The sequence below is a fragment of the Globicephala melas genome, chromosome 2 (genome assembly GCF_963455315.2).
Source record: "Globicephala melas chromosome 2, mGloMel1.2, whole genome shotgun sequence".
NCBI lineage: Eukaryota > Metazoa > Chordata > Mammalia > Artiodactyla > Delphinidae > Globicephala > Globicephala melas.
The window spans coordinates 173,741,994-173,814,082 of NC_083315.2; the positions used below are offsets into that span (position 1 = coordinate 173,741,994).

The 72,089-nt window shown below is 41.0% G+C and overlaps 1 non-coding gene across 1 annotated transcript; it reads right to left on the reverse strand.

Moving 5' to 3' along the window:
- Positions 1-12,000: 12,000 nt before the first annotated feature.
- LOC115867375 (U6 spliceosomal RNA) lies at positions 12,001-12,107 on the reverse strand. Its single transcript, XR_004045089.1, has one exon. It is a non-coding gene; the product is annotated as a U6 spliceosomal RNA (small nuclear RNA).
- Between the last annotated feature and the right edge of the window lie 59,982 nt (positions 12,108-72,089).

Sequence of the window (72,089 nt, forward strand, 5' to 3'; positions counted from 1 at the left end):
TTAGACTAAGTCCCACCCTGAGCACCTCACTGTCACTTATTACATCACAAGGACACTATCTCCAAAGACAGTCACATTTTAGGTACTGGGGGTTAGGACTTCAACATATGAACTTTGGCGGGGGGCGGGGACATACTTTTGTCCACACCAGGGAATGAAGGTTGTATCTGAAGAATGTGAAAATGAACAAGGAACATAAAGTGTGAATCTCACCAAACCTGCAGTTCCTTTGGTCTGGGGAGAAATTGACACGGCAGGATAGCAAGACCGGCTGGTTAATCAGCAAGCTTTCAGTGAAGCTCATCAAGGGATAAGTGGGAATTAACGCACGTCTTATCAAGTGCCTTAATCTGCCGTGAAATCAGCCAAGTATTCATCTTGATGATGCTGATTTTCCAGGAAAATTAAATAATTGCAGCCCGGGTGGGTGGACCTTAGTCACTACCTCATTTCCTGTCTTTCATGCTGTCCCCAAGGGCTCAGCTCTTCATGCGCAGGGGTGATGGAGTCCGATATTACAGGTACTTGAGAAGACTCTTGTGCATGTCAAAACCGCAGGACGCTGACAGCTACTTCCTGAGAGCCGGGGGCGGCTGTCACACGTCCACACTCTCTGGACATGAGCCGTCTAAGGGCCAGTAGTAATGACCACTCCAGCAGAGTGTGGGCTGGTTGGAAAGCTGATGAGAATCTTCTTGTCTCTCCAGCCCCTGGTCAAGTCTTAAAACTTTCCGGATTACAGAGAAGAAAAGGGGGGTGGGAGACCCTAAGGGAAGCCCTTTTTCAGGTAGGTTAGGTAAGGTTATGCTCTAGAAACAAGCAGCCCCCATGTTTCGGTGGCATCTAAGTCCGCTCAGCCCTACACGTCCTTCCTTGGAGGCCTTGTTCTCTCTGCTCTGCACCCAGGGCAGTCGGTTCAGCCCCCTTCCTGGGCATTGCTGGCCTTGGGGTCACGAAGAAGCAGCCTCCAGCTCTTAAATCTGTTCCTGCTGGCGTTCACGGATGGAGAAGGCAATCCTGCAGCCGAGAGGGACAAGTGGTGGGAACAATGTAACAGTGTGACATAGCCCACCTCACCACCTCCCCTCGACCCCCAGAAAAGTCCCTCTCTGGGGAAAGCACTAGGACAGCCGACAGGCTCCTGTGTTAAAGAATGACCAAGCAGAGAAAGACAGGGCTTTCTGGGAGTGTCACTGAGAACTTTGGAGCTGGGAGCACCTTGGAGACCAGGCTCCACATCTCACGGTGTGTATCTTTTTATTTTTATTTGTTGCGGTACGCGGGCCTCTCACTGTTGTGGCCTCTCCCATTGCGGAGCACAGGCTCCGGACGCACAGTCTCAGCGGCCGTGGCTCACGGGCCCAGCCGCTCCGCGGCATGTGGGATCTTCCCAGACCGGGGCACGAACCCGTGTCCCCTGCAGCGGCAGGCGGACTCTCAACCACTGCGCCACCAGGGAAGCCCGGTGTGTATCTTTTTAAATTTGTATCTTAGCTTCAGACAGCTGCATTCATCACACTCCTTACTTCACAGCACACAGTTATTAACTGTCTATTATCTTTCATGTTATTAATCTTCACCGTTTGTTCCCAATTTTCATCTTTATTTCCACCTTGCCTCTGAAGACGCTCACTGGAATTATTTCATGTACATTCTTGAATTCAGACAGACCTCAGAGATACTGCAGGTTGGGTTTCAGACCACCGCAATAAAGTCACTATCCCAATAAACAGATCACACGAAATTTTTGGTTTCCCAGTGCATATAAAAGTTATGTTTACATTATACCCTTAAGGAACTAACCTAGTGTTATGTCAGTTATAATTCAAAAGCAAATAAACTCATGGAAAAAGAGATCAGATTTGTGGCTACCGGAGGCAGGGATTTGGGGAGGGGGGATTGGATGAAGGCCATCAAAAGGTACAAACTTCCAGTTATAAAATAAACAGGTAACAGGGATGTAATGGGCAACATAATAAATGTCAATGTAACTAACACTACTGTGTGTTATATATGAACGTTAAGAGAATAAATCCTAAGAGTTCTTATCACAAGGAAAAAAAATCTTTTCTATTTAATTTTGAATCTATAGGAGATGATGGGTGTTTACTAACCTATTGTGGTAATCATGTCATGATGAATGCAAGTCAAATCATGATGTTGTAGCCTTTCAGTTACACAGTGCTCTATGTCAATTACATCTCGATAAAACTGGAAGAAAAAGAAAGTGCTGTTTACACCATACTGTTAAGTATATTAAGTGTGCAATAGCATTATACCTAAAAAACAATGTACACACCTTAATTAAAAAATACTTTATTGCTCAAAAATGCTAAGCATCACCTGAGCCTTCAGCAAGTGGTAATCTTCTTGCAATAGTAACATCAAAGATCACTGATCGGGGCTTTCCTGGTGGCGCAGTGGTTGAGAGTCCGCCTGCCGATGCAGGGGACACGGGTTCGTGCCCCGGTCCGGGAAGATCCCACATGCCGCGGAGCGGCTGGGCCCGTGAGCCATGGCCGCTGAGCCTGCGCGTCCGGAGCCTGTGCTCTGCAACGGGAGAGACCACAACAGTGAGAGGCCCGCGTACAGCAAAAAAAAAAAAAAAAAAAAAAAAAATCACTGATCATAGATCATCATAACAAATACAATAATAATTTAAAAATTTGGAATGACGCAAGAATTACCAAAATGTGACACAGAGACACAAAGTGAGCAAGTGCTGTTGGAAAAATAACACAGATCCACTTGCTTGACGCTGGGTCACCACAAACCCTTAATTTGTAAAAAGGCAGTATCTGCGAAGCGCAATAAAATGAGGTCTGCCTGTAAGTATTTAACTTTGAAAAACACGTTTAACTGTTATGTTTTTTGGTAAGTGTTGTTTCAGTTGTAAGTACATTTTGTTGTGCTATAAAGCTCCTGTTTCTTACTTTTTTGCATTCAACAATATGCCTTAAAAATCTGTCCGTGCTGCTTGTTGCTGTGTACGCTGCTCCTTCAGAGACTTAAATGATGCTACAGAATTCCGCACCCTGCGCCCTCGTCTTCCCCGCTCCTTCCCCTGCGGTGGAACGTGGGCTGTCCTCTCCACATCGAGGGCTGCAACGAAGGTCCCTTTGTGTGTCCCCCGGTTCTGGCCCCGTCGAGGACTAAGGAGGGGGTTGATCGAGTTAAGAGCCACACAGCACAATGTGAAACGTGCTGCCAGACTGTCCGCCAGCAAGGCTCAGAGCATTAGAGTGCCCAATTCCCCTCATTTCCACCAACATTTGTACTACCCAACACATATTTTTTACAAAATCGGCACCTTATTATTATTTTTGCTTTTCTCCTCAAGTTACTGGTGAAATTGAGTATCTCTTCACAGACTCATTCACTTTTCAGGTTTTTCCTTCTTCCAATTGTCCATTGTTCTCTGCGGGTTGCCCATCTCTTATTGATTTGTCAGAGACCCTTGCATGTTCTAGATAGTAATCTTTTATCAATTCCAGTATTGTAAACACCATATTATCAATACCATCTGTCCTCTGCCTGTTAACCCTATTTCCAACGGACCAACATTTTTTTTTTTTTTTGGCAGTATGCAGGCCTCTCACTGCTGTGGCCCCTCCCGCTGCGGAGCACAGGCTCCGGACGCGCAGGCTCAGCGGCCATGGCTCACGGGCCCAGCCGCTCCGCGGCATGTGGGATCCTCCCGGACCGGGGCACGAGCCCGTGTCCCCTGCATCGGCAGGCGGACTCTCAACCACTGCGTCACCAGGGAAGCCCCCGGACCAACATTTTTAATTCTGATGTAGTCAAACCCATCAGCAAGTCATCCTCTGGGTTGTGATGTGTAAAGGACCATGTTTCAGAAGTCCCACCCTATCTGAAGGTTGCAAGAGTATGCCGAACACTTTCTAATAATTCTATAGTTTTACTCCTCACCCACAGTATTTGATCCATTTATGTTTAACCCATCTAGATTCACCATGTGTGTGGTATGAGATTGTAGGAAATCAATCTAATGTTTTCCTCTGTGTAGTCAATTTCCTTATGGTGGAAATCAGATAATTTATCCTTTCCCGTCTGGTTTGTGATTCCATCTCTCTTATATGCTATGTTTCCATATATAAAGGGTGGGGTTTTAAGCTCTCTATTCTGTTTTCTCTATCATGGTGTGGTAGATGGAATTCTAAGATGGCCCCAAGAGGCCACCCTGGTGCATCTGCTGTGTATGATCCTCTCCCCTAGAGTCCTATGGTGGAGGCATCACTCCTATAATTTCAAACGTGAGCAGGATTCAGTGTGAAGGAGCTCCTCTATTGCTGGTTCTAGAGACGGCGGGCCCACCTGGAAAGGAATGAAGACGGCCTCTGGATGATGAGAGCAGCCCCAGGCTGACAGGCAGCAAGGAAATAGGGTCCTCAGTCCTACAACCACAAGGAACTGACTTTGGCCAACACCTTGAGTGAACCTGGAAGTGTATTCTTCCTTGGGCTCCTAGAGAGGAAGGAAGTAGCTGACACCCACACTGAGAGACGCCCCCTGAGCAGAGAATCCAGCCACACTACCCCAGACTTCTGACTCACCGAACTAGAATATAACACATTGTTTTGAGTCATGAGTTTGTACTAATTTGTTACACAGCAGTGAAAACGAATCCATTGTCTTTGTAGGAGGTCTCCATCATACGGCCAACAACCACCACCAACTCTGAGCCCTTCTCTTTCAAACCAGACTGGGCAATTTGGGGACATTCTGGCTTCTACGTGTTTTAGAATGAGTTGAAGTCCATCCAAAAATTCAGCTGGTACTTTCACACAATTACATGGAATTTATAGATTAATGTGGGAAGATTTGCCATTTTTACAATTTTAAGCACCCATAAAAAGAGTCTCTTTCCATTTTATTCATGTTTTCCTTTAAGTCTGTTATGGAATGAATGTTTGGGTCCTCCCCAAATGCTTAGAAGCCCTAACCCCCGATAGGATGGTGCTTGGGGATGGGGCTTTGGGGAGGTAATTAGGGTAAGATGAGGTCATAAAGGTGGGTCTGTGTGAGGAGATTAGTGCCCTGATAAGAAGAGACACCAGAGAACTTGCTTTCTCGCTTGCTCCGTCGTGTGAAGACCCAGCAAGAAGGCAGCCATCTGCAAGCCAGGAAGAGGGCTCTCACCAGAGCCCGACAGTGCTGGCACCCTGATCTCAGACTCTCAGCTTCCAGAACTGTGAGAAGTGCATTTCTCTTATTCAAGCTCCATGTCCCCATCCCCAGTCCATGGTATTTTGTGACAGCAGAGCCCAAGGGGACCAATACCATGTCCTTTAAATGCTTTCAATTTTCTTTCTCCATATTTTCATGTCTTCTTTTGCGGACTTTACATTTCTTAAATTTTAATTTTTTTCCTTTATAATGGTTTTCTGCGTTCGTTTCTGGCTTAATTTCTAGATACTTCATAGTTTTTGTTCCTCTTGTGAGTGTATCTCTTTTTCTATTATATTTCTAATTGGTTAATACTGGTATAGAGGAAAGCCACTAATTTTAGTAAGTTGATCTTGTATTCAGCAATCTTGCTAAACTCTATTATTAGTTCCAATCAATTTTCTGTTCTTTCTGGTGGGTTTCTATGAAGATGATATATAATCTGTGGGTAATGACAGAGGTGCCTCTTCCCTCTTCCCTTCCAATCCCTTCATTTTCTCATGTTATGGAATTAGCCAGTGCTTCCTCTAATTAGCGTGTATAGCTGTGGTGTGTTTACTTGTTCTGTTTCCAGCATTAAAAGAAATGAATCTAGGGCTTCCCCGGTGGCGCAGTGGTTGAGAGTCCGCCTGCCGATGCAGGGGACACGGGTTCGTGCCCCGGTCTGGGAGGATCCCACGTGCCGTGGAGCGGCTGGGCCCGTGAGCCATGGCCGCTGAGCCTGTGCATCCGGAGCCTGTGCTCCGCAATGGGAGAGGCCACATCAGTGAGAGGTCCGTGTACCGCAAAAAAAAAAAAAAAAAAAAAAAAAGAATCTAAAGTTTGTCTACAGAGTAGTAGGTTTTCTGGAAACTTTTAATATGCAAAACCTTTATCACATTAAGAGTGTTCATTTCTACTCAGCGTTTCCTGAGGATTTTTTAAAATCACAAAAAGACACTGAACTTTATCAAATACTTTGCTGCATCTTTTAAGAGTCATTTTGCTCCTTTGGTCTGATAATATGGTAAATAACCCTGAGAGAATTTCTGGTGTTCTTGCAGTCCTGGAATAAACTCAACTAGATCATTTTTCAAAATACTCTGTAGGTTTAATTAGCTAGCAGCTTATTTGGAATTTTGCCTCTATTTTTATAAGTGAAGTAGACCTATTGTTTTCCTTGTATTGACCATATCTGAACTTGGGATAAATGTTATTTTCACCCATAAGTTGGCAGATTTCCCTTATATTCTATTTCATTTTCTGGAACAACTTCTCTAAGAGTATTTATCTGATCCTTAACTGTTTCGTAGAACTCTCATCTAGACCTCTCTGTCACTGAGGATGTTTTGAGGGGAACGTCTTTGATTGTTATTTCAATTTCTTAAGAGCTCAAGTTTATTATGTTATTCCAGTCTTCTGTCTCTTTGTTTTATGTTTTTGACTGCTTGATCTATCAGTTTCTAAGAGGGAGATTTTAAATGACAGTTTTAATTGTTGATTTATCTAGTTTAATCCACAGTTTCATTGCCTGTGGCTTCATGTATTCCAACGTTATCTTTTTAGGAGAACATATGTTCGTGACTGCTATATTTTTTCCACAATACTTTTTTCATTGAGGCCTAATTTACACATAGTTAAATGCACAGATTAGAAGTATACAGTTTGATGATTTTGACAAATGTGTACACCATGTACCCAACTCCCAAATCAAGATGTGGAACATTTCTTCACCCCAGATAATTATCACATAGCCCATTCCAGTCACTGTTCTTACTTTCCAACAATAACTAGTTTGCCTGTTGCAGAACTTCCTGTAAATGGAATTGTACGGTAGGCATTCATTTGTTTTCAAGACTTATTCATGCAACATAATGCTTTGGATATTCATTCACGGTCTTGCATGTATCAATCACACAAAATCAATTCCTTTTTGCTGCCAAGTAGTAAACCACAATTTATCCATTCTCCTGTTGTTGGTCATTTGGGCTATTTCTAGCGTTTAGTTATCATGAATAAAATGTCTATGAATAGTTTTATACAAGTATTTTATGTTTTCATATCTCTTAGGTTAGTAGCTAAGAGTAGAACTGCTTAATTATGAACTAAGTGTATATTACTTGTATAAGTAATCGTTAAAGGATTTTCCAAAGTGGTGGTAGCACTTGACATTTTCACAGTAATTTATGAGAAGCCTGATTGTTCTATATTCTCAGCAGCCCTTGATATTGTCAGTTTTTAATTTTAGTCATTCTGTGGGTATGAAATGGGCTAAATTCATTGTGGTATTAAATTGCATTTCTCTGGTCACTAATAATGCTAAGTACCTTCGCACGAACATATCGGCCACTTGTATATCTTTTTTGGTGAAGTATCTGCGGTGTGCTCCAAGGACAAAGAAAAAGATAAACTCAAAGAGCCAATATTGCCAGAACAAAGAGTTACAGGACTCCTATCACTCTGTCACAGTGTGACCATTGCAATGTCCCAGAACCCTCCCAAGAAGCATGCCCTGTCCCTTTCCCATCCCATATAAGGAAAGACATTTGCCCCGTTTTTCTTCCACTCAGCACACTGAAAGTATACATACTCTGCCCAGTCAGCAGATGACTTAACAGGTTCCCTGGCTATAAAAACAGGCAAGCAACCCATGCTCATTGTTGGCTCTCCCTGGCTACCAGGAAGTCGGCCTGCTGTTTTTGCAGTGACCCTTCTCTTTAATAAACTCTATCTTCCTTACATTCTGCCTTGTGTCTGGAAATTCTTTTCCAACCCGTGTGTGGACCACAACAGTATCTATGCAAATATTTTACTCATATTTTATAGGGCTATCTTTTTCATTTTGATTTATAGTAGTTATGTATATATTTGGGCTATAAGTCCTTTTTCAAATATATGTACTGTAAATATTTTCTCCCAATCTGTTGCTTGCATTTTCACTTTACTAAAAGGAGTCTTTTAATGAGCAGAGCTGAAATCTTTAATTTTTATAAAATCCAGTTTATCATCCTTTTCCTTTATAGTTAGCATTTTTGGACCCTAAGAACCCGTGCTTGCACCAAGGTCCCATAGACATTTTCCAGTGATTTATCTTTTAAATTTAGGTCAGTGATCCACATTAAAACAATTTTGTATGGTGTGACGATAGAGTCAAGATTCATTTTTTTCCCATATGGTTATCAAGTTGTTCCAGTATCATTTGTTGGAAAGAGCTTCGTTTCCCCGTGGAATTACACTGGGGCTTTCATCACATTTCAATTGGCCATATATGTGTGAATCTATTTCTAGACTCTATATTCTGTTACATTATCTGTTTGTCTAACCACATGCCAATACCATACTGAAATAATTACTGTATCATTATGGCCATTCTTGAAATCAAGTGGTGCAGGTCCATCAACATTGTTTATCTATTACATTCTCATGTGGGCTATTCTAGGTTCTTTATATCTCCATATAATTTTTTTTTTTTTTTTTGCGGTACGAGGGCCTCTCACTGCTGTGGCCTCTCCCGTTGTGGAGCACAGGCTCCGGACGCGCAGGCTCAGCGGCCATGGCTCACGGGCGCAGCCGCTCCGCGGCATGTGGGATCTTCCCGGACCGGGGCACGAACCCGCGTCCCCTGCATCGGCAGGCGGACTCTCAATCACTGCGCCACCAGGGAAGCCCCATATAAATTTTTGAACAGCTTTACTGAGATATAATAACTGACATACAATTAACTGCATATATTTTAAGTGTAAAATTTGATAGGATTTGAAATATATGTATGTACCTGTGAAACCATCCCCACTATCAGGCAAATGAATATATCCATCGTCCCCTGAAGTTTCCTTTGGTCCCTTTGTAATGGCTACGTTCCCTCCTCCCCTCCCTCCAGACAACCCCTGACATGCTTTCTGCGCTCAGATTAGTATGTACTTTCTAGAGTTTACTTATATGGAATCTACTGTAGGTACATTTTTTTAATCTGATATCTTTCACTCAATTTTTCCGAGACCCATACATATTAAGTGTATCAATAATTCTCTTCTTTCATTGCTCAGTAGCATTTCATTCTATGAATATACTAAAATTTATTTATCCATCTACTGATTGCTGGAGATCTGGGGTTGTTTCCCATTTGGAGGTATTAAAAACAGACCCACTGTGAATATTCGTGCACAAGTATGTTTGTCAACATGTGCTTTCTTTTCTCTTGTGTAAATATCTGAGAGTGGCATGGCCAGAACATATGGTGGGGGTATGTTTCACGTTTTAGGAACCGCCAAACTGATTTTCAAAGTGCTGTGGTGTTTTGCATCCACACCAGCCATATATGAGAGTTTCAGTTGTTCCACGTTTTTGTTAGCGTTTGGTTTGGTCAGTCTTTTCATTTTAATCGTACTCTGTAGCATGCAGTGCTATTTCATTGTGGTTTTTTCATTTTTATTTTATATTGGAGTATAGTTGATTTGCAATGTTGTGTTAGTTTCAGGTGTACAGCAAAGTGATTCAGTCATACATATACATATATCTATTCTTTCTCAGATTCTTTTCCCATAGAGGTTATTACAGAGTATTGAGTAGAGTTCCCTGTGCTATACAGTAGATCCTTGTTGGTTATCTATTTTATATACAGCAGTGTGTATATGTTAATCCCAAACTCCTAATTTATTCCTCCCCTGCTTTCCTCTTTGGTAACCGTAAGTCTGATTTCCATGTCTGTTTCTGTCTTATAAATAAGTTTTTTAGATTTTAGTTTTTTGTATCATTGTTTTAGATTTCACATATAAGCGACAACATATGACATTTGTCTTTGACTTACTTCACTTAGTATGATCATGTCTAGGTCCATCAATGTTGCTGCAAATGGCATTATTTCATTCTTTTTTATGGCTGAGTAATATTCCATTTATATATATATATATATATATATATATATATATATATATATATATATATACACATATACCACATCTTCTTTATCCAGTCTTCTGTCAATGGACATTTAGGTTGCTTCCATGTCTTGGCTATTGTAAATAGTGCTACTATGAACATTGGGGTGCATGTATCTTTTCAAATTATGGTTTTCTCTGGGCATAAGCTCAAGAGTGGGACTGCTAGATCATATGATAGCTCTATTTTTTGTTTTTTTAAGGAAACTCCATGCTGTGGTTTTAATCCGTAGTTCATATATGATACAAATGTTGAGCCTATTTTTCTGTTTATTTGCCATCTATATGTCTTCCTTGGTGAAGTGTATATTCAAGTATTTTGTGCACTTTAAAAATTCGTTGTTTTATTTTTTAACATCTTTATTGGAGTATAATTGCTTTACAATGGTGTGTTAGTTTCTGCTTTATAACAAAGTGAATCAGCTATACATATACATATATCCGCATATATCCTCCCTCTTGTGTCTCTCTCCCACCCTCCCTATCCCACCCCTCTAGGTGGTCACAAAGCACTGAGCTGATCTCCCTGTGCTATGTGGCTGTATTTGATAGTATATATAAGTCCATGCCAATCTCTCACTTCATCCCACCTTACCCTTCCCCCTCCCCGTGTCCTCAAGTCCATTCTTTATGTCTGCATCTTTATTCCTGTCCTGTCCCTAGGTTCTTCAGAACCTTTTTTTTTTTTTTTTTTAGATTCCATATGTGTGTGTTAGCATACAGTATTTGTTTTCCTCTTTCTGACTTACTTCACTCTGTATGACAGACTCTAAGTCCATCCACCTCACTACAAATAACTCAATTTCATTCCTTTTTATGGCTGAATAATATTCCATTGTATATATGAGCCACATCTTTATCCATTCATCTGTCGATGGACAATTAGGTTGCTTCCACATCCTGGCTATTGTAAATAGAGCTGCAATGGGCATTGTGGTACATGACTCTTTTTGAATTATGGTTTTCTCAGGGTATATGCCCCATAGTGGGATTGCTGGGTCGTATGGTAGTTCTATTTTTAGTTTTTTAAGGAACTTCCATACTGTTCTCCATAGTGGCTGTATCAATTTACGTTCCCACCAATAGTTCAAGAGGGTTCTCTTTTCTCCACACTCTCTCCAGCATTTATTGTTTGTAGATTTTTTGATGATGGCCATTCTGACTGGTGTGAGGTGATACCTCACTGTAGCTTTGATTTGCATTTCTCTAATGATTAGTGATGTTGAGCATCCGTTCATGTGTTTGTTGGCAATCTGTATATCTTCTTTGGAGAAATGTCTACTTAGGTCTTCCACCCATTTTTGGATTGGGTTGTTTGTTCTTTTGCTATTGAGCTGTATGAGATGCTTGTAAATTTTGGAGATTAATCCTTTGTCAGTTGCTTCATTTGCAAATGTTTTCTCCCATTCTTACAGTTGCCTTTTCGTCTTGTTTATGGATTCCTTTGCTGTGTAAAAGCTTTTAAGTTTCATTAGGTCCCATTTGTTTATTTTTGTTTTTATTTCCATTTCTCTAGGAGGTGGGTCAAAAAGGATTTTGCTGTGATTTATGTCATAGAGTGTTCTGCCTATATTTTCCTCTAAGAGTTTTAAAGTGTCTGGAGGTGGGTCAAAAAAGATCTTGCTGTGATTTATGTCATAGAGTGTTCTGCCTATGTTTTCCTCTAAGAGTTTTAAAGTGTCTGGAGGTGGGTCAAAAAAGATCTTGCTGTGATTTATGTCATAGAGTGTTCTGCCTATGTTTTCCTCTAACAGTTTTTATAGAGTCTGGCCTTACATTTAGGTCTTTAATCCATTTGGAGTTTGTTTTTGTGTATGGTGTTAGGGAGTGTTCTAATTTCATTCTTTTACATGTAGCTGTCCAGTTTCCCCAGCACCACTTATTGAAGAGGCTGTCTAAAAATATGGAACGCTTCACGAATTTGCGTGTCATCCTTTCGCAAGGGCCATGCTAATCTTCTCTGTATTGTTCCAATTTTAGTATATGTGCTGCCGAAGCAAACACAGATTTTGTTTTTTTACTATTGAGTTTTGAACATTTTTGTATATTCTAGATACAAGTCCTTTGTCAGATATATGCTTTGAAAATATTTTCTCCTAATCTGTAATTTGTCCTTTCATTCTCTTAAGAGTGTCTTTTGAAGAGCAGTTTCCAATTTGGTGAAGCATAATTTATCAATTTGTTCTTTCGTGAATCACACTGTTAATATCATATCCAAGAAATCTTTGCCTAACTCAAGGTCACAAAAATATTCTCTTATATTTTCCTTTAGAAGACTTATGGTTTTAGGTTTTACATTTAGGTCTAAAACCTGTTTTGAGTTAATTTTTGTATATGGTGCAAGTCAGATCAAAGTCCAACTTATGGGCTACTGGTACCCAATTGACCAAGCACCATTTGTTGAAAAGACCTCCATTTCCCCATTTTGGTACTCTTGTCAAAAATCAGTTTTGCAGTCCAATTTTAAACTCACTGTTCTGTTCCATTAAAGTATTTGTCCATCTTTTGTCCATATCATACTATAGCTTTTTTTTTTACATAGTCACAAAACATTATTTCTTGTGATAGGGACTTTGAAGATCTACTCTCTTAGCAGCTTTCCAATATGCAACACAGTATTATTAATTATAGTTACCATGCTCTACATTGTATCCCATTGACTTATTAATTTTATAACTGAAGATTGTACCTTTTGACCCCTTCACCCACTTTACCCACTCCTCCACCCCCACCTCTGGCAACCACCAGTCTATTCTCTGTATCTGTGAGCTTGGTTTTTGTTGATGTTTGTGTCATTTGTTTGTTTTTAATTCCACATGTAAGGGAGATCATACAGTGTTTATATTTATCTGTCTGCTTTAATTCACTTAGCATAATGCCCTCAAGGTCCATCCATGTTGTCGTAAATTGCAAGATTTCATTCTTTTTTTATGGTTGAATAGTACTTCATTGTATATATACACCACATTTTTTCATCCATTCATCCAGCAATGGACACTTAGGTTGTTTCCATTATTTCCATTGCAAATAATGGTGCAATGAACATGGGGTGGTGTATATAACTTTTCAAATTAGTGTTTTTACATGATAGTTTTTTAATAAGTCTGGAAATCAGAGTTAACCTCCTAACTTTTATTTTTTCAAAGTTATTGTGGCCATGTTAGGTCCTATGCATTTTTATGTAAACTTTATAATTGGCTTTTCCATTTCTACCAAAAATAAAGCCTGTTGGGTTTTTTATTGTGATTGCATTAAATCTATAGATCGATTTGGGTCGATTTGCAATTTTAACAATACTTAGTTTTCTGATTCATGAACAAGAGACTTCTTCTCAATTGTTCACCTCAATGGTTTCCTGTCTCTCAGGGATCACTGTCCGTCTTTGCCTGATGTTGAGGGTCTTGAAAAACATTGTTTTATATGTTTGTCTTCTTACTGTTGTTTCAGAGGAAAGAGTGCATTTGATCCCTGTTACTCCATCTTAGCTGGAGGTGGAAGTCCATTTCTATATAAATTTTAGAATCAGTTTATCAAATTCTATTAGAAAGCCTGCTGAGATATTGATTGAGATTATGTTGAATCTGTAGACCAATATGGGGAGAATTGACATTCTAATAACACTGAGTCTCCAACTTATGACTATGGCACGGCTCCCCATGTATTTGCGTCTTCTTTAATTTACGAACACAATACATTTAATTTTTTATGTTTTATGTTCTTTTAAATGGTATTATGTTTAAATTTTATTTTTCAGTTGTTCTTGCTAGCATTTAGAAATAAATTTGATTTTTGTATACTCACCATTTATCTTGAAACTTTGCTAAATTAACTTATTACTTCTAGAATAAGGGGGTTTTGGGGTAGATTTTTAAAAGAGATTTTCATATACAGAATCATGTTATCTGAGAATAAAGAAAGTTTACTTCTTCCTTTGTAATTTTTATATCTTTTACACTTCCCTTGCTTTATTGCAATTGCTATGACCTCCAGAACAATGTGGAATAGAAGTAGTAAGAGTGAAAATCTTTGCCTTATTTTTCATCTTGGGGGAGAAAGTTCAGGCTTTCACTATCAAGTGTGATATTAGCTATGGGTTTTTGTTTTTTTTTTTGGTACATTTCCTTTTTTGTGGAAGTTTTCTAGTATTACTAGTTCACTGAGAGTTTTTTTTTAATTTTTAAATCATAGGTAAACATTGAACATTATAAATGCTTTTTATGCATCTATCAGATAGAGGATCATATCATTTTTCTCTTTAATTTGTTAATGGGATGACTTACCCTGAACTATTTTTTAAATTGTTAACTGAAATTTGCATTCCAGACATGAACTTAAGTTGGCCATTATGTATTATCATTTTATATACTGTTGGATTTGATTTGCTAATATTTTGAAAATTTTTGCCTCCAGTCCCTGAACAATATTGGTCTGTAATTTTCTGTTTCTTATAATATGCTTTTCAGATTTTGGTATCAGATGGTCCTCATAAAATGCATTGGGAAACGTTCATTCCTATTTTCTGAAAAACTTTGCCTAGCGTTGGTATTATTTCTTCCTTAAAAGTCTGATGAAATAAAAAATGAAGCCATCTGGGCCTGAAGTTTCGTGGGCCTTTAATTATAAATTCAAGTTCCATAATAAATAAATATAGGAATTTTCAGATTTTCTGTTTTTTCTTATCTTTAGTAAGTTGAGTTTTTCAAGGGAATTTTCCATTTCATATAAGTTGTTGAATAAATTTGCATAAATTTGCTCATGATGTTCCCTTATTATCTTAGTAGTGTCTGTAAAATAGTAGTGATGGTCTCTCTTTCATTCCTGATATTGAAGGTTTGATTTTTCTCTATTTTAAAAAATCAGTCTTGCTAGATTTGTATCCATTTATTAATGTTTTTAAAGAAGTGACTTTTGGGTTTCTTGGCTTTTTATATTGCTTGGCCATATTCTATGTAATCTACTTCCATGCTATCTTAACATAGAAGATAAGTCATTGATTTCAAATTTGTATTCTTTTTTTTTTTTTTTTTTTTTTTTTTTTTTTTTGCGGTACGCGGACCTCTCACTGCTGTGGCCTCTCCCGTTGCAGAGCAACAGGCTCCGGACGCGCAGGCTCAGCGGCCATGGCCCACAGGCACAGCCGCTCCGTGGCACGTGGGATCCTCCCAGACCGGGGCACGAACCCGTGCCCCCTGCATCAGCAGGCGGACTCCCAACCACTGCACCACCAGGAAAGCCCCTGTATTCTTTTTTAATATAAACATTTTAACCTACAATGTTCCTTTAAAATTGATTTAGCTGAGTCCCACATATCTTTTAAAATATTAATTTTAAGAATACTTTTAGATTTATAAAAATTTTAGAAAGACAGTACAAAGAGTTCCTGTACACTACATACCTAGCTTCCCTATTGTTAATATCTCACAGGTATGATGTAAGTATGCATACAGGTATAAGACAGATTTGTCACACTAATGAACAAATACTGATACATTATTATTAACTAAAGTCCATACTTTATGTGGATTTCCTAAGTTTTTGCCAAGTGCCCTTTTTTAGTTCCAGGATCCCATCCAGGGCACACGCAACATTTTGTCATCATGTCTCTTAAGGTTCCTCTGTGACCATTTTTCAGACTTCCCTTGTTTTTGATGATTTTGACAGTTTTGAGGACTACTGGTTAGGTATTTTGTAAATGTGTGTACCCCACGTATTTTGACATGTTGCATTTTCATCAAGTTTGAGATTTTTCTAATTTCTCTTGTCTTTTTTACCCACCCATTGGTTATTTAGAAGTGCATTGCTTCATATCCCCAAATTCGAAAATTTCTAGTTATCTTTTCTGTATTGATTTCTACTTTAATTCCATTGCAGTCAGAGAACTTACTCTTCATTAATTCTTCTGAAATACTATACTAAAATTTGCTTTATAACACAACATATGTTCTGTCTTGATGAAGTTTCATGGGCAAGAGGAAAGAATGTGTATTCTGCATTTGTTGGCTGTAATAGTCTATAAATGTCAGTTACATCAATATGGTGGAGAGTGTTATTCAAATGTCCTATATCTTACAGATTTTTGGTCTACTTGTTCCACAAATTTATGAAAGAGGAACATTATAGTCTCCAACTATAATTGTGGACATGTTATCTCTCCCTTTATTTTGTCAATTTTTGCTTCGTGTATTTTGAAGCTCTGCTTTAAGGTGCAAATGCATTTAGGATTAGTAAGTCTCCTTAATGAATTGATACTTCTAGTATGAAATGTCCCTCTTTAACACCAGGAGAATCCGTTTACATCTAATGTAACTATGGGTATGGTCAGGTTTAAATAAACTATCTAGCTATTTGTTTTCTTTTTTAACATCTTTATTGGAGTATAATTGCTTTACAATGGTGTGTTACTTTCTGCTTTATAACAAAGTGAATCAGTTATACATATACATATGTTCCCATATCTCTTCCTTCTTGCGTCTCCCTCCCTCCCACCTTCCCTATCCCACTCCTCTAGGTGGTCACAAACCACCTTAGCTATTTGTTTTCTATTTGTCCCTCTTGTCTTTTTTCTTTGTTCCTCCTTTCCTGCCTTAATCAAGTATATTTAACAATCCATTCTATCTCCTATTTTGGATATTTAAGCATATTTCTTTGCATTATTCTTTTCATGGTTACTATAAGGATCACAACATGTAAGCACGTCTACCTTGAATGAATAATATACCCCTGAATATATAAGAATCTTATAACAGTATGTTATTTACCCCTCTCCCATTTTTTGTGCAATTGTATATATTTCATTTCTACATGTAAGAAACTCCACATTACATTGCTGCATTGTTATAACAGCAATCACTTGTTTTAAAAAAATTAAGAAAAAATAGTCTCTTTATTTACTACATATTTACTATTTTCATTGATCTTCATGTTCTCTCCGATAGTCTATCTAGTAATATATCCCTTCATCATAAAGAATTTCCTTTAGCATTTCTTTTTCTTTATTTCTTTCTTTTTATAATTTCTTATTTCAGCACTTCTTCATACTTTTTGTTTTTAAATAGCTTTATTGAAGTATAATTGATAGACAATAAGCTTCATACATTGATTACATAATGTGATGAGTTATGCATACACCTGTGAAACAATCACTATGATCAAGGTAATAGATCCATCACCTCCAAAAGTTCCCTTGTGCCCCTTTGTGTCTCTGTGTGTGTATGTGTGTGTGTGTTAAGAACTCTTAACCTGGGATTTTACAAAGTATGTGTGTGTGTGTTAAGAACTCTTAACCTGAGATTTTACAAAATCAAAATTTTAACAAAATTTAAAATTAAAAAATATTAAGAGCATAGTAAATTATTGTCCACTCTAGGCGTTATTCTATACAGGAGATCCTTGAACTAATTCATCTTGCATAACTGAAACTTTACAACAATTGAGCAACAGCTGCCCTTTCCCCACTCCTCCAAGCCTGAATTCTGAAAACAGAAAGAGAAAAGTGACTCATCACATACAGGGGAGCTCCCATGAGCCTATCAGTATATTTCTCAGCAGAAACCTTGCAGGCCAGAAATGAGTGGGGTGATATATTCCCATATGAAAGAAAAAACTGCCAACCAAGAATACTGTATTGGGCAAAACTACCCTTCAGAAATGAAGGAAAAGATAAAGACTTCCCCAGACAAACTAAAGCTGAGGTAGTTCATCTCCTAGACCTACCTTACAAGAAAAGCCAAAGGGAATTCTTCAAGTTGAAATGAAAGGATGTTAATTAGTTACATGAAAACACATGAAAGTATAAAACTTAACTAGAAAGGTAAGTATATAGACGATCATAGTTGAAAAAAATGAAAAGTCGAAAGTTTTAGCAAAGAAATAGAAAATATTAAAAAATTCCTAATGAAAATTATAGAATGGGAAAATACAATAGCCAAATTAAGCATATCATTGGATGTGCTCAACAGCAGAATGGGAAGGACAGAAAGAAGAATCACTGAACTTGAAAAGAGAAAACAGATTTTAAAAATGAAGAGAGTTTCAGGGACCTGTGTGACTATAACATGAAGGTAACATTCATGTCATTGGAGTCCCAGAAGGAGAGGGGAAATAGTGTGGGGCTGGCTGAAAAACCCCCAAATTTGGCAAAAAAACCATAAACCTAAATATTTAAGAAACTAAATGAACTCCAAAGAGATATAAACCCAAATAAATCCATGGCAAGACATGTCACAGTAAAACTCCTGAACACTAAAGACTATATATATATATATATATATATATATATAGTATTTTTTAAGCTTCCCTTGAAATAGTAAAATGATGACATCAGTAGACTGTGATGTTATGTATATAAACTAGTTCAACCACTAAGAAAAGCTATACAAAGATATACTCAAAAAGAAGTGAAGAAATGGAGCAAAGATTGCAGTAAGATTGCTATATTTTCTCAGAATTAAATTATTAATCTGAAGTACATTGTGATAAATTTAATATACATATTGTAATCCATAGAATGATTAAGAGAAAATATATAGCTAAAAAAGTCAAAGAGGAATAAAAATTGCACCTTGAAAATTGCTTTAAACAATATAGGAGGCAGGAAAAGAGGAAAAGAGTAATAAAAACACATGAGTCATACAGAATACAAATTGCAAAGTGGTGGACATAAACCCAACCACCTTGATAATTATATTAAATGTGAATGGATTAAATGCACCAATTGAAAGTTGGAGCTTGTAAAACTGCATGAAAAGCAAAATCCAACTAATTGGTGACTATGAAAGACACACTTTAGATTCAAAGATACAAATAGATTGAAAGTGAAAGGATGGGAAAAGGTAGTAATTTTAAAAGACCTGCAATAGCTATAATAATATGAGGCAAAATAGACTTTAAGACAAGAGACATTACTAGAGCCAAAGAGGAACATTTCATAATGATAAAGAATCGAAACATCAGGGAGAAAGAATAGTTATGAATGTATATACACCTAAAAACAGAGCCCTAAAATAATGAAACGAAGACTGACATAATGGAGAAGAGTAATAGATACTTCAACAATTTTATACTTATATTTAATATAGTTAATTTAAATAATCTTCTTTTGGTAAATGATAGAACAAATAGAAAATCTATAAGAATATATAAGACTTAAAAACCACTAGCAAACATGACCTAACTAATATATATAGAACAATCCACCTAACAGCAGAAAAAAACACATTTTTTTTTCAAGTACACCTGCAACATTCCCCAGGATAAATCATATACTAGGCATAAAAAGTAGTCAACAAATTTAAAATAATTGAAATAACATAAAGTATCTTTTCTGACCACAACAAGTTAAATTAGAAATCAACAACAGAAAGAAATCAGGGAAATACTCATATACCTGGAAATCAAACATCACACTTCTAAATAATGCATAAATCAAAGAAGAAATAAAAAGGAATTGTAAAAGTATATCAAACAAAATGAAAATATGACATTAAAATTTGTGATGTAATCAAAGCCATGTTTAGAGGCAAATTTTATATTTAAAATATTATATTAGAAAAGAAGAAAGATTTAATAAAATCAAGATTGAAAGAGGAGACAACAATACAGAATTCTGGGAAGTAAAAGGATTTTAAGGGAAGGTTATGAACCTTCCCTTAAAATTTTTGTCAAAAACGTAAACAGTTTAGATATGGAAAAGTTCCTGGAAAATCATAAAATATCAAACCTTAGTAAAGAAAAAAAAAGAAAAAGGAAAATCTCTAAGCAAAGAAATGGGAATTAGTAATTTAAAACCTTCCCCAAAATAAAACCCAGGCCAGGATGACTTCACTGGTGAGTTCTACCAAACATTTAAGGAAAAAATAACAGCAACCCTTCACTAAACCTTTCAAAATACAGAGGAGTATAAAATACTTCCCAGGAAGTATTCAATTTATGAAGCCATATTCTCCTGATATCAAAGATTGACAAAGACATCACAAGAAAACAAAACTATGGACCAATCTCCCTCATGAAAATTGATGCCACGATCTTAGCAAATTGATCCAAGTGATAAATGAGGATGGTTTTACATGATAAGCAGGAAGGCTTATCCCAGAAATAGAAGGTTGGTTGACATCCAAAAGTCAAATAATGTAGTACACCATATTAAGGGAATAAAGGCAGGAAAAAACCATATCAATAGATCCAATAAAATCACTTGACAAAATCTAATACCCATTCATGATAAAAGTTCTCAAAAAACTAGGAATAGAAGGGATCTTTCTCAACCTGATGAAGTGCATCTACAAAAAACCTATAGCTACCATCATACTTAATAGTGGGAAAAATGAATGTTTTCTCTGTAAGGTTGAGGAGAAGACAAGAATATCTGCTCTTATCACTTCCCTTCAATATGTGCTGGAGGTTCTAGTCAGTGCAATAAGGCAATAAAAGAAAATTAAAGGCATACAATTTGGACAAGAAGAAGCAAAATTGTCTTTATTCTCAGATGACATGATCTTACATATAGAAAATATTAAGGTATCTATAAAATTACTACCAGAACTAATAAGAAAGTTTAGCAAGGTCACAAGATATGAGCACAAAAAATCAATTGTATCTGTATATACTATCAATGAACAATCTGAAGAAAAAATTAAGAAAATAATCCCACTGATGAAAGCATCAAACATATTTAGAATAAATTTAACAAGGGAAATGCATAAATTTTATATTAAAAACTGTAAGAGAAATTAAAGCAGACAAATTAATCGAGAGATATACCATTTTCATGGATTGGAAGACAATATTTGTAAGAGTCCATTCCTTTCAGCTTTTCGCTGTTCATTGTGATGCTATCAATGGGCTTGTCATATAAAGCCTTTATTAAGCTGAGGTATCAATAATTTCCTGTACCTAATTTCTTGAGTGTTTTCATCATGAAGGGATGTTGAATTTTGTCAAATGCCTGTAATTGGCCTGTAATTTTCATTTCTTCTAGTGTCCTTATCTGGCTTTGGTATGAGAGTAATGCCGGCCTTGTAAAATAAGTTTGAAAGTGTTTGCTTTAACTTTTTTGGAAGAGTTTGAAAAGGATTGGCATTCATTCTTCTTTAAATATTTGGTAGAATTTACCTATGAAGACTGGGCTTTTCTTTGGGGGAAGTTTTTTATTACCATTTCAATCTCCTTACTCAGTATTTGCCTGTTCAGATTTTCTATTTCTGGATATACATCCAAAGGAAACAAAATCAGGATCTCAAAGAGATATCTGCACTATTATTCACAGTAACCAAAATATGGAAACAACCTATGCATCTGTCAATGTATGAATGGATTAAAACATGTGGTACATATATACAATAAAATATCATTCAGCCATAAAAAAAAAGAAGAAAAACCTGCCATTTGGGACAACAGTGATGAACCCAGAGGACATTATGCTAAATGAAATAAGCTAGACACAGAAAGACAAATACCATATGATCTCAATTATATGTGAAACCTAAAAAAATAGAACTCATAACCAGAGAGTAGACTGGTTGTCACAAGGGGTTGGGGGTGGGAGAAACAAGGAGATGTTGGTCAAAGGGTACAAACCTCCAGTTATAAGATGCATAAGTTCTGGGGATCTAATGTACAGCATGGTGACTATAGTTAATAATAATATATTGTAAACTTGATATTTGCTAAGAGAGAAGATCTTAAGTATTCTCACCCCCCCCAAAAAAAAGGTGAGGTGACGGATTAACTTGATTGTGGAAATCACTTCACAATGCATACATATATTGAATCATCACATTGCACCCTTTAAATATATACAATTTTTACTTGTCAATCTGGGGGGAAAAAAGTCAAAAAAGTCCAAATAGGGACTTCCCTGGTGGCACAGTGGTTAAGAATCTGCCTGCCAATGCAGGGGACAAGGGTTCGAGCCCTGGTCCAGGAAGATGCCACATGCCGCGGAGCAACTAATCCCCTGCACCAAAACTACTGAGCCTGTGTGCCACAACTACTGAAGCCCGTGAACCTAGAGCCTGTGCTCTGCAACAAGAGAAGCCACCACAATGAGAAGTCCACGCACCTCAACACAGAGCAGCCCTCGCTCACCACAACTAGAGAAAGACCGCGCACAGCAGCGAAGACACAACACAGCCATAAATAAATAAATAAATAAATAAATAAATAAATTTATTTTTACAAAAACTTATTTAAAAAAACCCATATAATACAACCCAAAAAAGACAATAATAATAGAATGTGACAGAATTGTTATGGAGGTGAAGTCAAGGGCAGGAGCCGGTCAGCTGACACAGAGAGTGGGAGACACTCAGAGGAAGGTAAGAGGTGGTAGCTCAGCTGAGTCTTAAAGGATGAAGAGTGACCCAAGGGAGAGAAGAGGGGGCATTCTGGGCAGAGATGGACAATCTGCTAAAGTTGTGGAAGGTTATGTTACGTGATGACCAGAACTACCGTTTTGCCAAAGTAGGAAGAGTAATAAAGGGCAGAGGGACATCCTCAAAAGGGCTACAAATAAAAAATGCTGGAGAGGGTGTGAAGAAAAGGGAACCCTCCCACTGTTGGTGGGAATGTAAATTGGTGCAGCCATTATGGAGAACAGTATGGAGGTTCCTCAGAAAACTAAAAATAGAGCTACCATATGATCCAGCAATCCCACTCCTGGGCATGTATCCAGAAAACTATAATTCAGAAAGATACATGCACCCCTATGTTCATAGCAGCACTATTTACAATAGCCAAGACATGGAAACAACCTAAATGTCCATCAACAGATGAATGGATAAAGATGTGGTACATATACACAATGGAATACTTCTCAGCCATAAAAAAGTGAAGTAAGTCAGACAAAGACAAATATTATGTGGTATCACTTATATGTGGAATCTAAAAAAAATGATACAAATGAAGTTATTTACAAAACAGAGATAGACTCACAGACATAGAAAACAAACTTATGGTTACCAAAGGGGAAAGAGCATGGGGAGGGATAAATTAGGAGTTTAGGATTAAAATATACTCACTGGTATATATAAAATAGAACCAACAAGGACCTCCTGTATAGCACAGGGAACCATACTCAATATCTTGTAATAACCTACAATGGAAAAGAATCTAAATATATATATACACACATATAAATAACAGAACCACTTTGCTGTACACCTGAAACTAACACAACATTGTAAATCAACTATATTTCAATAAAAATTAAAAAAAAATAAAACGTAAAAAAATAAAGTGCAGAGGGAGATGAGCCTGGACAGCTCAGGGAGCAGGCAGGGGAGGGGCTTTAACCTGTAGGCGGTTGGGAGCCAAGGTGCAGTTCTGGGGAGAGAAGCGCTCAGATATGGGGGGTGTTTCTGAAAGCCGTCTCTTGCACGTGAGTGGGTAGGAGGCCCATGGTGGGGCCATGGTTTTGAGCTCTGCCATTTTGGTGTAGAGGGAGCACCGATGCTTTTCTAATGGAATGAAGAGTGATGCACTGTTGGTCTGAGTCCCGGTCTCCCATCTGGAAAAGGAGGGGGTTGAACGACTTCCGGTCAGTCCAACGTGGTAGCACAGTGGTGAATGAATGTGGGTTGTCAGCTCCATGCCCTGAACCAAGCCCTGGAGATGCCACATGGGAGATGGAGGTCAATGAGCCTGTTAAGCTTGGAGAGAAGACGGGCTGAGCCCTGGGTGGTCCCCCCTCGGTCCTTCACCTGGGAGGAGCCCAGCCGGGCCTGGACCCCAGGCCTCCTGCCCTGCATTCTGGGGTCCTCCATACACCTCCCTGCCTCCTGGGCTTGGTGCCAATAGGGATGCCTGTTATGCAGCTGCTGAAGGCCTGGGACAGGGCACGGCAGGGTGGTGGCAGGGCCGGAGGAGACAGACACATGTTCTCCCATAGAATTCGCTCTGGTGTGGAAGTCAAAAGAAGAGCATTGACATGGCGGTGGTTCAAATCAACAAGGGAAGGGAAAACGGGCAAGGAGGTGAGGCACCAGAAAGTACAGGCTATAAAAATACTATCTCCCTGCCCAGCTGATTAAGTGGGACTTTGGGGATGGGAAGCATCCCATGAGTGAACAAATACAAGGTCTCCTACCCGTGTAACCGGATAAGATGGAAAACACATTAAATGATGAAACCCTATTTAAAAGGCGCAAGTCAAAACAAATAGATTAACTTAGTATGTTATGAAACAATGACAGCGGTACCCACTGCCCTGGCTCCAACCCCCACCCCAACTCTAACTAGAGGTCTTCCTTCTGGCTCGAACCCTACGGTTCTGGCAATATTTTAAATGGCTTCATAGTACAGTGTGTGCCTTTGGACCCGACTGTGTGCACGGACTCCATTAGCGTGGACGTCTGGCGGGCTCCCCCAACCCAGCCTGCCTGCTTTTGCTCCCAGTTACATAACAGGGACGGCCCTGAGTGCTCCTGCCGGCCACTGCCCACCAGCCTGCCTGGGGCCGTGCCTTCTGGAAACGGGGGCTTGTGGGACTCGCTGGGCGGGGTTGCTGTGCTGCCCCGGCTGACCTCTGGCAGGACTTCCTTTTCAAAAACTGCCCCATTTCTCACCTCTTCTCCCCTCCCCTCAGACTTTCCCTACCTGCCAAGGAAACCCCATAGGAGATCTGTCCTTTTAGGGTAGGGAACCCTAATGTCATCACCCCAGTCCCCAGGGAGTTCTGCTCACTCCAAGAACCATGTTAAATGCCACCCTCTCTGGGAAACCATGTGGGCAGAGTAATGTCACCCCACAAAGAGGCCTACATCCTAATCCCAGGAAACCTGTGGGTATGTTACTTGCATGTCAAAGGGATGGACTAAGGTTGCTGGCGGGATTAAGGCTGCTAATCATCTCACCTTAAAATAGGGAGATGATCCTGGGTTCTCCAAGTGGGACTCCATGTAATCACAGGGGTCCTTAAAACGTGAACAAGACACAGGACTTCCCCTGTGGTCCAGTGGTTAGGGCTCAGAGCTTCCACTGCAGGAGGCCCGGGTTCAATCCCTGGTTGGGAACTAAGATCCCGCATGCCGTGCAGCGCGGCCAAAAAAAAAAAAAAAAAAGTGAACAAGGCAAGCAGGAGAGGAGGTATGGGCAGGATCCAGCCGCTGTTGCTGGCTTTCAAGATGGAGGGAAGGGTCACAAGCTGAGAAATGCACGTGGCTTCCAGAAGCTGGAAGCAGAAAGGAAACAGGTTCTCCCCTGAAGCCTCCAGAAGGGACACAGCCCTCCTGACAGCTTGACTTTAGCCCATAGAGACCCATCTCAGAATCCCGACCTCCAGAACCGTAAGAGGATACATCTGTGTTGTTTCAAGGCTCCAAGGGGATGGTGATCTGCTAACAGCAGCCATAGGAAACTTGTGTAAAATCCTCCCCACCCGCTCCTCGGGAGGCGGCGGATGGTCCCTCTGTGGGTCCCACGCAGTTTAGGGCAGGTTTCTTGATGCTACTATGTTGACTTGGGACATTATAAGCACAGCTTTTAAATCATGTCTGGGTAGAGTAAGATCAGTCCCCACCTTTGCCCTTGTGACCTCGTTCTGTCCTTGACCCCTACACACTTCAGGGTTCACGTTAACGGAACGGGCCCAGCTCTCTCCCTGCCGTTTGAAACTGATTTTGAAGACAGATATTACGGAGCCAAAATGGGCCGAGGCTGCCAAGCCCCACTGGCGGAAAGCCACGTGGACTTGGGCTGCAGTGGGGGTCCCGCAGGGGACCGCTTGCCCCTCAGGGTGACGGAACAGCTGTCCAGAGCGTCCTGCTTGGAGCACGGCCTTCCTGTGGCACCTATGTCACCACCTAGACCTGTGTTTGTTCCACCGTCTTCCTGAGGACAGGGTGGGCCGCTGGTGGAGCCCCGCATCCCCAGAGCTGGAGCAGACACGAGGCAGGGGCTCCGTGCTGAGTAACGAATAAAGACACAAAGTTGTAAAAAGTTAGCAAAAACCGAAAGATGGTTTCAGAAGACATTCTTGCGGTTCATAGCATCACATTTTCCTTATGGAGGACCACTTCCAAGCTGACCTCTCTTCCATCTCCAGGCTCTCGAAAAGGCATTGCCATTTCATTCTTGCTTCCCCTCTCCCGGGCTGGCTGGCTCCTGCAACTCCCAGCCGGGGCTCAGGGGCCCCCACACCTGCTGCCTGGCGCTCCGGGCACGTCCACAGCACATTGGCTCCCAGGGCTTTCCGCCCCTCGTCCCAATCTTCCAGGTCCCTGAATCCAGCTCTGGAGGAGGGGCCCCATGAAGCTTTGCCAAGTGGGGTTCCCCAAGGCTGAGAGGGTGCCAGGTGCAGGCACCGAGGAGCTCTGGAAATGTGGTGATTTTGATGCTGCTGTATTTGCATTATCTGTCCTCATTTCCTCTGAGCTTTCCCGGAGTTCAGTCGTTGCTGCATTAATGAAAAGAGCATGCACCCTCTGCTTATGTCGCTCATGGTGCTCACTGCCATGTCATGAGATTTTATTAACGTGGCTCTCTCCTTGGAGACAAGCTGGAGCTTGGAGGGGAAACCATGTTCCCGGGAGTCAGTGGTGGGGGCAGGAAACAGAACTCAGGGGCCCTCGGTGCTGCCCTGTGGAGGGTCCCTGACCTGCTGGGTCTCTACACGGGGATGGGTGGCCCAGCAGGAGCGGGTAGGAGGTGGAGGTCTCAGTGCATGCAGGAATCATCCTTCTTCCCTTGTGTCTTAACGGAAGAATCAGCACCACTCTCTCACACCACCAGATGAGTCACTTTGTCTCCAGGGAGGGAGGTGGGAGAACAGACTCCAGAATTGAGCATATGATAAGCGCCTTGAAGACCCCGCTGCTTGAGATCCAAGTCAGGTCAATAATTACAAAAATGGAAGCATGGCTTGTTCCCAGCCCCTTCCCTGGGCCTCGCCATCTGTCACAGAGTCACCAGCAGCGGCTCTCAAGCTGGTGGCCACTCCCGGTAGCAGGGAGGAGTGGCAGTGATTACCCAACTCTGACTGCAAGTCCAGCCTCAAATTAATTCATGCTGAAGCTGCAAGCGGCCTCCCCCCCTTTCCCCCTCCCCCAGGGGAGTCAGGCTAGACCAGGACCATTCACTTCCACACCCAGGCAGCACAGCGGAAATCAGACAGTACTGTCACTCCCCTCCAGGCCGTCCCTGCTCCTAGCCCCTGAAATGGACAGATCCTCAGAGGAATCTCCAGGGAGGTTAGATGGTCCAGGCAGGTGAAGGGTGGGGTGCAGGAATTCCTCCCAAGGAGCAAAGGAATTTTCTGGCAATGGTGATTCTCAAAGACCAACCAAAGTGGGCAGCCAGCTGGATGACTTCACACGTCTCTAACAATGGGGCATGCGCTGTCCATGAGGACCCAGGACATCTTCTCTAAGGACGAAAGGCAACGCCAGAGAGAGGTGAAAGTGTTCCCTAAATGCTGCATGAATGACTGGCAGCTTTTGTCCAGAAACTTCTACAGGAAGCAGCACACAGTGGAGCTGACGGTGAAGATGAGGAGAAGGCCAATTGCAGGCAAAATAAAACCTAAACCCACGTCGTCTTGCTGTTTAAAAAAAAAAATTATTGAATTATAGTTGACTTACAATATTATATTTGTTTCAGGTAAACAACATAGTCATTTGATATTTTTATAGATTACACTTCATATAAGGTTATTATAAAATATTGGCTGTATTCCCTGTACTGTACTATATATCCTTGTACCTTATTTATTTCATACCAAGTAGTCTGTACCTTTTAATCCCCTTCCTCTATCTTGCCCCTCCCCCTCCCCTCTCCCTACTGGTAACCACTAGTTTGTTCTGTGAGTTTGTTTCAGTTTTGTTATATTTGTTCGTTTTATTTTTTAGATAACACATATAAGTGAAAACATACAGTATTTGTCTTTCTCCGTCTGATTTATTTATTTCAGGTCCATCCATGCTGTTGTAAATGGCAAAATTCAATTCTTTTTCATGGCTGAGTAATATTCTATTGTCATCTATATAAACATATATATATTAAAATACGCCACATCTTCTTTATCCATTCATCTGTTGATGGATACTTAGGTTGCTTTCATATCTTGGCTATTGCAAACGATGATGCTATGAACATTGGGATGCATATGTCTTTTCAAATAAGTGTTTTTGTTTAGTTCAGATATATCCAGAAGTGGAATTGCTGGATCCTATGGTAGTTCTATTTTTGAGGAACCTCCCTACCGTTTTCCTTAGTGGGTGTACCAAATTGCATTCCCACCAACAACATACTAGGGTTCCCTTTTTTCCACATCTTCATCAACACTTGTCATTTGTTGTCTTTTTGATGATGGCTATTCTGACAGGTGTGAGGTGCTATCTCACTGTGGTTTTGATTTGCATTTCCTTGATGATTAGTGATGTTGAGCACCTTTTCATGTGCCTGTTGGCCATCTGTATGTCTTCTTTGGAAAATGTCTACTCAGGTCCTCTGCCCATTTTTTAATTGGGTTGTTTGGGTTTTTTTGATATTGAGTTGTATGAGCTGTTTGTATATTTTAGAAATTAAGCCCTTGTCAGTTGCATCATTTGCAAATATTTTCTCCCAGTCCGTAGGTTGTCTTTTCACTGTGTTTATGGTTTCTTTTGCTGTGCAAAATCTTTTAAGTTTTATTAGGTCCCATTTGTTTATTTTTGTTTTTGTTTCCCTTGTCTGAGGAGACTGATCCAAAAAAAAAATATTGCTAAGACCTGTGTCAAAGAGTGTACTGTCTATGTTTTCTTCTAGGAGTTTTATGGTTTACAGTTTTACATTTAGACTTTTAATCTATTTTGAGTTTAGTTTTGTATATGATATGAGAAAATGTTCTAATTTCATTCTTTTACATGTAGCTGTCCAGTTTTCCCAATGCCACTTATTGAAGAGACTGTCTTTTCCCCCATTTTGTATGCTTGCCTCCATCATCATAGATTAATTGACTGTATGTGCATGGGTTTATTTGGGGGCTCTCAATTTGTTGCATTGACTTATGTGTCTGTTTCTGTGCAGTACCATACTGTTTTCATTACTATAGCTTTGTAGTAGTCTGAGGTCAGGAACCATGATACCTCTGGCTTAGTTCTTTTTTCACAAGATTGCTTTGGCTATTTGGGGTCTTTCATGTTTCCATGCAAATTCAAGGGTTATTTGTTCTAGTTTTGCAAAAAATGTCACAGGTATTCTGATAGGGATGGCATTAAATCTACAGATTGCTTTGGGTAGTATGGATGTTTTAATAATATTAATTCTTCCAATCCATAAACATGGGTATCTTTCCATTTATTTGTATCATCTTCATTTTCCTCCATCAATGCCTTACAGTTTTTTGTTTTTTGTTTTTTGTTTTTTTGCCTTACAGTTTTTAAAGGTCTTTCACCTCCTTGGTTAAATTTATTCCTAGGTATTTTGTTCTTCTTGATGTGATTATAAATGGGATTATTTTCTTACTTTCTCTTTTTGATAGTTCATTATCAGTGTATAGAAAAGCAACAGATTTCTGTATATTAATCTTGTATCCCGAAACTTTACTAATTTAAATTATTAGTTCTAATAGTTTCTTTTGTGATGACTTTGGGGTTTTCTATATATCATGCATCATGTCATTTGCAAATAGTAGCAGTTTTACTACTTTCCTTCCAATCTGTATGCCTTCTATTTCTTTTTCTTGCCTGACTTCTGTGGCCAGGATCTTTAATACCATGTTAAATAGAAATGGGCATTTTTGTCTTGCTCCTGATATTAGAGTAAAAGCTTTCAGCTTTTCACCATCGAGCACGATGTTAGCTGTGGGTTTGTCATAAATGGTCTTTATCATGTTGAGATATGTTCCCTCCATAGCAGCTTTGTTGAGAGGTTTTTTAATCATGAATGGATATTGAATCTTATCGATACTCCTTCTGCATCCATTGACATAATCATGTCATTTTTATCATTCATTTTGTTAATGTGGTGTATCCCACTGATTGATTTGAGGATATTGGTCCACGCTTGCATCCCTGGGATAAATCCCACTTGATCATGGTGTATGATTCTTCTTATGTATGTTGAATTTGGTTTGCTAATATCTTGTTTAGGATTTTTGCATCTATATTCATCAGAGATATTAGCCTGTAATTTTCTCTTTTTTGTCATGTCTTTGTTTGGTTTTGGTATCAGGGTAATGCAGGCCTCATAAAATGAGTTTGGGAGTGTTCCCTCCTCTTCAATTTTTTTGGAATAGTTTGAGAAGGATTGGTATTAACACTTCATTATATGTTTGGTAGCATTCCCCTGGGAAACCTTGCAGTCCTGGACTTTTGTTTGTTAGGAGTTTTTAAAATTACTGATTCAATTTCCATACTAGTAATCAATCTGTTCAGATTATATATTTCTTCTTGATTCAGTCTCAGAAGATTGTATGTTTCTAAGAATTTATCCATTTCTTCTAGGTTGTCCAATTTGTTGAAATATAGCTGTTTTTAGTATTCTCTTATGATTGCATTACTGTGATATCAGTGATATCTGATACTGTGATATCTCCTCTTTCAACTCTAATTTTGTTTGTTTGGATCCTCTCTCTTTTTTTCTTAATGAGCCATGTTAAAGTCTTAAATTTTTTTTTATCTTTTCAAAAACAGCTCTTCGTCTCAGTGAATTTTTATATTTTTTATCTCTATTTTATCTATTTCCACTGTAACTTTTATTATTTTCTCCTTTCTGCTGACTTTGGACTTTGTTTCTTCTTTTTCTAATTTCTTTAGATGGTAGATTAGGTCATTCATTTGAGATTTTTCTTGTTTCTTTCTTTCTTTTTTTTTTTTTTGTGGTACGCGGGCCTCTCACTGTTGTGGCCTCTCCTGTTGTGGAGCCCAGGCTCTGGACGCGCAGGCTCAGTGGCCATGGCTCACAGGCCCAGCTGCTGTGCGGCATGTGGGATCTTCCCGGACCGGGGCACGAACCCGTGTCCCCTGCATCGGCAGGTGGACTCTCAATCACTGCGCCACCAGGGAAGCCCTTTTCTTGTTTCTTGAGGTAAGCCTATATCACTAAAAACTTCCTTCTTAGAGCTGCTTTTGCTGCATCCCATAGATTTTGGAAAGTTGTGTTTTTATTTTCCTTTGTCTCAAGGTATTTTCTGATTTCCTCTTTGATTTCTTCAGTGACCTATTGTTTTTTTTCAATAACATGTTGTTTAGTCTCCACGTGTTTGTGTTTTTTCCATTTTTCTTCCTGGAATTGATTTTTGGTTTCATATCATTGTGTTCAGAAAAGATGCTTGATATCACTTCTACCTTCTTAAATTTGTTGAGACTTGCTTTGTGGCTTAGCATGTGATCTATCCCTAGAGAATATTCTATGTGCACTTAAAAAGAATGTGTATTCTGCTGTTGTTGGATGGAAAATCCTGTGGATATCTATTAAGTCCAAGTGGTCTAATGTGTTATTTATGGCCACTGTTTCCTTATTGATTTTCTATCTGGATGATCTATCCATTGATGTAAGTGGGGTGTTAACATCCCCTACTATTATTGTATTACTGTCAATTTCTTACTATATGTCTATTAATATTTTCTTTATATATTTGGGTGCTCCTATGAATATTTGTTTATGAATGTTGTATCTTCTTCTTATACTAACCCCTTTATAATGCCCTTATTTGCCCTTTACTACAGACTTTGTTTTAAAGTCTACTTTGTTTGATATGAGTGTTGCTACCCAGCTTTCTTTTCATTTCTATTTGCATGGAATATCTTTTTTCATTTTTCACTTTCAGTCTGTGTGTGTGTTTAGCTCTGAAGTGAGTCTCTCGTAGGTAGCATATAGATGGATCTTGTTTTTTTATCCCATCAGCCACCCTATGTCTTTTGATTGGAGCATTTAGACCGTTGACATTGAAAGTGATCATTGATAGGTATGTACTTATTGTCATTTGGTTACTTGTTTTCTGCTTGTTTTTGTAGTTCTTCTCTGTTCTTTTCTTCTTCTTTTAGTCTCTTTCCTTGTGGTTTCATGATTTTCTTTAGTGTTATATTTGTATTCCTTTCTCTCAAGTATTTGTGTATCTGTAGTAGATTTTGATTTGTGGTTACCATAGAGTTCATAAATGTTGACTTATAACTGTATACACTTGTCTTAAACTGATAGTCATTTAAGTTCTAAAAGATGGACATTTTTTACTCTCCCCTCCATGTTTAGTGTTTTGGATGTCATATTTTACATCTTCATGCCTATCTCTCAACTGCTTATTGTAGCTATAGTTGGTTTTTACAATTTTGGCTTATTTAAGAGGTTGATCTGCTGCTTTTGCTATATATTTACCCTTACCAGCGGGATTTTTTCCCTTCTTATATTTTCTTATTTCTTGTCATAGCCTTTTCTTTTTCACTTAAAGAAGACCCTTTAACACTTCTTTTAAGTTGGTTTAGTATTGATGAACTCTCTTTTAGTTTTTGCTTGTCTGGGAAACTCTTTATCTCTCCTTCAACTCCAAATGATAACTTTGCCGGGTAGAGTATCCTAGGCTGTAGGTTTTTTCCTTGCAGCACTTTTTAAATATATCATGTCACTCCCTTCTGGCCTGCAAATTTTCTACTGAAAAATCAGCTGATACCCTTATTGGGGTTCCCTTCTACGTGACTCTTTGTTTTTCTCTTGGTACCTTTTAAATTCTCTCTTTAACTTTTGTCATTTTACCTATGATTTGTCTTGGTGTGGGTCTCTTTGACTTCATCTCCTTTGAAACTCTCTGTGCTTCTTATATCTGGATATCTGTTTCCTTCTTCAGGTTAGGGAATTTTTCAGCCATCATTTCATCAAATACATTTTCTACCCATTTCTGTCTCTCTTCTGTTCTGGGACTGCTATAATGTGAATACTAGTATGCGTGATGTTGTTCCAGAGGTCCCTTAAACTAGCCTCATCTTTATTTATTTTTTCTTTTTGCTGTTCTGATTGGATGATTTCCACTATTCTATCTTCCAGATGGTGTATCTGTTCTTCTGTGTCACCTAATCTGCTATTAACTCCTTCTAGTGTATTTTTCATTTCCATTGTTGTATCCTTCATCTTTGACTGATACTTTTTTAATATTTCCTATTTCTTTGTTGAAGTTCTCACTGTTTCATCTACTCTTTTTCCAAGTTCAGTTATCATTCTTATTACTACTGCTTTGACCCCTTTAACAGGTAAATTGGGTTTTATTTCAGGACTTTTATCTTGTTCTTTCATTTGAAACATAGTCCTCTGTTTTCTCATTTTATTTAATTTTCTATGTTTGTCTCCATGAAATTAGGTGTAACAGCTGCTTATACTGATCTTGAAGGGGTGTCCTTGTGTGGAAGTATCCCTATGCACTTTGCAAGCACCCACTGGCTTTGATGGGAGAACTGGATCTGAAGTGAGCATGGGCACTGTCTTCCCCTGAGGTGTGCTGTCAGCCACTACCTTGGTGGGAGGTAGGGCTGGATTTGAAGGGGCTAGAGCCAGAGCCAGGTGCAAACCAGGGCTTCTTCATATGTTCAATGGCAGTCGAAGACCTATCAGGGTAGGGGTGGGGGCCCAAGAGGCTGGAACAGGAGCCCTGAAGGAGTTGGGCTTCTCCCGCGTGTGACAGCAGCCTCTGCCTTGGTTGGGGATGTGGCCAGGGCCCAAGGGCTTGGGTTGCACTTCTGAGCTGGATCCACTTTTTCCCTGGTGTGCAAGCCTTGGCTAGTGGCTGGATCGGGGCCAGAGGAGTTGGAGTAGCACTACTGAACTGGTTCTTCTTCTTCCCAGTGCGTACATGCATACCTCCCCACAGGAAATGGTGGTCTCTGCTCTGGCCAGAGGCAGGGCTGGGGCCAAGCTGGCTCCATCCCCTCTAAGTGCACACACGCTCATTGATATTGGCAGCTTGTCCTTCGCAGGGAGCAGCGCTGGAGCAGGGCGTGCCCTGGGGCCGTCCTGGCAGGGCAGCCAGAGCAGCGAGAAGCTTTCAGTATGCTGCTTCCAAGCTGTGATTGGGAGCAAGCAAGTCTGTGCATGGATTCTTCAAGAGTGGAGCCTCAGTTTCTTACAGCCCTCCAGAAAGCTCCACTGGTTTCCTAACCAGCTAAGAGGGCTCATCTTTCTGGTGCCAGACTCCAGGGCTGGCTGCCTAATATGTGGCTCAAGCCCTTCCACCCCCAGGGAGGATCTCTGAGCCTGTGATTTTTCTCTCCTCTTCTGGGTCGCCTGTTAGGGGTGTGGGTCTTGACTAGATCGCTTCTCTTCCCCTCCTCCCTGATTCCATACAGGTCTTTCTTCACAGCTTTGGTCGTAGAAGAGCCGCACTGCTAGTCTTCAGGTGGTTCTCAGCAAGGTTGCTCTGTATGTAGTTGTAGCTGTGATGGGTTCACGAGAGGAGGTGAGCTCAGGGCCCTCCTACTCCACCATCTTGATCTTGCCCCCCTCCCCCGCACAAATATTGCTTTTTATTTACCTGCATGATTCCCAGGCTGAAAACTGCACAACCAAATTCCATCAATACACAGTGAAACAGATTCCCTGACCGAAATGTTGGTTGTAAACATCTTTGCACTTTGCTCTCCCAATTACGCCTAAGTTCATCAGTTGTGTCACAGAGGAAAGTTAGCTTGGGCCTGCCACAGTTAATTTTTACCAAGCCCCTTTTGGTAAACAGGGGACTTAGCAGAGTTGTATTCTTTTTTCTAGACCAGAAGCCTCAATATGTTTGTAGTATAAGAAATATAAGCGTTTTTTTGGAACCTCCAGGAAATGAATGGCTCATTTCTCCTGGCCGATGGGTAAGGGTACTCAATTACCTTACACTGATTAAAGACAAGCACTGCTGCCTCTAGGTAAACAGAAAAAGAAGAGAAAAAACAAAGCCCATTAGCAAAAGGGGGCAGTGATGTAAGTGATGATGAAAAAGGTGGGTCTGTTTTTCTACTTGAGTGTGGTTTCCAGATGCCACAAAAAGGGATCTGAAGGAGCTGAGACCACATTTTGTCAGGAGGCTGCCGTCTGAGAGTTTGCCTAAGGAGATAAAAAGCGATAGTTAATTTCTAAGGACCTACTGTGCATCTGATCCTTGCACCTAATTTCCCAGCTAATTACTCAGCCATAAAAGGAAACGAAATTGAGTTATTTGTAGTGAGGTGGATGGACCTAGAGTCTGTCATACAGAGTAAAGTAAGTCAGAAAGAGAAAAGCAAATACCGTATGCTAACACAAATATATGGAATCTAAAAAAAAAGGTCATGAAGAACCTAGGGACAAGACGGGAATAAAGACAGACTTCCTAGAGAATGGACTTGAGGATATAGGGAGGGGGAAGGGTAAGCTGTGACAAAGTGAGAGAGTGGCATGGACATATATACACTACCAAACGTAAAATAGATAGCTAGTGGGAAGCAGCCGCATAGCACAGGGAGATCAGCTCGGTGCTTTGTGACCACCGAGAGGGGTGGGATAGGGAGGGTGGGAGGGAGGGAGATGCAAGAGGGAAGAGATATGGGAACATATGTATATGTATAACTGATTCACTTTGTTATAAAGCAGAAACTAACACACCAAATTAGTACCAAAAAAAAAAAAGAAGAAGAAGAAGAAAAAAAAAGCCCTGCGAGGTAGGTTGTGTTGTCATCAACTTGCAGCTCCAGGAACAGATGTGTAGAGCCAGTTTCCTCCCTGCGTGGAGAGGTGGGACAACAATGTGCGCCCTGGGCCTGCTGCAGTGTGAACCACAGCTTTCAGGAAACTTTGCGCCTGGCGGGGAGCTCAGCACTGCCCAGGTGTGGATGGATTTATTAGGTCACTGGAAGTCTGTGGAGTTAGGGGTAGATTCAAGGGATGAGGGTGTCCAGACCTGTCATTTCCCCATTATTTCCTGCCCATACCAGTGGCAAACATGCACACACACACACACACACACACACACCATGCACACAGGTGGAAATATCCTGGATAAGCCCCCCACGCCAAGAAGGGAGGAAGGAGGCTGAATGGTATCAGTGGAAAGAAGGCCAGTCTCAGGAATCGGGGGCTGACTTCTAAGTCCCGCTCTGGCTCTCAACAGCTCTGCCACGTGGAGTAAATCTCTCCGTCCCCCCTTCCTCTCCCTGTGAAATGAAGGCCTGCCCAGGGTCATTTCCAAGGTCTTTTCAGTTTTACATTCTATGATTCTATTAATACTGAGAGTGGATTTTAAATGCTAAATGGAGTCCATGAAGGCTGAATATTTCTCGAGATTTAAAATGTCTCTCTGATAGTTGAAACTATTCTCCAAACCACACATTAAAAGCCCCAGGCTGATTTTTCTATCTGATGGGCCCTGACAAAGTGGCGCGTGGAGACGGAGTGGGCCCCGGTGGGTACTGTCACGCGAGCCCTCTGCTGTTCCTCCCCAGCGAGGCTTCCGCTAATTTGTATTAATGCATCTCTGCTTCCCCCCCACCACCCCCTGGCAAGCCCTCACCCCAGTCAGCCCCACAGCCTGTGTCACTTAAGTCTCATAATGCGCCACCGCTTCTCTCCCTTTCCTCTCCCCATTTTCCCCTCCTCTATCTCTCGACTTAGAGCTTGGCAGACTAATGGCCATAATCATGATGATGAGCATTAGCTATGACAGGCAATGCTCTCAACAGAATGCAGCTCTTCCTCAAGAGAAGGGACATTAAAATCCCAACTAGGTAAGTGGGCTCGACAGTGGTGTCAGCCCCGGAGCCGGGCGTCTGCAGGAGAGGCTCCTGGGAGCTGCGTGGCAGCAGGTGCATCCCAGAAAACAGCGGTGAAACGAGACAGAGAAGCAGGGCAAAGATTTGAGGTTCTGTGCTCACCTTCCCCGGCCCTCAGGACCAGGGAGTCTCCGAAAGCGGTACCTTCCACGTTGGAGGGGGTTGAGTTTGGAGCTGTTTAAATTCATGAAAAACCAAAGTTCACAAAGCAGTGTTTGCTTTTGATTTATGTGCTGCCCTCTTTTTAAAATTGTGCTGAAATAAACATATTTACCGTCTTAACCATTTCTCAGCATACAATTCAGTGGCACTAAGGACATCCACGTTGTTGTACCAACATCACCGCCATCCATCCCCAGAAGGTTCTCATCAGCCCAAACAGAAGCTCTGTACCCACAAAACACTAACTCTGCATGCTGCCCTCCCCACAGCCCTGGAATGTGATGGACTCTTAAGTTTTGTGATTATTCTGGTCTCTTGCATTGAACAAGTGCTGGTCAGGACTCAGTAGCAACCTACATTTTGAAACATTGTACACCCCTCTTTCCAGCTGCAGAAACTGAGACACGAAGAGGGCAAGCAGCCTACCCCAACTAAGCAGAGAGCCAGGGGCCATGAGAGCAGCAAGGCAAGTTGCCAACTCTAACCCTAACCCTAGTCTCAATGGTCTTTTGACTTTCATGGCACTTTTGATATGGCCAACACGGGTTTGTCCATTCCTTTCTCTCATAGGAAACTAAGAAGATATACAAGAGTGAAGAGAATGACATGAAAAACACTTGGGTGACCACCATGTAGAACTGAGGAGTGTTAATATTTTCTCATAGTTGCTTGACGTTTCTCTAAAAGAAATGGAATATTAGTGAATGCTGCCTCCTGGCCCCCCTCCCGGGGCATCCTCTCCCCGTAGGTAACCTGAATTTCGCCTTTCTGAATTTAGTGTGTGTTTTTTCAGTCCACCATTTCCATGTTTACACCTACAGAGAAAGATATTCATGAATATTTCACTGTGTTGTTTGCAGTGTGTTTTTAAACATTTTCATAAACGATATTACACAGGAAGCTTGCTTTTTCACTCAACATTATGTTTTGAGATGTAATCACGTTGCTATGAGAGAAGGAGTGTGTGTGTGTGTGTGTGTGTCTGCACTTAGGTTGTTTCCAATTTATTTTCCTATTACAAGCAATGCTGCAATTATGCACGAGTCTCTCTAGGTAATAGATCTAGCAGTGCTATTGCTGAGTCTTTGCGAACATGCATTTCCAATTCCAATTTTGCTTTGGATATTGACAAATTGCTTTCCAAAGTGGTTGAATTAATTTACACTCCTACCAGCAGTGTGGGAGAATTCCTATTTCCCCTTATCTTCACTAACTTTTGATATTGTTGGTCTTGTAAAATTTTACCCATCTGATTAGTGTGAAATGTTCTCTTGTTTGTTTTAAATCACATTTATCTGATTATTAGGAAGGCTAAGCGTATGTGCATTAATAATTTTCATTTTTTTCTGTGAATTGTTTATTCTATTATTTTATTGCAAGGATTGTCAAACCACAGGCTGTAGACCAGCCCATGGGCTTTTTATACTGCCTGTGAGCTAAGAATGGTTTTTACATTTTAAAAGAGTCATAAAAGAAAAAGGAGTGACAGAGGTTATATGTGTCCTGTGAAGCCTAAAATATTTACTATCTGGTTCTTTAAAGAAAATGTTCACTGACTCCTGCTGGATTATCTTGTCTTTGTATTGATATATATTTTGGATATTAACAATTTATTTGAACTAGCTCCTCCCTCCGCCTCTCCCTCATCAGCCACCCTGAGCATATGCCAAGTTTCAACTTCCCTGGGGCCACGGTCTATGTTTTGCTAGAAGCAAAATGTTTTTTCAACATCTTGTCAAGTTTCAATTACATTTGGGATGTATCGTCTAAATTTATCTCCCTCTCAAATACAGTAAAACCAATTTAATGCTCTTTACCTTGTGAAATGCATACTGTCGAATTTTGCTTCTGGCTCTGATGGAATGACTGCTACTGAGCTTGCTTTCCTGCCATAAATAACCAGGAAAGTGGATAAAACATATGAAACAACTGTTTTCAGATATAGGAAAACAAACAGCAAAGATGGTAATCTCCGAGAGCAGGGAAAGACATGAGATAAGCGTGATTGTTTTGACTTTCTGTCTAGAGGAACTCTAGACCATATCCCTGGGAGGAGGACCCAAGTGCAGTATGAAGGTGTCACAGAGGTAAGGAAACAGAACTTGGAATTTAGGGAAGCTGAGGCGGCAGGTACCCGTGGGCCAGAGCGCCAGAGCGAGGGTAGCTACACAGAGAGGGATGATTCCAGAATCTGGATAGGGGCTCTCTTTAGACACCGATTGAATAGTAAGATACACATGTGTAGTGTGAAACTTCTTGAGGCCAGCTAACAAACAACTAAGGAAGTTAAACAATTCCCAGAGCTCATTCAGGATTGAGATAAATTTTCATTCAAACTAGTCAGAGTGGAGAGACCTCAAGGAACACCTCGGACATCCACGAGACCTCAGAATGGCCATGGCCAAGTAGTAAGGCTAAATTAGCTCTAGAAAAGCCTTCTTTAAATACACCTTCATAATTCTTAAAAACAAACCTTAAAAAAAAAGAAAACCAAATGGCTGCTCAAGCAACTTAGCTGCCTGCTAACATAAACTTCACCACTTTTTGGAAAACAACAAAATCTAGACACAATAATGTAACATGCACAGGTTCAGCATCCAATCAAAACTTAGTCAACCTATTAACAATGAGGAGAAGGTGACCCATGACCAGGAGAGAAATCAATCGCGTGGAACAGGCCCAGAATGATAGAGATAATAGAGCTAGCAGATAATCACTTTACAAAATAGCAATTATAAGTAAGCTAAAGGTTTTAAAGGGAAACAGGATCATGATGAGGAAAGATATAGAAAGTATAAGAATTAGCAGCAAATTCGATACTGAAGAAGTGATCGGTGAACTTGAAAGAACATAAACTAAAAAAACTAAAACAAAGTGAAACACAGAGAAGAGAAAAAACAAATGAAGGAGCCTCAGTGACCTGTGAGAAAGTATAAAAATCTGACATATGTGTATTCGGAGACCCAGAAACAGAAGAGATGCGTGGAGACAAAAAAAAAATATGCAGAAAAATCGGGCAAAAGTTTTCTGAATTATATGTAAACCATTAACCCACAAATCTAAGAAACTCAACAAACCACAAGAATAAGCATACACATGCAAATCACATAAGACACATCATAATTGAACAGCTAAAATCCAGTAACAAAGGGGAAATCTTAAAAGGATCCAGAAAAGGGAAGAAAGAGAAAGAAAGGAAGGAAGGAAGGAAGGAAGAGAAGGAGGGAGGGAGGAAGAAAACATACAGGGGAACAAATATAAAATTCCTGTTGCTAATTTTATATCAGAAATAATGCAAGCCAGAAGACAATGGAAAATTTCTTCAGAATAATGTAATAAAAAGATATCCATAGAATTCTACATCAGTGAAAATATCCTTCAAAAATTGCGGTGAAACAGAAACATTTTCAAATAAACAAAATCTGAGAAAATTCACCGCCAGCGAGTCTAAATTATAAGAAATATCAATAATAAAGGAAGTTCTTTAAGCTGAAAGAAAATGATACAAGTCCGAAACTCAGATCTACACAAAGGAGTGAACAGCAATAAAATGGTAAAAATGTGAATAAACATAAAAGGTATTTGTTCTCTCATTTTAATATTTCTTTAAAAGATAATTGACTCACCGTTTCTGGTTCAGAATGTAAGGAGGTAACAGCTCTTTTTAGATCTGCAATGAGGTGAGGACACAGGGCAAACCACTGCCCCCAATACTGGAGACAGACAGCAAATGCAGGTAATCACAGCTTCTCAGAGGCAGACTCACAATTAGAAACCACCATGGGCACTAAGGCTGGGATAGAAAAACCAGAACCCTGATTGACAAATTGCTGGAGGCTCAACGTGGACAACTCCAAGGTTTAAAAACTCCAGGGGAACTCCACAATTGTGAGATTTACCTCCAAAAGGAGCTCAAGCGGGTTTCCTTGTAAATATCAGAGAAAAATCCCTCTTGCTTCCTGAAGGGAGAGGGGAAAAGGAACCATTTTGAAATATGCCAGAGCATTCTGTTCTTCCTCAAAAGGCCCGCCCCTGAGAAATTAGTTAACCAGAGTGTAGCCTGCTGAGGTGTTACCAGAGCCTAACTGACCTAGGGGAGGGGACATACCTGACTCCAATCAGCTCTAGCCTTTCACGTGGGAGAATGAAAACACCCAACACCAGCCCACTCTAGCCATTCTCTCCCACCTAAGGGAGTAGGAAAAAAAAAAAAAAAAAAACCCTGAGAAACACTTACGAAGTTCACAGCCCAGGACATAGACTCACTGAAAGACCAAGATATACTCACACAATTACAGAATGCTTCTCCCACCACAACTCACCACCACATTACTAAAGGCCTATTTACAGCAATTACTTTTACCTCATATATCATGTCCAGCTATAAGAAAAATTACAAGGAATACCAAAAGGTAAAAAAACACACTTTGAAGAGACGAGAGAAAGCATCAGAATCAGACATGGCTGGAATGTTGGAATTATCAGACTGTGAATTTAAAAACAATATGATTATTATGCTAAGAGCTCTAATGCATAAAGTGGACAGCAGATGAGACAGATGGGCAATGTAAGCTGGGAGATAGAAACCCTAAGGGGGGGAAAAAAGGAAATGCTAGAGATTTTTTAAAAACATGGTAGCAGAAATGAAGAAAGCCTTTGATAGGCTCATCAGTACACTGGACACAGCTGAGGAAGGAATCGTTGAGATTGAGTATATTTCATTGGAAATATCCAAAACTAAAAAACACAGGGACTTCCCTGGTGGTCCAGCAGTTAAGACTCCATGCTTCCACTCCAAGCTCTTCCAACCTCGATCCCTGGTCAGGGAACTAAGATCCCACAAGCCACACAGTGCAGACAAAAAAAAAAAAAAAAAAAAAAAACTGAAAAAACAGAAAATCCAAGGACTGTGGGACAACTACAAAAAGTGTAACATACGCATAAAAGGGAATACCAGAAGGAGAAGAAAAAGAGAATGGAACAGAAAAAATACTTGAAACAACAATGACTGAGAAGTTTCCCAAGTTAAAGTCTGGCACCAAACCACAAATCCAGGAAGGTCAGAGAATACCAAGCAGGATAAATGCCCCAAAATCTACACCTAGACATATCATTTTCAAAGCACAGAAAAATCAAAGATAAAGGAAAAAATCATGAAAGAAGCCAGAGGGAAAATATACCTACCTATAGAGGACCAAAGATAAGAATTACATCTGACTGCTCTCCAAAACCATGCAAGCAAACAAGAGTAGAATAAAATATTAAAGTATTGAGAGACAAATGCCATCAACCTAGAATTCAGCATCGTGCAAAATCATCCTTCAAAAGTGAAGAAGAAATAAAGATTTCTGAGGGAATTTGTCATTAGCAGACCTTCCTTGCAAAAAATATTAAAAGAAGTTCTTTAGAAGGAAGGAAAATAATATAGGTCAGAAATTTAGATCTACACAAAGATAAAGAAAGGAAAAACATCAAAAAAGGAGTAAGTGAAGATAAAATATAAACTTTATTTTTCTTATTCTTAGTTGATCTTACAGGTAAGTTTGTTCAAAAAATAATAGCAACAATGTATTTGATTATGCATGCTTATGTATATGTAATACATGTATATGTATATGTGTATATGTGCTTATTTATGCTAATATAAAAGTGAAATAAATGACAGCAATAATACAAGGAACAGAGGGGAGGAATTGGGGTTATTTTGTTATTATAAGGTACATTACCCATGAAATGGTATAGTGTTATTTGGTAAATGGTTAAGAGACTTACTTGGATTAGTTGTAAATGCATATTGCAAAATCTAGGGCAACCACTAAAAAAATTTTTTTAAGATGTATAACTGATATGTTTTAAAAGGAGAGAAAATTAAACCCTATAAAATTCTCAGTTGAAACCACAAAAGGCAGAAGAACAGTGGAAGGCAAAAATAGGAACAAAGAACCAGGGTAACAAATAGAAAAAAGTAACAAATGTGGTAGACATTAATCCATACACATAAGTAATCATTTTGAATATTAATGATACAACAATATGTTGTCTATAACAAACCCACTTTAAATATAAAGATGCATATAAATTAAAAGTAAATGAATGGAGACAAATATACCATGCTAATACTAAATCAAAAAAAAGTAGGAGTAGCTAATTAATTTCAGACAGAGCAGACTTCAAAACAAGGAAGGTTATCAGGGATAAAGAAGGGCATTACATAACAATAAAGGAGTCAATTCTCAAAAAAACATAATAACCCTTAAAATGTATGCACTGAACAACAGAGCATCAAACTACATGAGACAAAACCTGCTAAAACTGCAAGGAGAAATAGATTAATCCACAATTATAGTTGGAGACTTCAACACCCTTTTTTCAGAAATGGACAGATCCAGCAGGGAGAAAATCAGTAAGGACATAGTTAAACTCAACATCACCACCAATCAACTGGATATAATGGACACCTATAGACCACTTTATCCAACAAAAGCAGAATTCATAGTCTTCTCAAGCTCACATGGAATATTTACCAAGATAACCATGTTCTGGGGCACAAAGCACCCCTTAACAAATGTAAAATAACAGAAATTATACAGTCTGCTCTCATACCATCATGGAATTAAAACTAGAAATCAATAACAGAAAGACACTGGAAAATACCAAAATACCTGGAGACTAAACAACACACAAGGCAAAGAATTCTCAAGAGGAATTTTTAAATATTTTGAACTAAATGAAAATGGAAGCACAACTTATCAAAATTTGCGGGATTAAACAAAAACAGTGCTTAGAGGGATTTATAGCATTGAATGAATGGAGAAAGATCTAAAACTGATCATCTCAGTTTTCACCTAGGAAAGAAAAGAGCAAATTAAATCCAAAGTAAACAGAAAAAAATAATAAAAACGAAATCAATAAAATTGAAAACAAGAAATCAGTAGAGAAAATGAACAAAACCAAAAGCTGCTTCTTCTTTAATAAAATTGATAAACTTCTAGCCAGGGTAATTAAGAAAAAGAAAGAAGACAAAACTTACTAACATAAGAAATGAAATAGAGGTCATCAGTACTGATCCCATGTACACTAAAAGAAGAATAAAAGAATATTATGAACAACTCTATGTCCACAAATTTGATAAACTAGATGAAATGGACCAATTCCTTGAAAGACACAGGCTGCCAAAACTCACACAAGAATAGACAATCTGAACAGGCCTACAGCTATTAAAGAAATTTAATCAATAAATAGTAACCTTCCAATATAGAAAGCACAAGGCCCAGATGGGTTCCCTGGTGAATTCTCCCAAATATTTAAGGAAGAAATTATGCCAATTCTCTACAATCTCTTTCAGAAGCAGAAGGAATACTTCCTAACTCATTCTATGACAGAAGCATCACCCTAATACCAAAAAAAAGACATTACAAGAAAGGAAATCTGCAGACCAATACTTCTCATGAATATCAATGCAAAAACCCTCAACAAAATATTAGCAAACCAAATCTAATGATATATAAAAAAAATTCTACGCCATGACCAACTGGGGTCTATCTCATGTATGCAAGATTCGCTATTTGAAAATCAGTTAATGTAATCCATCACATCAACAGGATAAAGGAAAAAAATCATATATTCATATCAATAAAAGCAGGAAAATCACTAGACAAAATCCAGTACCCATTCATGATAAACAAACAAAAAAAAGTCTCAGTAAACTTGGAATAGAGGGAAACTTCTTCAACTTGATAAAGAATATCTACAAAGAACCTACATCTAACACCATACTTATTGGTGAGAAACTCAAAACTTTCCCACTGAGATCAGGTACAAGGCAACGATGTCCCCTCTCACCACTCCTTTTCAAAATTGTACTAGAGTCCTAGCTAATGCAATAAGATATGAAGAAATTAAATGTGTACATTTTGGGAAGGAAGAAATAAAACTATCTTTTTCACAGATGGCATGATCATATATGTAAAAAATCCAAAGAATGAACAAAAAACTGTTTTTAATAGGTGATTATTAAAAGGTTGCAGGATACAAGGTTAATATAGAAAAGTCCATTGCTTTCCTATATACCATCAATAAACAAGTGTAAATTGAAATTAACCCAATAGCATTTACATCGGGTTACATTAATCCAATACCAAAAAAGAAAGGAAGGAAGGAAAGAAGGAAGGAAGAAAGGAAGAAAGGAAGGAAGGAAGCAAGGAAGGAAGGGAGGGAGGGAGGGAGGGGGGAGGGAAGAAAGAAAGAAAAGAAAGAAAGAAAGAAAGAAAGAAAGAAAGAAAGAAAGAAAGAAAGAAAGAAAGAAAGAAAGAAAAGAAAGAAAGAAAGAAAGAAAAGAAGGAAAGAAAAGAAAGAAAGGGAAAGTAAGTCAGGTATAAATCTAACAAAATATGTACAAGATCTATATGAGGAAAACTACAAAACCCAGATGAATAAAATCAAATAATTAAATAAACAGATATTCCACACTCATGAATAGGAAGACCCAATACTGTCAAAATGTTAGTTCTTCCAAGTTGATGTATAGATTCAATGCAATCCCAGTCAAAATTCCAACAACTTTTTGTGTGGATATCAACTAACTGATTCTAAAGTTTATATGAAGATGCTAAAGACCCAGAATAGCCAATAAAATTTTGAAAGTTAAGAACAAAATTGGAAGACTGACACTATTTGATTTCAAGACTTACTATAAAGCTACAGTAATCAAGACAGCGGTATTGGCAAAAAAAACAAATAGATCAATGGAACAGAATAGAGAGCCCAAAATAGACCCACATAAATATTGTCAAATGATATTTGACAAAGAAGCAAAGGCAATACAATGGAACAAAGATAGTCTTTTCATCAAACTGTGCTGGAACAACTGAACATCCACATGCAAAACAAAAACAAAAACGAAAACAAAAACTCAGTCTGGACACAGACTTTACACACTACACAAAAATTAAGTCCAAATTGATCATAGACCTAAATGTAAGCAAAAAACTGCAAAACTCCTAAAAGACAACATAGGAGAAAACCTACATGGCCTTGAGTATGACAATGACTTTTCAGACGCAACACCAAAGCACAATATTTGAAAGAAATAATTGATAAGCAGGCTTCATTAAAATTAGAAACTTTTGCTCTGTACAGCACAATATCAAGAGAAAGAGGAGATAAACCAAAAGCTAGAGAAAATATTTGCAAAACATATGTCTGAAAAAGGACTTGTATCCAAAATATACAAAGAACCCTTAAAACTCAACAACAAGAAAACAAACAATACAATTAAAAAATGGGTCAAAGATTTACTAGACACCTCATCATAGAAGATATACAGGTAGAAAATAAGCATATGAAAAGATGCTCCACATCCAATGGCATCAGAGAAATGCAAATCAAAACAACAATGAATTACCACTACACATCTATTAGAATGGCCAAAATCTAGAACACTGACCACATCGCGTGCTGGTGAGGATGTGGGGCAATAGAAACTCTCATTCACCTGCTGATGGGAATTCAAAATGGTACAGTCACTTTGGAACACAGCTCTCAACAAAAGTAACATACTTTTACCATGAAATCCAGCAATCATGCTTCTTGGTATTTACCCAAAGGAATTGAAAACCTGCATCTACACAAAAACCTGAACACAGAGACTTCCCTGGTGGTCCAGTGGTAGAGAACCCACCTTCCAATGCAGGGGACACGGGTTCAATCCCTGGTCGGGGAACTAAGATTCCACATGCCGCGGGGCAACTAAACCTGCACACCACAAACTACAGAGACCACGCCCTCTGGAGCCCGTGTGCTACAACTACAGAGCTCACGACCCCTGGAGCCCATGAGTCACAGCTAGAGAGAAGCCCATATGCCACAACAAAGAGCCTGCATGCCACAAAGACCCGAAGCCGCCAAAAAAAAAATTAAATAAATTAATTAAATAAATAAATATTTTAAAAAAGAATTTAGAAATTGAGATCATTAATAAAGAAAAACAAACAAACAAAAACCTACACACAGATATTTATAGCAGCTTTATTTGTAATCCCCAAACTTTGAACCAAACAAGATGTCCTTCAGTAGATGAATGGTGAACTGGGCTCATCCAGACAATGGACTATTATTCAGTGTAGAAAAGAAATGAGTTGTCAAGCTGGAAAAGACACAGGGCATGTAAGTGCACATTACAAGCGAAAGAAGCCAATCTGAAAAGGCTGCGTTTTGTATGACTCCAGCTATATGATATTCTGAAAAAGGAAAAAGTATGGAGACAGTAAAAAAGATCAGTGTTGAGGGGACTGGGGTGGGAGGGATGAATAGGAGAATCGCAGAGAACTTCTAGGGCAATAAAAATACTCTGTATGATACTATAATGATAGATTATACATCTCATTATACATTTGTCCCAAACCATAGATTGTATACCACCAAAAGTGAACCCTATGGTATACTATGGACTTTGTGATAGTGATGTGTCAATGTAGGTTCATCAATTGTAACAAATGTCCCACTCTGGTGAGGGACGTTGATAATGGTGGATTCTATGCATGTGTTAGGGCAGAGGGTGTATGAGAAATTTCTGTACCTTCCTCTTAATTTTGTTGTGAGCCTAATACTGCTCTAAAAAATAAAGTTAAAGAAGATTGGCTGTTTAAAGCAAGAATAATAGTAATGCTTTATTGAGTTTGTAACATTTGTAGAAATAATATATAGGACAATAATAACACAAAAGACAGGAGGGAAAATGGAAACATACAGTTTATATTTCTTAGTGAACACATAAATTGATACATTCTCTTAAAATAGACTGTGATCTTAAGTGTGCATATCAAAACTCCTAGGTCAACATTTAAAAAATTAAACCGATATTGCTAATAAGCCTATAGGGGAGATAAAATGAAATGCTAAATTATTCAATCCAAAAGAATGCAGGGAAAGAGTGAAAGGACCAAGGAGCATTATGGGAGGGCAACAGATAGCAAGATTATAGAATTAAATAAGAAATACAAATGGTCTAAATGCACCAATTAGAAGCAAAGACTGTCAGACTGGGTTAAAAAACAAGACTTGAGACTTCCAATTTCAGCTCTGAGTGTAAAGTGCTTGAAAGTAATCACTTCCATTCTTACGACCAAAAAGAAAAAATTTGAACAAGGTGAAAATCAATAGCTTTTGTTGGACCCATCAGAGAATTGAGGTCGCAGGGCAAACCACCACTCAGAAATGGGAGAGACAGGAGAATACAGAGTCCCAACTGAGATCTGCTTACCTGGAGCAGAAGTCACTGGAATAAGAACTGGTAGAAATACTTATATGGTCACTGTGACAAACTGCAGAGAGTGTGGACAGCATGAGAGAGAGAAACTGCTGGGGATTACATTCTTTGGGGGGGGGCGCAAAATTGAGTGGATTTTATCTCTAGTCCCACCACACTCTCACCTTGAAGAGCCAAAAAAGATTCCCCTCCTGTCTCAGGTGGGAAGAGGGGAAAAAAAGACGCCTGAAATGCTGTCAGAGCATCTTCACAACAAAGGCCAGCTCAGCAGGGGGAAGACTCTATCAGACCTGTACTTCAGCTAGGAGGGAGAACAATTACCAAACTTCAGCACCCTCCATCCTTCCTGTCTCACTTACGTGGGGGGAAAAGGGAGGAACTTAAGAAGCACTTGTAAAGGCCGCAGCCCAGGGACACAGGTGCACTAAAAACCTAAGATTTAATCATAAGATTATAGAACGCTTCCCTCATCCACACCTTACTACCACGTCAACAGGGCTACAATATAACACTGGTGGATTACAGCTGAAACAGCTGCAAGGCACAGACTATATTTAGGAAGTAGTTCCTAGAGAAATCCAAAGATAAGATGAAAGATAAAAAATAAGGGCACTAGAGGAATTTGAAGCCTCTGGAACTTATATTGATAGCAAACAGTGAACACAATTCAACTCATAGATTAACGTGAAACTTCACACTAAGAAGGCCTATTTACCTCAGTGATTATCACCAGTTACAATATGTTGGGCTTTCATCATGTTGGGCATCTCAAAGGCAAGAAAAATATAAGGCCAAACGATATGCTGGCAACAAATACCCCCGTTTAAGTATAAAGACACGAATAAAAATAAAAGGATGGGAAAAGAGATATTATACAAACACTAATATAAGAAAACTGGGGTGACTATGTTACCAGGAGACAAAGTAGACTTCAGGACAAGTAATAATCCCAGGGAAAAGAGGGACATTTTGTAATGATAAAACTCTCAGTTCATCAAATGACATAAAAAAGAAAGTATGCTCCTAATAACAGAGCATCAGATTATGTGTAGGAAAAAACTGAGAGAACTGAAAGAAGAAATGAAAATTCACAATTAATTTGAGATTTTAATATTACTTTCTCAGTAATTGAGAGAACAAGTACACAGAAAATCACTAAAGAGCAAAACTTAGAATTACACTGGACTTTTCTTCAGAAACTATGGAAGCAAGAAGAGACTAGAGTGAAATTTTTAAAGTGTGGAAAGGAAAATATCGACCAATTCTGTATCCAGTAAAGTTATCCTCCAAAAGTGAAGTAGAAATACTTTCTCAAACAAGGAAAAATTTAGGGAATTTGTCACCAGTAGACTTGCCTTGAAAGAAATGTTAAAATTAAGTTCTTCAGAGAGAAGGAAAAGGATATAGAACAGAAATTCAAATCTACAAAAAAGAAAAAGCATAAGAAAAGGAATAGCGGAAGGTAAAATAAAATATTTTGTTTTTGTTATTCTCAATTGAACTAACATAAAATAATAGCAACAATGAATTCAGTGAGTTTATTTATGGAAAAGTGAAGTGAATGGCAGCAATATTTTAAGGGGCAGGATGGAAGAACTGAGAATGCTCTGTTATAAAGTACCTGCACTCCCCATGAAACAATATCATGTTACTTGAAAATGGACTTGGATTTGTTGCAAATGTATATTGCAAACTCTGGGGCAGCCACTAAAAAATGTTTTTCTAAAAGGAGTATAATGAATATGCTAAGAGAGGAGAGAAAATGGAATCATATAAAATGCTCAATTAAAACTACGGAATGCAGAAAAAGAGTGGAAGACAAAAAAAGAAACAAAAAAACAAGGGCAATGAATAAAAATGAATTAAAAATAGTAAAAAAACATGATAGATATTAGCCCACCTTCTGTGTTCTGAATGTTCATGTCCCCCCAAAATTCATATGTTGAAATTCTTCCTAACCCCCAAGTTGACCCTTGAACAACATGGGTTTGAATTGTGCATGTTCACTCACATATGGATTTTTTTTTCAATAAATATGTACTACAGCACTATGCAATCAGTGGTTGGTTGAATCCTCAGATGCAGAACTGCGGATACAGAGAGCTGATTGTAAAGTTATACTAGGATTTTCAACTGTGCAGTGGTTGATGCCCCTAACCCCCAAGTTCTGTTCTTCAAGGGTCAACTGCATTAGGACATGGGCCTTTGGGAGGTGCTTAGATCATGAGGGTTGAGCCTTTGTGAATAGAATTAGTACATTACAAAAGAGGCTCCAGAGAGCTCTCTCACTCTTTCCACCATGTGAGGGCGCAGCAAGAAGGGTCGGCTATGAACCAGGAAGAAGATCGTCACCAGAGCATGACCAGGCTGGAACCTTGATCTCTGACTCCCAGCCTCCAGAGCTGTGAGCCATAAACTTCTCTTGTTTATAAGCTACCCAGCCTGTAGCATTTTGCCATAGCAGCTTGAATAGACTAAGACACGAGCTATATCAATAATCACTTTAAACATCAATGGTCTAAACACACCAATTAAAAGACAGAAATTGTCAGAGTGGATAAGAACAAGACCCACTGTAAGCTGTCTACAAGAAACACACTTTAAATATAAAGACTCCGATAGATTAAAAGGATGGAGAAAGTTACACAATGCTGATACATCAAAGGGGAGCTGAAGTAGCTCTATTAGTTTCAGACCAAGCAGACTTCAGAGCAAGGAAAATGATCAGAGATTAAAAAAAAAAGGGCACTGGATAATGACAAAGGGGTCAGTTCTCCAAGAAGACATAACAACATTTGGTAAATTAAGGAGAAATAGATTAATCCACTGTTCTAGTTGGAAACTTCAACGCCATTCTATCTGTAATGGAAAGACCCAGCAGGCAGAAGATCAGTAATGACAGAGTTGAAGTGAACTGAACTATCGATCAACTGGATCTTACTGATATCTATAGAATACGTCATCCAACAACAGCAGAACCCTCATTCTTCTCATGGAATGTTCAGCAAGATAGATCAAATTCTAGGTCATAAAACATACCTCAACAAGTTTACAAGAATAAAAATAATAAAATGTGCTCTCAGACCACAATGGGATTAAACTAGAAATCTGTAACAGAAAGACACTGGAAAATCTCAAAATACTGGAGATTAAACAACACACTTCTGAGCAACACATGAATCAAAGAATAAATTTCAAGAGCTATTAATAAATATTTTGAACTAAATGAAGATGAAAATACAACTTATTAAATTTTGTGAAATGCATTAAAACAGTGCTTAGAGGAGACTTTTTAGCATTTAATGTATATCTTAGAAAAGAAGATCTAAGATCAATAATCCCAGTTTTTACCTTAGGAAACTAGAAAAAGAAGAACAAAGTAAGCAGAAGAAACGAAATAATAAAAACTAGGCAGAAATCAATAAAATTGAAAACAGGAAATCCGTAGAGAAAATTAGCAAAACCAAAAGCAGCTTCTTTGAAAAGACCAATAAAATTGATTAACTTCTAGCCAAGGTAATTAAGAAAAAGAGAAACACAAATTACTAACATCAGTAATGAAATAGAGGCTATCACTACTGATCCCGTGGACATTAAAATGACATAATAAAGGAATATTATGAACGCCTCTATTCCCACAAATTCAATAACCTAGATGCAAGAGACCAATTCTTTGAATATACATTTTACCAAAACTCACACAAGAAGAAATAGATAACCTCAATAGGCTTGTATCTATGAAAGAAATGGAATCAGTAAATAATAACCTTCTAAACAGAACGTACCAGACCCAGATGAGTTCACTAATGAATTCGACCAAACATTTAAGGAACAAATTATACCAATTCTCTACAGTCTCTTTCAGAAGACAGAGCAGAGAGAATATCTCCTAACTGATTCTATGAGGCCAACATTACCCTAGTAAAAAAAACAGAGAAAGACACTCCAAGAAAAGAAAACTACAGAACAATCTGTATTATACAAATCTGATAATACAGATTTATAATCATGAACATAGATGGAAAATTCTCAGCAAAATGTTAGCAAATCAAACCCAACAATGAATAAAAAGAAGTATACACCATGACCAACTGGGATATTCCCGAATGCAATACTGTTTCAGCATTTGAAAATCAATTAAGGTAATTCATCCTATTAACAGGTAAAAAAGAAAAATCTTATGATCATATTAACAGATGCAATAAAATCCTTTGAAGAAAAATCCAATACCCAGTCATGATAAAAACTCACAGTAAACTAGTAATAGAGGGGAACTTCCTCAACTTGATAAAGAGTAAGTACAGAAAATAAGACAGCTAACATCAGACTTAATGGTGAGAAAATAGATGCTTTCCTGCTAAGATGAGGCAGAAGGCAAGGTCCCTTCTCACTACTTCTTTTTTTTTTTTTTAACATCTTTATTGGGGTATAAGTGCTTTACAATGGTGTGTTAGTTTCTGCTTTATAACAAAGTGAAACAGTTATACATATACATATGTTCCCATATCTCTTCCCTCTTGCGTCTCCCTCCCTCCCACCCTCCTTATCCCACCCCTCCAGGCGGTCACAAAGCACCGAGCCGATATCCCTGTGCCATGAGGCTGCTTCCCACTAGCTATCTACCTTATGTTTGTTAGTGTATATACGTCCATGACTCTCTCTCGCCCTGTCACAGCTCACTCACTACTTCTTTTCAACACTGTACAGAAGTCCTAGCTAAGGCAACATGGCAGCTAAGGAAATAAAAGTTACACAGACTAGGACTGAAGAAAGAAAACTTTGAAGATGACATGATCGTGTATGCAAAAATCTGAAAGAATCCATAAAAGCTTTCTGGGACTAATAAACAATTACAGCAAGTTTGCAGCATACACAGTTAATATACAAAAGTCATTGCTTTCTCATATACCAACAATGAACAACTGGAGTTTGATATTAAACAAACCAATGCCTAAAGCAGAAACTAACACTCCATTGTGGAGCAATTATACTCCAATAAAGATGTTAAAAAAATAAATAAATAAAATAAAAATTTAAAAAAAAAAAAGGAACTGCAGCAGGCAATAAGCCCAAAAGACAACTTAGGTAACTAGATTACTTAGGGCCTGGTAGACATGCGTGACAACTCTGTTCTTTGTGTGATGGGAATCTGTTGTAAAATTTGAGTGGAAAATGATGTGATCTGATAAATGTTTTCCAAAAAAAAAAAAAACCAATGCCATTCACATTAGCACCAAAAAAACCCCACAAAGAAACACTTAGGTATAAATCCAGTAAGATATGTTCAAGATCTATATGAGAAAAACAACAAAACTCTAATGAAAGGAATAAAAGATATAAATAGATGGAAGGCTAGTGCGTGTTCATGAATAGGAAGACCAATAGTATTAAATTGTTAGTTCTTCCCAACTTGATCTAAAGGTTCAACACAATCTCAATCAAAATCCCAGCAAGCTATTTTGTGAATATTGACAATCTTGTTCTAAAGTTTATTGGAAGAGGCAAAAGATACAGAACAGCCAACTTAATATGTAAGGAGAAGAGAAAAGTCAAAGGACTTCAATATCTATGATGAAGCTACAGTAATCAAGGCAGTATTGTACTGATGGGAGAATAAACAGCTAAATGGAATAGAATACCCCCCAAATGTAGTCAACTGATCTTTGACAACGGAGCAAGACAATTCAATAAAATAGTTTTGAACAAATCATGTTGGAACAACTGGGCATACACATGAAAACAAATAAATCTACGTGCGTACTTACATCCTTCAAAAATGAACTCAAAATGGGTCACAGGCCTAAATGTAAACCACAAAACTAAAAATTCCTAGAAGATAACCGAGGAGGTAACATAGATGACCTTGGATATGATGATGACTTTTCAGACACAACAACAAAAGCACAATCTATGAAAGAAAAAAAATCAGCAGGTTGCGCTTCACTAAAATTAAAATTTCTGGTCTATGAGAGACACTGTGCAGTGAGAAGAAAAAACAGACTGGTAGAATATATTTGCAAAATATATGTCAGATAAAGGACTTGTATCCAAATCATAGAAAGAACTCCTGAAACTCAACAATTAAGAAAAAATTAAAAATGGGCAAGAGATCTGAACAGACACCTCCCCAAAGGAGGTGTACCAATAAGATACGGAGAAGTTGTAGTACATCCTGACAATAGGACATTATTCATCAATTAAAAAGCAAGGAGCTCTCAAGCCATGAAAAGATGCAGAGGAAATGTAAATGAATGTTACTAAGTGCAAGGAGTCAACCTGAAAAGGTTACATACTGTATGATTCCAATTCCATGACATTCTGGAAAAGACAAAAACTATGGAGACAGTCAAAAGGTCAGTTGTTGGCAGGGGTTTGGAGGGAGGGAAGGAGGGATGAATAGGTGGAACATAGAGGGTTTCTAGGGCAGTGAGACTATTCTGTATGACACTGTGATGGTGGACACATGCCATTAAGCCCTCGTCAGAACCTCAGAATGCACACCACCAAGAGCGCGTCCTCATGAGAACTCTGGACGTTGGTTAATAATGATGTACCAAGACAGGCAGGTCAATTGTAATTGATGTGCGGACCACACTGATGCAAGATGGAAACCACAGGGAAACTTTGAGCCGGAGAGAGGGAGTGTGTGGGAACTCTGTACTTTCCGATCAATGTTTCAGGAAACTCAAAACTGCTCTAAAAATGTGAAGTCTACTAATTAAAGAGAAAAAGCCTCAAAGGTTCATTCCCAGCCCAGGTCTGGCATTCAGGACCCCACACAGCCTTGGCCCAGCCTGACACTGGCTTGTGGCCCCTCCTGCGGCCACACAGAGAACGTGTCCTGCCACAAGTGGCACTGTCTATGACTGTCCCTGAAGGGAGGTCTGCACCCGCCCCTGGTGCTGGGGTGTCCAAGAAGGAAGTGGTGCAGACAGCTGGAAGAGGCCCTCCCCTGACCTGGCTCTCCCTGGGCTGCATCCCCTGGGGCCCCTTTCTTATGTCCTCTCCCTGACGTTACTTTCTCACTCCCGGGGACAGGCAGCCAGGAGGTGGGTGCTTCTCATGTGCTACTTTCCCAAGCAACTTCTAGAAGGCGATGTTTCAATGCCTCTTTGCAATTCCTGTTAGTAATGTTCCTGCCTGTCCATCGATGGCATGCAGAAAGGGCTCAGGCTGCTGCCTTGTAGACCAGGAGGGTGAGAAATTCCACCTCGTCCTCCGCCACCTGCACGTCCGCTCCCCAGTAACCCGCCTGCCCCGGTGGCTGGGGGCGCGGGAAGCCGTCCTGCAGCGACACATGGCCGTGCGTCAGGGTATCGCTCGCCAGGTCCCTGTGCGTGCACGTGTGCCTGTATGTGAAGGCGTGTTCTCTGCACGCGCAACGTGCACCCTTTGTCTCCCTGCCCGGGTGTGCGTGGGTGCGCGTCTCCCCGTGAGGATGGCTGTGCCCTTGAGGTGTGTCTCCTTTGACCCGACTGCACTGTCCCTGGTCTGCCTGTGAGTGGCCTCCAGAGCCTTGCCCCAGCTCTACTCCTGTTTGCTTTTTAAAATTTAAGAAGACAAACAAACTAATTTTATAAATGGATAAAAGACTTTTTATAGACCATTAACAAAAGAAGATACGCACATGGCTGATAGCAGCGGAAAGATACGCAGCATCGTGGGTCCCACGTGAAGGGCGAGTGGAGAACCCCAGGGAGACACCAGGACACAAAACCACACGCTGGCGAGGACGCGGGCAAACTGGCACCATCCGCACAAAATAAAACCGAAAAACGCGTACGTGGCGGCTGTGCGCGGAAAATGGTACAACCAGTTTGGAAAGCAGTTTGAAAATGTCTTAATAGTTAAGCATACGCTTATCCTGTGGCCCAGAAACTCCATGTATAAGATATTTACCCAAGAGAAATGAAAATACATGTCCATAAAATAACATACCCATATAAGTGATATCATACGGTATTTGTCTTTCTCTTTCTGACTTCACATAGTATGATGATCCCCAGGTCCATCCGCGTTGCTGTAAATGGCAATATTTCATTCCTTTTTATGGCTGAGCAGTATTCCATTGTGTGTATATGCCACATCTTCTTTATTTACCTGTCAAAAAAAAATGACACAAATGAACATATTTACAAGACAGAAACAGACTCACAGACATAGAAAACAACCTTGTGGTTTCCAAAGAGAAAAGTAGGGGAGGGCTAAATTAGGAGTTTGAGATTAACAGGTACACACTACTATATATAAAATAAACAACAAGGACCTACTGTATAATACAGGAAACCATATTCAATATCTTGTAATAACCTATAATGGAAAAGAATCTGAAAACTAATATATATATATGTATGTATAATGAATCACTTTGCTATACACCTGAAACATTGTAAGTCAACTATACTTCAATAAAAATTTTTTTTCAATAAAAATTTTTTTAAGTGAAGAAAACATAACACACCCAAATACTCAAAGCACAACTATTCATAATAGCCCCAAACTGGTCCACTAACAGGTGAACGGATAAACAAATGACGGCACCTCCATCATTTTGTTGCTACACTTAGCACTAAAATAAAAAACTACTCATACACGCAGTGACATGGACGCGTATCAAAAATATTTTGCTGAATGTAATAAACCAGAGCCGAAAGCCTGCGCTGGGTAGGATTCCATCTTTTCTGTGACAAGATGGAATCCTACACAATGTAGAGGAGGAGGAGATGGGCAGCAAGGAGGGGAACTTTGGGGGGAAAACGTTCTATCTTGATTGTGGTGGTAGCTACCACAGGTCACATTTGTCACACCTTATGGAACTGTCCCTTAATAAAATTAAGGGACAACAATTTTTTATGTACATAAAATAGGTGGTTTACTTTTAGAAGGGATCAGGTGTCTCCAAAGTGAGCATATAAACTCTGTCCCTCCCTATTTACAAATAAACATGCTTGCAGTTACGCCCCTCCCTGCGGAGCGCACTGCAATAAAGGCAAACTAGACTAGACGAGCAACCAAACGCATAGAAATTAAACAGAAAAGCTTCAAGTCGATCGTGCAATGGAATCAATGGACGACAAATGCCTGTCTAAAAGAATGAGAACCTGGACTGAACCGGGCCAACTCACATCACCCGAAATCAGCATCCCTGGATGAACGAGCCCCCCCACCCCCCACCGGCTCTCTCAGTCACCAACCAGATGTGGAGCCTCAGGCAAACAAGTTAATGCTGGCTCAAAAGACGCATCAATGTCTGGGTCTGAAAGCTGTGGTGCTATCTTGAAGGACAAGGATGAGACTAACGACTTCCATGATGCGGTCATCACTGATTTTATTTACGATGATTCGTGGGAGACTTAGGAATCAAATAAGCAAGCATGTCTGCTGGTGAGAATTTCCCCTAGTTTTCCTCTGAGAATGTCTTCATTTCACCTTCATTCCTAAAGATATTTCCAGTGGATGTAGAATTCTATGTTAGCAGTTCTTTTTTTTTTTTTTTCAGCAGTTTACAAATGTTCCACTGCCCTTGACCCTCATGGTTTCTGTGGGAGAAATCTGGAGTCGTGGAGCCACTGTCCCCACACAGGGGCAAGATAGAACAACAAACACACAGGAGAGGAGGAGTTCCCCTCACTCTCTCTGACTGTGGTCCCCAGACCAGAAATAGACTTGGGACTTTTTCTGTTCACTCTCCGTGTGTATTTCTAAGCTTTCAGCTGCCTTGAGTCCAAACCAGGAGAGGCTGGAAAACAAAGGAAAATGTATGGCTGGGGGGCACTCACCACCTGGGGAGGGCTTCCTCCACCAGCCTGTTACCGCTCACAGTTAGGGGTCCCCAGAGAGCTACTGCACGAGCCCTGTCCCAGGGTTCATTTCATTCAGTGGGAGACAGAGTGGAACGTGCTCACTCCATTTCCATCCCAATTCCTTTTTCTTATCTTCCTTCCCTGACACATTTCAAGTTCTACCAGTGCAGTGACTCAGTCCAGCTTATTAATCAGTGCATCCTCTGACTTTAGCTGAGTGTTTTTCACATAGTAGCTCCTCTTCTAAAGTTCACGGACTAAATCAATAAGCAGCGCAGACTGACTTAGATGATGTTGGAAAAGCAACTGGCACGATGTCCGCCATGAAGACATTCGATGTCAATAAATGATTGCGTCTAATACTACCTGCACAGACTTGAAGTCTGCCACTTCTGACTCCTTTAGTTAATGCAGACACATGCTAAACAGAGCTAGAAGTTCCTACAGGTCACGAACTTATCTGAGTCAATGAGACACCTCTCCGAAAATGTTATCCATAAGTCTCCCCCCAAATCTGAGTTTATTGTACCAAATGTTTTACAGAAAAATAATAGGACAATTTTTCTTGCATGCACAGATGCACACACAGATGCAAACGGTGTCTACATCACAATTCTTTGAAAGAGGACTTTCTCCACTTCTTGCATTGCTTCAAGTGACAGAAGGGAGATTCTACCTTTGGGGGGAGCTCTCGGTACCCAATACTTTGAACAGATGCATGCCCACTCTCCTCCATGAAGTGATACTGCAGACTGTTCCAGAAGTGCATTTACATCACAGCCTCTCATGTGAAAGGTGGCCTCAGGGCCAGGCAGTCTAGTGCCTGCTCAGCTCCTAAACAGTCCTGTCCCACATGTGCTGTCTAGCCTTCTCCTTCTTTTGCTCACCAAACAGGGAGTGCCTCTCATCGGTGGAAATTAAACAGGGGCCCTGTTGGCAGGAAGTCTGGGACATGTAGCTTCCAGACTTCCAGCCCTCACACTACAGGGATGAGTCAGGTAGCAAGTCGGGTAGAGAGGTGGTCGTATCATTTTTCTGTTTAATTGTTATTATAGGGAATTACACTAATAGAGATCCTAAACTTGAACCAACTTTTCATTCCTAGGATAAATGTGGTCTTCTAATGCAGCAGTCCCCAACCTTTTTGGCACCAGAGACCTGTTTTGTGGAAGACAATTTTTCCATGTTGGTCGGGGGGATGGTCCAGGCGGTAACGCAAGCAGTGGGGAGCAGTGGGGAGCGACAGATGAAGCTTCGCTCGCTCGCCCACTGCCCACCTCCTGCTGCGCAGCCCTGTTCCTAACAGGCCACAGCCAGGTACTGGTCTGTGGCCCGGGGGTTGGGGACCCCAGTTCCCATGTACTGCTGCATTTTCTTTGTTACGGTTCTAGTTGGAACTTCCTGCACCATTTTTATAAGTGGGTGGCCTGTATCTATTCTGTGCTAGGCTTGTCCGGATTTAGTGTCAGAGATGTCACTGAATGAACTGGAAGCCATCTTTTTCTGTTCTATGGAATAGTTTATGGACGTATAATCTAGGTACCACCTATTCCTTAAAAATTTCCAGCACGCCTGCTGAAGTCGTGTGGGCCTGTTTTTTGGGTGTGTTTTGTGTTGCTTTGTTTTGATTCTCTGTGCAGCCCTCCTATTACCTCTTGCATTTTTTTCTATGGGTTGTTTTTCTTTTTAGAATTTTCCTCTCTGGGAGGTACACTTTAGTTCATCCGTTCTCAATTATTTCTAAATGGCTTTTAATTTTGGTTTTAATTTTCTTTTAAACTCAAGTTATCTAGAAAATTGTTTTTTAATTTGCAAGCGGATGGATGGATTCTTTCCTAATGTGGCAGAAATATTATTCATCGATGCTGACTGCGATTTCCTACTTCTTCTTTGCTGTAGGAATCCGCATTCTGTTCAGGGTGGCAGCATGCCCAGCTCTAAGGCATGAATCACGATTTGTCTAAAGTGGTCCTGGAACTCTTGCTTCCCACTGCCAGTTACTTTCCCAGCCCCCTTTGGGACCAGGGTAGCCACGTGACCCCTCTGGCCCCTCTCGTTCTGCTTTGGCTGGGAAAAAGCAACATCTGGACACACAGTACAACTTAGAAAGGTAATCACCGACTATGGGCTGCGTCTCGCTCCAGCTCCTGCCTCCATCAGCTAGGAACGATTCCACTTGGGACAAGTTACTGAATCCCTCTTGGCCTCAGTTTCCCCACCTTTAAATGAGAAATAGTGGTACCTACCTTATGGATTGATGTGAATATTTAATGAGTAGAAATATGGGAGAGGCTTAGAACGATGGTCGGCACAAAGTAATTCAGACCAAGTATCTTTACCATTATAATAATAATAATAATTATTATTAATGCTATCATCATCATCATCATCTTGGGACCATGAGGACAAATAGCCGACGTAATGAGAATTCGGAACAGAGGGCTTGGAAAGAAAAGAAAGGGCTTGGATCCTTGATGAATATATTGAACTGGAAACCCCACCTTCAGACATTCGGAGAACGGTGAACATCCTGTCTGAGGTCCTCTGCTAATTTCCATGGAATGCATTCTAACTGCTATGCCTGAAATTCAGAGACTGGTACCACGATCTCTTCTAGGCTCTGATAAAACAACTGTGAACAACAAAAAAACACCCCTCTGCCTCTTGCAGCTGATACTCATTTTATACTAATTTCCAACTGTATTTCCACTGAAGTCAGAGAAAGTAGCCTAGTGAGTTCACTGAAGCACAGGACACGACACGCCCTTCATGAGCTTAAAATCTTGCTGAAAGACGAGGACCCCCCACTGCCATCACATCCTCCACAGCTGAACAGTACAAGGGACCAAGCAATTGCATCCACGTGGTAAGCCTCAGCTCAGTCAGGCACAGTAATGCTGCCTAAAATGCCATGTCATTTCCTGCCTAAACACTCTCACCAGGAGTTGGTCTGTGCCACGAGCATGCAGCTCTTTTTGAAACAGTCATCTTGGATGGTACCACTAATGCAGCGTGTCACTGAGGCAGGCTGTGGACCCCAGAGTGGTTGTTAGGGAACCAGCTAAGAAGTACTAAATGTATATGCCTATCTACAGTATTGACAGAGCACCACAGAGCCCCTGTGAGCTCCTGTCGGGAGCGGGAAGTCTTCTTTCTTTTCTATGAGAGTGGAAAATTGCTCCATTCTCTCAGGGGAAAGCCACAGGGATTAACACCCTCAAAGGCACAGAAATATCCTGTGGCCAGAGCTTTTTCTGCCTCTTCTGTCTGTCTTTCTCCCTGAGATTTTGGGGCTCAGAGAGGGGATGCTGGAAAGCCAGGCCTGCATCTTTCAATATTATTAGCAGAGGTCAGAGAGAGAAAACTCTCACTCCCAACCCCTAGGCCCCCACGTATGGCCCAGGAATGTTTTTGCTTCAGTTGCAAAGAGCGTGGATTATAAGGCAATGTGAGATTGGGGGCTAAAGGGCCGAAGTCATCAAGAAATAGTAAACTGTCGAAATCATCTAGATATAAACTTTCTTTAAAAGTCGTGCCATATAGCTGTCACTTATGAATCACTATGTTCAATAATATTTAGTTGTTTTAGTAAAGATTCCCATTTTTCCTACAGTGGAAAATAGCTAATATCGCCACTAGGTAAACACCACAGATATAACACAGACCCACCATTGACGATAAAGGACAGAGGTTCAGGCCCTTTTGCCGTCTCGTGGCATTCTGCCTTAACTGCAATGAACAGAAACCCATTCAACATATGGGTTTTGGAAGATGCAATTCAACCCATAATCATGCTGAACCAAAGTCCAGCTCTGCCACTTGCCTCGCTTGGGCACAAACTGTGCTTGTATCAGCCCACAAAACACTCCCTTCCTCTGCAAGATGGGAAGGCTACCCCTGCCGCTCAGGTGTGGGAAGGGACCAGTGAGACCTCAAGCACCTCTTATGTGTGTTCCAGGCGTGAGGTTTCACACGTGCTCGGGAGGCGTAAGCGGTGTGGTCCTCCTCAGGTGGCCCTTCCCGGCTCTCCAGGGCTGGGAGGCAGCACCCTGCCCCCACAGGTGCAAACCTCCTTTTCCTGCTCTTGGCCATGAAGAGGCAAAGCTAAGAGTCAAGGGCCATTTCGAGGGGCTCGACTGACTGGTCCTTCAGAGCCTTCTCCCTGAGCCTGTGCGTCTCTCTTCAACACATTTGTAGCGGAGCCGGGCTCCGGGTGCTTGGAAGAAGGAGGTCCTTTGCAGTGATGTCCGTATGCCTCTGCACGTGTTGAAAATGGATTTACTTGATTCATTCTTACATCCCGCCTTGCTCCAGAAAGGATTTGAGGGGGATACGTGTAGAAGAAAATCCATTCCAGCTTGGAAGACCTACCCTTCCCGGTTAGTAGGACGGGCCTGAATAATTGGAAAATACAAACAATCCCTAACTCCCATGTGACCCCAAACCTTGCCTCTCAGACTGGAAGCACCTCTCTTAAAGGCGTGTTGTTTTTAAACCGTTACTGCTCAGAGCTGTAAGGTTTGTGTGTGCACGTGATGGTAATGGAGAGATGGATGGTAAAGGGGATAACGAGCACATAAAAGCGCCTCTCACGGACTTCTTTGTGTTTTAAAGGAGGAAGAAAGAAGGAAGGGAGAAAACCAGCGCTGAGAACAGAAAGCAGGGGTGGGATGGGAAAGGAGGTGAAAAAGAAGAAACGGGCTGTGTCAGAGACCCACAGCGCCCAAAGCAGTGCTTTTGCTAAACTCTAACCAAATTAAATCCCCGAGAGCACTTTCCTCTGTCTCTTCAAAACTGTGAATTCTTTCGGGGAACCCTCTGGGGGTCAGAGGTTGATCCTGACGGACGTTCACCTCTGTAGAGCCAAGTTTGAGGCTGCCTCTGGCCTCCTGGCTCCGGTGATTTATCATTTTGGTCCCTGACAACTCCTTTGCCACCTTAAACGCAGTCTCACCCGCAGGGAGCAAGCTGGAGGGCCCGGCTCCAGCGCCATCCCCCAGGGACGCCCCCGCTGGCCCAGGCCACAGTCAGTGACCGGAGAAACGCTTCAGGAGAGACTGAGGGGCAGCGGCTCGCCTGCTGTCCATGGGCCCCTAGCCCCCCTTCCGCGCCTGCGCCCAACTCCTACATGGCTGCAGCATCACGAGTGGCACTAGTTATCCTTGAGCTTCCTGGCAGCCCAGAGAAAAGGGGAGAAAAGTGTGAGCTGAACTCGGGCTTCGGTGAAGAGCTGATGAGGTTGCTGTGCCCGTTGCCAGGGCACTGGGGTGGGGACACTGGGAGATGCCCTGCCTGGTCTGGTGGGCACAGGCTCACAGCCACAAAGACGCCTCGTGGGGAGCCTCACAACTCTGCTCCCCGACTGGGTTCCAACAGCATCGTTCCTGCTGAGCGCCCCCCAGACAGCACACGCTGCCTCCGAGTTCTCTCATGAGGACGGGAGGAGGGCCCCATCGTGACCCCTTTTACCTCAAGGAGGCTCCTGTGCAAATGCACCCACGTCCCCCCAGAACTTTCTCTGCAAACCCGGAGAGGGGAGGGTGGCCTTTGAAACACCAAGGGGGCCCTGAGTCCCTTCCCGCAAGGCAGTGGGGGCCTGGCTAATAAGCATGTACAATTAAGAAGGGCTTGGCAAGCGTGACAGGTCAGGACCAAGGCGCTCCCAGGTAACCTCTGGTGTATAAAAGGACACGGACGCAGTCTGTGGCTTTCCTCTGTCACAGTCTTAGGCTCTGCCTGGCTCACGGCCCCGCCAGGAGATGTGCACTGTGCCCGGGCTGTATATTCCCATCCCATCCTGCCCTCCCGCTGGGGAAACCGAGGCACGGGGAATGGAAAGGCCTTGTCGCCTCGTACATGGGGAAGGTGGGATGGAACCAGGTCCAGGTATACCTGAGACCTCTCTTCCCTTTGACCTTTGGCAGAAAGGAAGAGCACGACCAATGAGAGAGGAAGCAGTTTGCAAAGGTCTGGTGGCAAAGCTGGGGGCCCGATCACACTCCCACGTCCATGGCTCTCTGCCGTAGAGTCTCGCAGGCACCTTACACTGGGCAGAAGAGGAGCACAGAAAATCAAGGGGCCCCTCCCCCAAGGCTGCAAACCAGGACGAATTGAGGCTACTTAATACATCCGTCCTAGTAAAGCCTCATAATTAAGATTCCCAGGAGGAAAGTAACGCCAGGGAGTTTCATGGAAGATCTGCCTCAGGCCAGCCTTAGGCACGGGCAGCAGACTAATGAACGGCTGCCTTCGGGTCCAAAAGAAAAGATGTAATCGGGGCACACAAAGCACTGTCTTGTGCAATTACAAGAGTCCACATGGATGGGCTGACCTGTGACCTAGAAACCAAAATGAAGATTTTCAAATATCACCAGGAGGTAGGGAGAGCAATGGCTGGCCAGCTGCTCCAGACTTCCAACTCCCCAGGGTGCAAAAAAGAACAAGCGCTGGAAAGAAACGTGGCGGACTTTGAACAGCCATTGTGCCACTTTTCAGTTGTACTTGTTTTTCTGGGGGGCAGGTGGCTAATGCTCACTTTTTTTGCACCAGACACCCAGATGCATATCACAAAATCACACTTCTCTGAAGAAGTTACTTCTTTCTAAAGAAACCAGACTCTCCAATAGCCAGAAGACGTGTTAATTACATTTTGCCAGAGTATTAAAGGGGGCATACTTGGGGGCGGGGGAATGTGGGAAGGTGTCTGACGTCAAGGTGGGAAGCACAGTCATACTTGCTCTTTGCAGGATCGGAACTCGTGACCGTGGGGCTAATCCCCAGGTTCTAGGGCAGAATCAATTGAGGACAACTGAAGCTGATTCTCCAGACTTGGGGAGATGTGTCTCGGGAACCGGCTGGACACATCACGCCTCAGTGATTCATCTATCAGGGACCCCCACGCCCAGAGCTGGAAGGTCAAGGAGGGGCCACAGATCCTCCTGGAAAGTCTGCAGAAATGGGCCTTTGCCTCCACGCCACCGACCAGGAGAACCTGCGGCCAGCAGCGAGCTGCTCTCTCCTCCTCTAAAATCAACACCCATTCCCAGATTTGCTTTTGGCAAACAATGCTTAACTACTGCTGTTTTCCCTGAAGTCTCTGAAGACAGAGAATTGGATAACGAGCTGGCATGCTCTTTTGAAATGTTTACTGTGTTCCTTAAAGCAAGGGACATGCTGGTTCCTAAACTAATTTGGGGTTGTTAGATCTTTTCTACTCTTTTTTGGAGATCTCCGAAGTAAACACATAGACTTAAGGGTAATTATGCTGTATCAGAGAGTCAAATAAACAGTCACGGGGCTTCCTAAGGGATAAACCATTGCAGATCTGTCGATAGGTAGAGATGTTTTTCGTAATTCTCCCGGCAGAAAAAGAAAGAGAAACGCACGAGCATTAAGATGATACGTGATAGCACACCCCAAAGATCACAGGATAAAAGGCTAGGGGGTCTTGACCGTGGCATATAGAATGGACCCAGATGTTCACGGACAACCCTCCTCAATGCAAAGTTGTTTTTGTAATGGAGCTTATATTCGAAAATTTTCTGAGCCTTGACCCGGCCTATTTCACAGTCTTGTTGAAAAATAAATAAATAAAACTCAGGGCATCCAGTCGTGTGTAATTTCTGTGAGAACTAGAATAAATGAGTCCACATAAGCCTTCAATTCCCACTTCCGAAATGGACGTCTGGGCTTAGGATGACATTTATATAAATCTCACTTGGTATTTTGGTTGCGTGTTTTTCACAAGGAGTTCAAAGGCATTTATAGACATTCTGATTAGCGCTCGTGATATCCTGCTGGGGTGGCGAATTCTATTAGCTTAGTTTTACAGTTGAGGATAGAAAATCTCAGAGCAGCCAAATGGTTTGGCAAAAACCATATGGCGTGTCACTGATAACGCTTTGAGAAGAAAACAGGGTTTTTTTCAGCATCTCTCCCCGCATCAGTCCTCTGTCCAATTTGCTTGTAGGATTTTTTTTTTTTAATATTAGATAATGTAGGGTGATCCCTAGGGTCTAAAATGTCACCTCCATCTTCAGCCTGCTGGGGCTGTGCTCACCTGGGAAGAGGGAGGGACGCTGAGCCCCTCTCCTCCGTTTGCCGGGAAGGACCCACTTCCCTGCATCACTCCAGCCATCTGAAGAGCGGAGTCCGGAAAGCAAAGATGGGCATCCTGGCAAGTGATGCCCAGAAGAGGAGATGTGAGAATCCGGAGCAGAGAATAATTGCCAAAGCCCCCCTTCCCCTGCACAACCCTCTCAGGATCGCTGCGCCTGAGCTAGGATGACTTCCTCCACTGCCGTAGTCCAAGCAAGAAGTGGAGAAGGGAGAACAAGAAGAAAGACGTGGGCTTGCTGTCTAGGGCAGATGGTGTGTTGGGAACAGATGCCAGGGACAAAGAAGACACTCGACTCCTCGGCGGCTGCCATCGCCTCTTCAAGGAGAAGGAGAAGGACCTCTGTCTGCAGAGAACAGAGCAAGTCGTGACCAGAGTGGAGGGGGTGCTGCCTGGGGCCGCAGCTCATGGGAGGAGGGTCTCTTCCTCGGCCACCCGAGTCCATTTCCAGGTGTTTCAAGACCTTGCAGATGAAATTGTCCAACTGGTCCAGGAATAACATTTGAGGAGTTGTGATGGGGCAGCGGCCAGGAGAAGGTGCCAAAACACTGTTGCCAGGAGGCGAGGTTTGTTGAGGGTCAGGGAGCGCCCACCCCTCCTCCGCCCCCGCAGTCCGGCTCGGTGCACAGCCCTCCTCCCCCCTGGTCCTGGCCGTCTCCTTCCCCACAACCTGCCCCTTCGTGCATCGGGATCCCCAGGGGCCACGCCATCTGCTGGGAACACCCCTCCCCACCTCGGACACGTGCACGCATCCTGTTCAAACCCAAGTTCCTCATGGAAGGCTTCCTCCCCCAGCCTGAAATCTGGGGTCAGCCCTGCTCCTTGCAGAGTTCTTGCCCCCTCCTGCAGGTGACCCACAACAACCGAGATGAAACCATTCATTGTGACCTGGTTGTGCGTTGGGTGTTTCCCCCACTGAGGGGCAGGTTCACTTTCCCCTGATCGCCACTGTCTGCCCAGTGCCAACACAGCACCCATGAAAACTCAGTAAATTGGTAAAATAAATAGTTCATCAGTTAGATACAAAGAAACAACCACACAAATGGGGGGGATTGGGTGGCAGTGGGGGGAGTGATGGATCTAACGGTCCCCTCATGAAAACATTTAACATGACGTCATGAGGTTTTCCCTCCTCTCCCCTCCGTGGCCTGAAGTTTCCCTTTCTGGAACCTTGCCCTTCCAACTCCCATGCCACACTACCATCCCTCTCATTTGCCCACACCCACTACCTAAGAGGAAAAGGGCAAGAAGGGAGACATCAAGGCTCAGCCCGTGTTTTCTACGTGGGAATGACTGGCGCGCTTCCTCTTCACGTCGGCCTTGGAAATCCACAAAGGTCTCCTCCCTAAAGGGATGTTCCTGCTTCTGCTGGAGAATAGTGAATTCAGTTGTATTTTCTGATATTCAAATTCTGTTCACAGTACATTTTTTCCATGGAACTTTGTAGTCTGTGCTTGTTTGGGAGGAATCAATTAAGTTTGTTATACCATAGCCATGCTTCCAAATACACAGGAGATTCCAAATCTAATGGCTGTATTTTATAAAATTAGGATCGTTCATTCAATTATGAATAAAGGCTCCATCAACATTAATGGCATTGTTGGAAGCTTAGTTTTTGTTTTTTATTTTCCCAAACAGAACTCCGCATCTCTCCCTGGGAACTTCATAAAAATATCATTAGAAATGGAAAGGAATTAGCCTCTCTTCACAGCTCCCCCAGCTGCTTTTTTTCCCGAATAACCAGAGGCCCTTTTTCAAAAGCAGAGAAGTCCTCCAAGCAAGAAACTGCGTGGAGATCTGTCATTGCTGCTAGAACATGACCACCAATCTTCACAAGTGGTAAAAAATAAATCTAGAGTAAGTTAAGCAAGAGGTAAATGGACTCTTAAAAGAGAGAGAGGGGGCTTCCCTGGTGGTCCAGTGGGTAAAGACTCCACGCCCCCAATGCAGGGGGCCTGGGTTCGATCCCTGGTTCGGGAACCAGATCCCACGTGCTGTAACTAAGAAGCCCGCACGCTGCAACTAAGACCCAGCAAAGCCAAATAAATAAATGAGAGAGAGAATGAGGGGAAAGGAGGAGGGAAGGGTAGGAGGCAGGGGGTCAAAGGGAAAGAGAACACATAGAAAGAGATGACAGGGCTGTGGATGTGTGGCCGATTCAGCCCCCAGGGCCGGGAAGCCCGCCAGAGTTGAGAGAAGTCAGTCCTGGGCGTAGTGGAGGTTAGTTTGTCACAGAGCTCCTTTCTAATGACACAAAATGTCCTGAAACTTTGAGACCAATGGAGTAGGGGCAGCAAACCTTTCCACTGATGCAATCCTGAAGTCCGCAAATCTAAAACTGCATGCATATGCACTGCTCGATGTAGCCAAAATTATCAGTTCATAAAATGTGAAGGTTTATTTTATTTCGGTAATAAGTACACACTTAGAACTCACATTCACTTCAAATGTTTTTAATTTTTTAATGACAAATGGCGCATCCCTCTTTGCCAATTACCCAGAGGCAGACCCAAATCTGAGAACAGAAGAAGCCATTAGCACCATAGTGAAAAACAAATACAAGTCCTCTGTTTTCTCACTTCCTATTTGCTGCAGGGTCAAGCTGTCATTTCCATAACAGGAAGGCAAGGGGAAAAGGACAGGGGGAAACCCGAAACTCAATGAACACATTTTTAGCAGGAGGGAACTTGATCTCATCCTTCTTGTTTGCTGAGCTACAAAGATGAGCAACTTCTGTTTCTTTAGAAATTCCTTTTATCACCTTCGCAGATTCTAGAAACCGAAGATTTCCACCCAGATTGAGACTGGCTCCTCTCCCCTTTCACAGGTTAGTCTATTTTCGTATAATCTGTGAGTTTCCCAACATGCACCGAATCCCCCGCACCTGTTGTACATGAGGATGCATGTCCCCCTGGCCCGGGGCCCGGCCAGTGTGGGCGAGGGACGCCGTTAACAGACTCTCGCCGTCCAGCTCAGTGCCTGGATGATCCCTAACCCTAACCCTAACCCTGCTCCCGTGCCCCCACTGGTCTCCTAGTCCCTTCTTCTCAAATGTCCTCCAAGCTGCGCGGTCAGCGTGATTTCTGAACCACAGATTTGCCCCCTACTTAAAATCTTCCCGTAGCTTCTGTGAGGAAGGTCCAATTCCTGAGTTTCAGGCAGAAGGTCCAGGAAAGTGTGGCTGCAGGAGACTTTCCAGCCCCATCTGCCACCCCTTCCCCAGCTGTGACCTTGCTACAGCCACACGCGGACTCACGTAATCCCCGAAGCTGCCTGCTGGTCACTCCGCCACGTCTTCCAACCAAGCAACAGCCAGGGCTTGTCAGGCACTGTGATGGGTGCCAGATGTGGAGATGGCCACGGAGAGTTTGCAGTGCAGTGAGCTATGTGCAGTGTTGTGGGGTGCTGGACTCAGCTCCTGGAGAGCACCCTGACCACCATCGCCTTGCTTGACTGACAGGCTGTTCTTTCACACCTGCAGAAGAGTTTAAAGATTGCATATGTGATGCACCTCACACCCATTATGATAGTTACTATCCAAACACATAAAATAACCAGGGTTGGGGAGGATGTGGGAATTCGGAATCTCTGTGCATTGCTGGTGGACGTGAGAAACGGTGCAGCTGCTGTAGAAGAATCTTGTGGTGCCTCAAAACATTAAACATTGAATTACCATATAATCCAGCAATTCCACTTCTGGGTGTGCACCTGAAAGAATTGAAAGCAGGACTTAAAAAGATATTTGCTCACCATATTTATAGCTGCATTATTCACAATAGCCAAAGGATGGAAAGAATCCAAACGTCCATCAACTGATGAACGGATAAACAAGCTGTGGTATATTTGTACAATGGAATATTATTCAGCTTAAACTTAAAAAGGAAGGAAATTTTGACACATGCTAAAATATGGATAAACCTTGAAGACATTATGTTAGTGAAATAAGCCAGACACAAAAGGACAAACATTTTATGATTCCACTTATATGAGGGAGCATCGCATTCATAGAGACAGAAAGTAGAATGGTGGGTGCCAGGAGCTGGGGGGGGAGGGAATGGGGAGTTAGTATTTAATGGGGGCAGAGTTTCAGTTTGGGAAGAGGAAGATGGTTCTGGAGACGGATGGTGGTGGCAGCTGCATAACAGTGCAAATGTACTTCATGTCACTGAACTATTCTCTTAAAATTATTAAAATGGTAAACTTTATGTTATGTGTATTTTACCACAATAAAAAAACATAACATATGTAGAATTTCTGCTTCTGACCATGATGTAGTCACGGGGACTGGATTTAGCCTTCCACATTAACAACAACCAGACAAAACAACTTAAAAAAGAAAAAAAGCAATCATCTTCAGATATAAGACAGCAGGCAGCGCAGGACAGTGATCCTTGGGAAACAGGAACAAATAAAGCAAGCCTGATAGTTGCCTTCACTTGCTACCTGGAAAGTGTTCCCAGGTCACACTGCAGGGAGCGGCAACCCAATCAGAGCCTGGGGCTCTCCCTCAAGTGAGACACTGAGTCGAGAATCCTGGAAGCCGTGGAGGCTGGAACTGCAAGGCAGCATTCCGGAGAGGAGGGCCTGCAGAACAGGAGCAGGTTGCTTGGAGAGAGAGCTCTGTAGTCCTGCAGAGGGCTTCCCTGGAGACCTCAGATGAGTACCTGTCAGCACGCGCATATGAGACCAGGAAAGGCCCTCCAGAAAGGAACACAGAGAACCATCTTGAAGTTCACAGAGGGCTACGAATAGTTAGTGTTGTCACCAAAGCAGAGAAACCTTGTAATACACAGGGCGTCAGGAAGAGTACTCGGAAGGATATTGTCTTAAGAGTGGGGCAAAATTAGCCCTCTGCTAATGGCCATTCTGATTTTTGCCTAACGAAGCTGAAAAGTTAGCCTCAAAAGGACCGAGCTGTTTCCAAGTAACATAATGGCTCCCAAAACAAAGCTCAAGAATATATAAGGAATATAAAATAGCCAGCACCCAAAACAAAATAAAATTTACGATCCGGACATCCAATCAAAAATATTAAGAATACAAAGTAGGGCTTCCCTGGTGGCGCAGTGGTTGGGAGTCCGCCTGCCGATGCAGGGGACGCGGGTTTGTGCCCCGGTCCGGGAAGATCCCGCATGCCGTGGAGCGGCTGGGCCCGTGAGCCATGGCCACTGAGCCTGCACATCCCGAGCCTGTGCTCTGCAATGGGAGATGCCACAACAGTGAGAGGCCCGCGTACCGCAAAAAAAAAAAAAAAAAAAAAAGAATACAAAGTAACAGGAAAACATGACTCATATCAAGGGGAAAAAGTCAATAGAAACAGGGCCAGAAATGATACAGATGATGAAGTTAGTAGAAAAGGGGCTAAACAGTTATTATAAGTAGATTTTGTATGCTAGGAGCATAGAGGAAAATGTAAGAATTTTGAAAGATATGTAAAGATTTTTAAAAGACACAAATTGAATTGATAGATATTTAAAAAAATAGATGTCTATACAGATGGCCAAAAAGCACATGAAAAGATGCTCAACATCATCAGAGAAATGCAAATCAAAACTACAATGAGGTATCACCTCACACTGGTCAGAACGGCCATCATCAAAAAGTCTACAAACAATAAATATCGGAAAGGGTGTGGAGAAAAGGGAACCCCTACACTGTTGGTGGGAAAGTAAATGGGTAAAACCACTATGGAGAACAGTATGGAGGTTCCTTAAATAACTAAATATAAAACTACCATATGATCCAGCAATCCCACTCCTGGGCATATATCCAGAGAAAACCATAATTGAAAAAGATACATGTACCCCAATATTCATTGCAGCACTATTCACAATAGCCAAGACATGGAAGAAACCTAAATGTCCATCGACACAGGAGTAAAGAAGATGTGGTACATATATACAATGGATATTACTCAGCCATAAAAAAAGAATGAAATAATGCCATTGTCAGCAA